The following is a 72,089-nucleotide window of genomic DNA, read 5'->3' as shown; positions in this document are numbered from 1 at the left end:
ATACATATTGACATTTCTTCTTCATCTTTCTGCATAAAAAATTGGTGCCGAGAAGAAGATGAGGGAAGTAGTGGGCAGCTTTCTCCCAAGCCATAACAGGCTTGACTCTCAAGTAAAAATATCTGTGATTTGACTCAGGATCATTATATTTAGGGTTTTTTTCTAAACTGTAGAACAAACCTCATTTACTGCAGTCTAGGCAGAGACTGGAAGTGTTGGCCTGCAGTGCTGGGCTGCATTTAGCTTAAACTGCTGCTCTTTGGTACTTGTTCAGAAGAGGAGCCTTTAGTCCAGTGTTTCCCAGCACCATTCTGAGCGATTCATTTATAATTGATTCCTGTGTGGGAAATGTCACTAACCATAAAGCTAATGTGGATATCCAGCATAGGAGATGTGTTGTGTACCCAGCAGGTACACATACATTCATAGCTTTACCTGTGTTTCAGCTTCTTTTCAAAACTGAGTGTTCAACAGACATAAGGATGACAGAAACCTGTATATATACTGTCTCCCTCTGCTTTGACGATACTTTTCTTACATGGTTTCTCATACTTTTACACAGCTAAGATTTTTATCTGCAGTGATATCTGTCACAGCATCTATCATTTGTGAGGTGTGGCAAGCACGCTTTTGCAATGAGGGCTTCATATGTGTACATGCTGGAGAAGGACGATGCTAAACTATGGGCTGATGTTTTGAGGGCACTGTGTTGAAATGACAGCAACATGTATAGTCAGATCTGCAGCAAGTCACTAACTCCCAAATCCAGCCTTTTCCATAGGTGTGTGTCACTGCTACTGCACCCACTTCACTGGGTGTGTCAGCCTCGTGAAGGCGTGGAGCTGTTTGTAGGGATGATCTTGCACCTTTGCTTCTGCGCTAGTAATGGCCTGAAATGTAGGGCATAGTCCCCTGCAGAAGCTGCTTATAGCAATGCAGGCAGGTGGAAGGGCGTTGGTTATGCAAGCTGGGTGCCATCGTGCTGTCTCCAGCTGTAGCTGTGTGAGCATGGGTGGTAACCACGGTGCTGCCCATACCCTTTATCTGTGTGCTGTGTGGAGGACAAAACTGTGGCAAAGGAGTTTATATATAAAGGCTGTGTCAGCCTCTGGGCCCCTGAACTGGTGTGGCCTGGCTCCTGCTCCACCTTTCGTCCTGCCAGGGGGATACGCTGTGTATCTGCACGCTCTGGATGGACAAGCCTGAGTGCCAGTTCTCATTATAGGTGTGTTGTCTTATCCTCAGAAAATCATGTGAAAGTATTTGCCACAGGCTTACACATTTTATAAACAATAGGTCAGCCATATAGCCCTACTGAGGTAATTTGGGATGATTAATTTCATTTTAAGTATGGGGAAACCGAGCCTAGAGAAAAGTGATGCCAGTTCCAACCACTTGGAATGGAATAGAGCAGAAATTTTTGGCATGTCCCTTAAACTAGGTATGTCTTGGTCATTCCCTGGTATAAACCCATGGTTCATGGGTCTTTTCAGTGTCATATGCAGGCATGGGCATGAGCCTCAGGACACTGCTTTGAAAGAACATCAATATCCACCAGGTATTTGAAAGCAAGAAAGACACATATAAAACATAACATTTCCTACGCTTGTATAGTGAAATTCTAAATTTCTTACTAAATGTATGAGAGCTTTTGCTCTGAGTTTTTGTGCAGTGACTACTGTAAATCTTTCAGTTGTCACTGATTTGCAGTAGAAAATTTTGTAGTAGTTGTGTGTATGTGTGTGTACAACACAATAGTGTTTCAAGAGAAAAAGCAAGAGCAGAAAAAGATAATAGAACATATGAATATATAGTTGTTGAAATCAGAAACACTGTCATTACCTTGTAAAGGGCCTTGAAATCATCTTCTACCACACCCTGCTCACACAGAGCCCAAGTTGCCATGCATCTATCTCTCCTGCCTGGGGATATCCTGGCAGGGAAATCCCCAGGGAGGGCTGCTCTGCAGGCAGACTGTGTTTCCTGCTGGATTTGCACTGCCCATTACAGGCTGTTGTGGCACTGGGCTCGGTGTTAGCCTCTGAGCCATCCATTCTTAGCGCAAGCAGCAATTAATACTCAGGAAGATTTTACCAGGATTACAAAGCTCTGGTGGGAATGAAGTCACCTGTCCCCAAGGTAAGAGTCACAGCTCTACGTGGCAGATAAGTGGACTCCCAAAGGGAAAGCTGACACCTTAAACTTTCATGTTTTTTAAAAGACAATTACTGCATATGAGTAGATGCACTAAATAAGCACATTTTATCTACATGCACATTTTTTGAACTCTGCATCTACCCACAAATCTTTATTTTGCCTCAGGCCTTTTCTCAAAATATTAGGTCTTATCTATGTAATGGAGCAGGATGCTTAAAACCAAAACCTGGGAAGCCTGACATTGGAAGAGAATCTATCTGTTGGAGGCAATATTAAAGTATGTCCAAAGGACAAAGGTCAATCAGATACTGTAATACCTGCAAAAAAATCACAAGTAATGAGAGGCTCGTGGACACCAAAGGGTAGCTCTGTATCTGAATTATTTCAAATGTTCATGAATCAATACCTGGAACAGATCTTGTGTAAATGAGCAGGACTATGCTGAATTCAGTAGAGTCTTTATGGACTCTACCTTTATGGACACCTATTTTATATTGTTTACAGCAGAAACACCAAGAGAAGTATACTACTCGTCTTTTCATTGGGAAAGTGGCCAATGTGAGGAAGACCAAGGATGCTGCATTATAAGAGTACAATAAAATATTTACAGTATTATATTCTGAGGATCAATTTATTGATACATGATGAAAAAACCCTTCTTTTTAAATAAACTTGTTGAATAATAAAATTTGGTTTTATTTCTGCCCAGCTGATTCTAATAACAAAAGAACCAGGATTATTTGGTCTAGACCTAGTAAGCCATAAGATTTGAAGAAGGAAAACAAAAGAGGCAAGAAGTGATATCTACTCTGAACTAAAAATAAGAGGACCTCAGGGAGATTATTGTTGCACAATATTGTTGTGCAATATTGTTGTTCTTGGGAGCTGCTCCTCTGAAAGAAAAAGGATCCCAGGAGAATGAGTCTCAAACCATGAGAGGTATCAGCTTCTGTCTGCAGGACATGATGCAGGTGTGAGGTGGCCAGAGTATCCAAATGGGGAACTCCTGACAGGGTTTAGAGGGAAAAGGGATCCTATGAGACACAGAAGAAGGCATGGGCTGCTCAGGATAAATACAGAAGGAATTCCCAAGTCTGAAATGAACTAAAAAACTGAAAGACTAACCAGAGTACAAATTGATGAGGAACATGAAGGAAGCAGCAAGAGGAAGAATAAGGCCAAGTGAACAGGTAGCCTACAGTGAAGGAGTCAGAGAGGTAGAGAATTTTACATCCCAGTTTTTACAGGCAAAATTTGTTCTCAGGCTTTCCATGTGTTTGGTGGAATATAACCAGTGTGAGAGGAAGACTGAGTTAGGGATGACTCAAGCAACTTGAACACAGAGCCAGATAGGAAGCATGACTGATACCACTGCAAGGCTGTCCGCTACCTCTTCAGGAGGTTACAGTGATCAGAAGTTCCCAATGACTGCAGAAGCAAATGTCACAGTCATCTTCCAGGATGACAAGGAGGAAGAGCTGGGGAAATAGAGAACACCTGGCTTTACTTTCATCTTTGCAGAGGTTAGGGAGCAAATCCTTGTGTAAGCCATGTACAGGCACATTAGAGAGAAGAAAGTGATTGGGAAAAAAGAAGTATGGATTTACCAATTGCAAACTGCGCTTGACCAACCTCATTACATTCTTCATTGTAATGACTGGATTTGAAGATGAAGGCAGAGAAGTGGTTGCCCTTAACTCTAGGCAAATTTTGTCTCTGTTCTTACAGTATCTTTGGAGCTAAACTAGACAGACAGGGTAGGTGGGTTTACCTATTAGTTTAATTCACTAGCTGGGTGAATTAAAGTGAGTAAAAAAAAAGGCTGGAGCAACAGGCTGAAAATGATGTGCTGTCTGTTTCCAAGTGATATTCCTTGGGTATTCACATTGGGAGCAGTATTGTTTAACATCTCCCTTCATGTCTTTGACAATGGAACAGCATGTATCTGCCACAAGTTCACTGATGATATCCTAATGTAGGGAGCAATCATTGTGCTGGATGATATGTCTGCTGTTGGAGTCACCTTGACAAGCTGAAGAAATAGGCTGACAAACATTTTCTGAAATTTAACAAATGCAGTTCTGCATCTTGGACAGAATTACACCATGCAACAGTACCAGTATCCATACAGTATATATGATATTCAATAGCATTCATTGTACCAGCATGCTCTAGGAAGGGTATCTGTAGGTACAGGGCTAGCTCCAGGGCTGTATTCAAATTTCACAGAGGCTATTTAGCTACAGAAAGGAAACTATACTTCTAACTTTTTTAAAGTTCTACACAGTATAATATTGGTACCTAAAGAAAAATGCAGTGCAGGACAGTACCTGACTATAAGAGAACCTATAAGAGTACCTATGAGAGAACCTATCTCCTGTACTTTGCTGACACAGGGCTAAGTGAGTGCACCAGAAACTTCTGCCAAAGTGCAGGCCCATAACCCAGTGCCAGCCCAGAGCTGCCCAGTGCTGTGGTGCTCAGAGCTGCTGGTTATTTTGTCAAGAAGCAGATGAAACATCCTTCTTGGTTGCTGTCAACATCTCTGCTCTGTTTTCAGCCCAGGCTGGCTGCCTAGCAAACAGCCTCCACGTAACTTTCTGCAGCACAGAAAAAGAAGTCATATCTTCTATCTCTGTGGCATACAAGAGTTTCCATTTCTCCCTTTTTTTCTGAATTAATCACTTATAAGTTGTTACTTATAATAATTTTTTCTTGCCAGAATTTCCAGTTGCAGCTTTTATACTTAGTCAGCCCTACTGTATAGATCAAACTATTGTCATTAATCTCTTCTCTATGTTGGAATTCAGTTCATATTTCTTCATCTAGTAACTTCTTTATTTTTTATTGGACTGCAAACCAGATTAGTCTTATTTTGATGGTTAGTGTTAGACACATTGCAGATGTTATTCACCAAAGTTCTTGCAAGTTTTTAGTATATTTGTAGAAATGTGAATGCCAGATCTGTCAATGTTTTCTCAGAAATTATTGGGGTCCATACAGCTGATGGTCCATTTGCAGTTACACTTACTGTCACTTAGCTACTTGTTAATCCACATAAATTAAATTAACTAGATTTTGCACCTGTAACTCTTTAAACTCGTGTAATTCAGATGCTTGCAGAATCTTTATCTAATAGGCTAGTACCATTACTTTTTTTGATCAGACTGTTGATCTTCAAATAGTAAGCATATCTAGCAAAATCTGTATTTCATAATACCTGGTTGGTGGCCATTAATTGCTTACATATTTTATTTTTGTTTTAATGAAATCAAATTTCTGCCTTTTTATGGAGTCCTGAACCTGAGCCATGTTAATGAGTTACACATTTGTGATATCAGCCAATTTAATATTTGAACATGTTCTCTCTAATGCACATTAAATTAATTAGTGTTTTAAGATCAGAGAAAAATCAACTTTAATATTTAAGGGAGTCATTTGGCCAAGTATTTTAATGTTTAATACTCTTGGACTCTGAGTTTTCCATTTCTGTGCTTTTTAGGGTTTTTAATATTACCAATATAATTAAATATATGCATCCATTAAATTATAATATTACTTCAAGTGTTTCAAATGGGATAGCTTTACTTGGTGACTTCCGAAGTGGCTAGGTGGGATGAAAATTGTACTCTGTTCAATGTGTAGTGGATTTAATGTGTCAGAATTGACAGAAAAGTTTTTTGTATAACAAGTAAAAATGAAATCTATTCCTAGATGTAGTTTCTTTTTTTTTTTTTTTTTGAAACGTGCAAAAGGACACAGGTTACAATGTTACATGACCTGAGCTATACTTTTAGTATATGCTATCTCACGGTACATCATACAGGATTTATGATCAGATAATGTTTATAATCCCAAACTTACTCAAATTCATTGATGATACAGATTAAATCATACTGTAAAGGAATATTTGGGAATGTACAGGTGTAATGATAACGACAGATACGTTACCCTGTAGGAATGGCAATGTGATTAATAATAATAACAGCAGTTACAATACAGTCAGACTATCCAACATCACAGGAGTTCTGGAAGACCATTTTACCAAGAAAATCAAGCACTAAACCAAATATAGCACTTACAGCAACTTTTATTGCCACTTGGGCTCAAATTCCACATGAATGTATAGAGATTTTCCTTGCATGACAATGTCAAACATGTTAAAATATCTTGCACTATATCCTAAAATGTGAATATTCTGTATGTCTAGCACATGTATAAATGGAATTCCACCTATGAGTGGAATACTATTAATTGCAAATAGTAATAGTTTATCTGTAATGCCACAGTGACTGGAACTGGAACCTTTATGCTAGAATCACACCTACAGCAGGAACAGAGCCCTTACCATAGAGGCCTTGCAAAATAAACTTAGATAAAAATATACTGTGGGCAAGTTGGATATTGGCAGTTTTAAAACATTCTGACATGGTTGCATGAGAAATGCTCTGGCCAAAGGAGGGAAGGTGAGGGAGAATGGCATCTGGGCCATGTTAAGTCTAAAGACTGCAAAAACAATATTCCTATATAGGTATAGTGACCTATAACAATGACTCACTGATCTTACTGATGTTCAAATGGTTACCTGAGGTGAGTCCACCTCTTTTACCGCTTCCTACACCTCCTTTCCTTCTCCCAAATGTGACTTCAGCTCTGCTGTTAAATTTAAATGGATTCTTGCTGCATATTCAATTTCTGGGGCTAGGGCTTGCCATGCATTCAGTGAAGACATCTGAGCTCATGCCTGCAGAATTTGGAGTTTCTGGAGTTTCCAGGTGATTCTGCAGTCTTGTGTCTATATGCTTAGAAAGACAGTGCAATAAGAATCCACCTGTGCAATAATAAAGATGCGTACGCACTTGTATAATTTTTGTTATGTGGCTATCCAACTTGACTTTAAAGAATATGGTGGGTACAATATGGGTGATATTTTAGCCTTATCATTCTAATGAATAAGTAATAAATAGTAGCAGTTGCTTGATCAAAATGGTAAGTTTGTGCTTAGTCTCAATTTCCATTGTGCACCTGCAAATTTTCTATGAGCTGCTCCAGGTTCCATAGCCAGTGGGGAGAAATAGATACTTGTAGAGGAAGATGTTTTCTATCACCTTTAGATAAAAAAGTCATTGACTGGGGTTTTCCATCTATATCAATGATGCAAAAAAGCCTAGAGCAGTGACTAGTAGGTGTTAGGTGACTAAAGAAAATTAATCCCACCCTTTATGTATAGTTTAGGTAAACTTCACCCATTCTGAGCCAGTGTGTATATTCCCTGTGTACATACAAGCAGAATGTGCTGTCATAATATGAATGATAAGAATACTTTTCATGTATCTGTCTCATTCACCCCAGGATATCCTCTGTTTATCAACGTTAATTAAGGTGTCTTCATAACAATCTTATGAGGAAAGAATTGCCCCCAATTTAGAGATGAAGAAATGGAGCCATAGGATGTTTAAATAAGTTGTCCCCTGTTGCACAGAAAACCGGTGGCATAAATGTAAATACAAGAGGATGCCTCACATTCATAGCCCAAAGATAAGGTAATCATAAGGTGTGGTTCCCAAATCAATACAAACAGTGTAATGTAGTCCTTGCTTCCGGCCTATTCAAAGTAAATAGGTTGAGGTGTGGTGTGCACAAGGTAATTCCTGATGAGTTCACATCCATACACTAAACTTGGTGTAGATATAGCCAGACTGAGAACAGAGCCACAGGGCAAGGGTCAAATACCTGTTCCACATACTTGACATATTTGTGTGTCTGTATGATTCATTTATTTTGATTCTGAGTAATCCAATCTTTCAGCAAGGAAACAACTTGATAGCCCTGATGAGAGGGACTAGGGGTACTGTGGATGAGAGGCTGGACAAGAGCTGGAAATGTGTACTTGCAGCCCAAAAAAATCAACCATATCCTTGTGTGATGGTCAAGGGAGGTGATTCTGTCCCTCTGCTCTGCTCTGATGAGATCTCACCTGTGTCCAGCTCTGGGGTCCTTAGCACAGGAGCAGGTCCAGGGGAAGGTCATAAGAATGATCAAAGGGGTGGAGCACCTTTCCTATGAAGACAGGCTGAGAGTGTTTGGGTCCAACTCCCTGGACAAATCTTTAGAACAGCTGTGAAGAAGCCCAGCTGGTTTACGCTGAAAGCAAGACAGAGAGTGTTTAGGAGTTTGCAAGTGCAGCTGATTTCATTTCAGGATCATGAACGTTCCCTGCTGCCAATTTATTTTTGGGGACATAGGTATCTATTGATGCTAGGTTTTGTTCACACCTTCAGTAGGCATGATGTCCCTACGTATGAGCTTGCCTTCAATAAATATTTGCTGTGTATTTTTCCCCCAAAGCACTCCTCTCCCCTCCTGGCTTCATGCCCCTACTGCCATTCTTGTCCAGCACTTATTTGCACGTCTAAACCTGTCATCAGTGTGAGAAATGGCACAAGCCAAAGACTGTAACTGTACTGAGTTACAGTTCAACTCATCAGTGAGTATCACCAGAGCTGCAGGAGAAATCCTGTGCAGTTAACTTCCTGCTTTGCTACACAGAAAAAAGCAAGCACATATTGCTAAACTAGTTTCAAAATATTATGCATGTATTTCTTGCCATGTTTTTATTTTCCCTGCTTTTTCCCTTTTCACTCTTCCTTGTACTGGTCAGCTTCCTCATAAGTTGACATTTGCACAATGTTTCACTTTTCATTTCTGTGTGTTGCTCTCTCCATTTGCTACTCAGTTCATCACAGTTATGCCATCGAACACAATGCCAAGTCACTTTTCCTGCTGCTATCTGGGTCATGGTACGGTTTGGGTTAGCTGCTGGTGTGAGCAACCAACAGCCAACTCCTTGAGCCACCATCATGTGCAATGACATAACTTTGAACCGAGGCTCTCTCAACCTTTCCCTGCAGGACACAGGTGCAAGTAACTGAGAGGCTGCATGTTAATGGCAGAGAGGCAGGAGAAGAGACCACGATGACCACGGACCTTAAGGTCGGCCTCTGGCAGTGGGTGAACTAGATGTTCTGCTGAATGTTACAAGCACTGAACTAAGTAAAAGCTGTGTGTTAGAGAATCTGTGACAGGAAAAAGGTCCACTGACCCTTTTGACTGTTGTCATGAGTGAGTTGTAATGGAACAGGAAGAGACTCTCAATTTTGCTACAGTATCCAGGTTTTTGCACTGAGCTTATTAGTGGTTTACAGCTGTGAGTTGTATTTGTCTTTGTGTAAAGATGGGAAAAGAGCATTTCTTTTGCACCACTTCTTTTTTTCCTGTACCTGGTAAACTACAGAGGAGAAAGGGAAGTGATCTAATAATGCAGCAAGGGCCTCTTTTAATTTGTCTTTGCAATTTGCAGAAATATAAGAGATATAGGTATGGTAAGGAAGAGTACCCATCTCTTCTGATATTTCTGTAGCTCTAACACAGCAGTAGACTAAGATTAATTAACTATCTCTGAAAAATTATCCCAAATGGATGGACTGTGGAACTTGGTACAATTACAGTCTTTGGCTTGTGCCATTTCTCAGCAAGATTTTTCTGACTGAGAGGGATGTGGAAAGCCTTGTGAAACGTTTGCTTTTTTTGGAACTCCTCTCCTAGTTCAGCTTCTTTTCAGGCTTGTCTAAATTTTCCCCATAGCTGCCAAGGGACACCTCAGACCACTTCATACCCTGGGAACTGCAGTGGTCAGTGGGATGCTAATGAGTGTTTGTTTTCAATGGCAACTTCCATAACTAAGATATGTTGCAGTCTATAACACACTATTGAGCCACCAGGTAATGAAGAAATCTCCTTTGCATTAACAGATGGAATTATGCTTATCTTTCCATAGTTTCCTTGTTTTCAGTCTCCGTTACTAATGTGTTCCAGGACCTACCAAGTATGAAGCAATAGTGAAACCATTTCTGGTAACATCATCATGATGCCATACATGTTCTATTATTATTTTCCCTAGTAAATCCTGCTTATATTTTTCTAGTCATTAAAACTTTTTACTAGTTAATAAAGAAAAATAAATTTTTAACAGAGCCCTCTGTCCATTTTGTCCCAGACTGCTTCAGAGCAGGCTTCCAAATGCACATATTTCAAATGGGAATAGATGCATGTTATCTATTGTCATGTCATCATAGATGCATGCCATCTGTTGATAACAATTCCTAATAAGGTTTTATTTGCTTAGATTAAGAGAAGAACATTTTCCACCTCTTCTATTAAAAAATATTTTCTGTTGTTCTACACGTACTTTTGCTTTTGTACATAAAAGCTGGGTACCCTAAAATTATATATTTGAAAATTGAAGGGGAAACATGCTGTTGCACCCAAAACATTTATTGCAGGTAGAGTCTGTAAAACCAGAAGTCTCTAATGCACAACATAAATCAGTCCATAACAACAGAGTGGATGTGCATACCACACCAGTGCACAACACACGACATGACACAGGGCTGCCTGGCATTCCTTCATTCCTAAGCCACGTCACTGTGCAATAAGGGATGTGGGAGCAGGAGGCATCCCTCATTTTCCTTGATTGCTTCCTCTTAGATTTAGAGGGAGGGGATAGAATTTCTGTCTGTGTGTGCCAGATTTACCAGCTGAGCATATATGGGAAAATATATGCAACCAGAGCCTGCCATTATCTGCTCAAGTAATGAAAAGATAACATGTATAGTGTGCAAGTGCTTGCTCTGTAAGATCAGCATTCTGCAAAGACATGGCCAGGACTGCATCCAGGTGTTTCCCTAGAAACTGATCTTTTCACGGCAGCCTGCACATTCTTTCATCATCCAGCAATTGGCACCACGGTAGGAGCAGGTCAGTGGGATTCCTTGCAGCTACTGGGAAATCACGTGCCTTATAATGACCTTATCAGTAAGAGACTAACATCTCTCTTGTCCCAAAAGGCAAACATCCTAACTCTTCAACAATGTCACAATACATACCTTTCTTATGTCCCTAGAGGTGTTCAAGGCCACGTTGGATGGGGCTCTGAGCAACCTGGTCTAGTGGAAGGTGTCCCTGCCCATGGCAAGGGGGGTGAAACCAAATGATCTTCAAGGTCCCCTTCCAATCCAAACCACTCCATGATTCTACGATTCTGTGACTCTGTGATACATACACATACTCATGCTGAGTACCACTTGAGAATGATGGAATAGCACCCTCAGCAATTCTGTTTCTGTGTGCTTACTTAATGGATAAATAACATGTGTTTGAGTGCCCTTGATGATCTTACTGACATTTGGAAAGTCCCATTCCAGACAGCTGTTATTTCAAATATATTTGTAGAATTTCCCCATAACCTAGAGGTATCATTTCAAGGCCTGATTTTGTATGTGTGGTGTCCTACTCCTAGGGAAGAGGAGCACCCAACAGTCATAGAGGCTTGTGGTTGGAAAAGAACAACAGAATCCAGAGGGTCCTCAAAAACTTACTAAGTTTTATTAATAAATTATACACTTGGCATGGAAATCAGTATGAGTTAGTCCTTTATCTTCTACTATAAACACACACTGGTAGAATTTGAATAAGGAGTAGGGTGAAAGAGAAGAGAGAGGAAAGACTAAAGAAAGGGAAAGGGAAAGGGAAAGAGGGAGGGAGGGAGGGAGGGAGGGAGGGAGGGAGGGAGGGAGGGAGGGAGGGAGGGAGGGAGGGAGGGAGGGAGGGAGGGAGGGAGGGAGGGAGGGAGGGAGGGAGGGAGGGAGGGAGGGAGGGAGGGAGGGAGGAAGGAAGGAAGGAAGGAAGGAAGGAAGGAAGGAAGGAAGGAAGGAAGGAAGGAAGGAAGGAAGGAAGGAAGGAAGGAAGGAAGGAAGGAAGGAAGGAAGGAAGGAAGGAAGGAAGGAAGGAAGGAAGGAAGGAAGGAAGGAAGGAAGGAAGGAAGGAAGGAAGGAAGGAAGGAAGGAAGGAAGGAAGGAAGGAAGGAAGGAAGGAAGGAAGGAAGGAAGGAAGGAAGGAAGGAAGGAAGGAAGGAAGGAAGGAAGGAAGGAAGGAAGGAAGGAAGGAAGGAAGGAAGGAAGGAAGGAAGGAAGGAAGGAAGGAAGGAAGGAAGGAAGGAAGGAAGGAAGGAAGGAAGGAAGGAAGGAAGGAAGGAAGGAAGGAAGGAAGGAAGGAAGGAAGGAAGGAAGGAAGGAAGGAAGGAAGGAAGGAAGGAAGGAAGGAAGGAAGGAAGGAAGGAAGGAAGGAAGGAAGGAAGGAAGGAAGGAAGGAAGGAAGGAAGGAAGGAAGGAAGGAAGGAAGGAAGGGTCTTGGCTCCAGCACCAATCCAGCTGGGAGGGTGCTCAGGGACCTGGGGCTGCCTCCTGGAACTGGAGTGAAACACGCAGCAGTAGAGCAGCATCTGGATGCAAAGAAGACAGATGTGGGTGAGGAAATAGATGGGCTTTCTGCTTGGGAAAAATGTGATATGAAAACAGAATAAGAGTATGCTTTTACAACATAGACTTGGGAAGGAATTCTCTCAAAGAGGATGGGATTTTTGGAGAAGACATTAATATAGTACAACCAAAATCATTCAATCGAGAGGTAGTGCACATGTAAATCTAACTGTAGCTTCTCTTACAAGTACAATACAAACCACCTTTTTTGGAAGTATATTAAAAAGGAATTGTAGCTGAGGAGTCAGTTTGTTCATTCAGAACTGTTCACAAGTTCTTCAGTTCTCTAAGAGCTTATTTTCTTCTTTCTTTTTGCTTCTTATGATGCAAATTTTTGATAAATTTATAATTCCACAAAAAGCTGCGTAAGTCTTGCAATAATTATGCATTCCCTTTAATAATGATGCATTCCCTTATGTTCAACATAAAGGTCACATCTGAGACAACTGTCTCACAGAAGTCTTATTTTAAAACTGTCTTTAATAAATTCACCATTTCAACAGATGGAGAAAAGACTAAGATGCATAATGGTAGAAACCCTGATGCAAAAAAGAGTTCCACAAAATATTCATGTCATATGAATTACACCTCCTATACAGCTATGCAATCCAGTCACTCAGCATATGGTAAGTAATTAAGGAAGCAAAAAGTAACTAATAAATATAAAACAAACATGACAATGCATTTGATAGTTCTGGCATGTTTATCTAGAACAAAATCAACACCATAGTCAATGCTGTATTGTTCAGAATGCAGAATAATGTACACACTCAAATGATTAGTCCATGATGGCAAAAAATGGACATAATTCTATGGAAACTTCCTTAGTACAAAAATTATATTGAAACACTATTGAGTAGGAGTTTCAAAATGTTCACTGTTTAGTGGGATCTCTTCTCCTTCTGATGAAATGATTTCATGTTTTACTAGGTTTTTTCTATCTTCCATGCAATGCATGTTTTTAATTCCCATCTAGTTTTGGTGTTCATGCCTCGACAGCGATCTGAGATACCTCCACCTGACTGGTATTCTTTAGATGCACAGCATCAATCATACCCTTCAGCATGGGCAGTACTTTTAAAGTCTGACATTGGTTTTGGCTTCAAACTCACTGTCAGGACCTCTGGAATTAATTAGATAATAGTTTTAAGTCAGACAGGACCATGAAATTAACATCTGTGTAGATATATCAGACTCACTGCATTTCGTTGTATTACGTTTGTATTAAGACAAAGAACTTGACAAAAAACATTCTTTCAGAGTAAATTTGATTCAAAGATGATTATTCACAAATCCTCTTGAAAGCTTTATTTCAATGCTTATGCTTAGTGCTGTGTTTTGTCTCCAGTTTTATCTTCCAGACACTGGTACCTTGGAACTTTTTCCCACTAACTTAGAGACCACTGTAATACCTACTTTTTTCTCCCAGCAAAAATTAGCAGCAATCAAGTTAGGTCTCAAACACCTTTTTTTTCTTCCTTAGATAATAAGGCATTTTGTTCAAGTCTGAGGTAATTTTGTGACTTTTTTGTGTATTTTAATGACTTGGTTTTTTGAAATGAGTCATTTGCTGTTGACTAATTTGAGACTCCCTAGCACCACATGTAAAAATAAGATCGTGTCTGAGCCCCACTCACTAACCACATGATTTTTATACATGAGAATTGAATAATTTGTTTTTGCAATGCCATCATAGTTCTAAGTTTTCTGTTCTTAAAATCCTGTTATATAAATCTCAGAGTTTCCCAAGATGTATCCAGGTTCTGGAGCAAGAAAGAATTTTCTTGGTGGATAAGGATAATGTTGGGGACTATTTAAATAAACTGGACATACACACTGGCCCTGATGGGACACACCCACAAGTACTGGCCAATATAATTGAAAAGACATTCAATTATATTTGGAAGGTCATGGCCACTGGGGCAGACAAATGAGGACTGTAAGAAAGAAAATTTCATTGAAAACGGCTCTCTCTTCAAACATCCAAAGCAGTCCTAGAAAATGTCTTTTCTGGCCTTTACAGGGTATTCTGCAACATATTTTCTCAGAAAAGGTGTATTTTCTATTAAAAATAAACCTGAAAATCATTCCATAGTACTATTAGGAAGTATTTAAAGTAATCAGATACTACTATCTTTAATATGTAGCAGTATTCACAGAACCACAGTTTAACATCCATCTCTGTAAATAAACAGAGAAGTATTTTGCCTTGTGAAGAAATCTTGAAATATACCTTTGAGCTAGATGCTGCCAGTTTCCTGAATGGAAATAATTATTCTTCTTGATTGCAGTTACTGTTCCTGACCTAAAAGCAATCAAACTTAGGAGAACAGCAAGGGGGCAGATGGCAAAAAGTAATCCATGGATCTGAAGCCCTACTACTCATCAGTATCTCCCTCTGTGTCTACTCTCACCTTGTGGTAAAAGTGAGCTCACTGACAGCTGACCTGTTTGCCACATTCTTTGGAGGTTAAACCAGACAGGAGAGCATGGTAACCTGGGCAATTAGGCTAAATTCAGAGCCTACCTTAGCCCACAGTAAGTGGCTGATATGTTCCTCTCTTCAATGTACCTTCATGGTATAAATATGCTACCACACGTGGTTTCTTATCAGAAGACATGTAAGACAAAGACCAGGGCAAAACCAGATCTGATGTTTCTGGCTGCTCTGCCAGTCTTCTGGCCAGCTAGTATAAAGCATTGTGGTTTTACTCCTGGGAATTCAGATTCCAATGAAAAAAACCAAAATTAAGTGTAATGGTTTCATATGTGAGAAAATTCTGCTGTGTCTGCCTAATGATGGGTGAGAACTAGGCAGACTTCTTTTGAGGTGCTTTGTGGGTCTTTTTGGTGAAGAAATGAAATAGATCAGGGACTCAGATATCATGATTTCAGAGAGACTGAAAAAGTGCTTGCTGAACAAGCACTTTTTTGGATAAAATGGGACTCGTGGATTTTGTAGAGTGCTCACCGAACAGTATAAGCTATAAGGAATGGGATTTGTTGAACCATGAACCCTTGATTCTTTCAGTTTAATGTGGAGAAGAAAATCTTCCTTCATATCCATTTAGATTATGTTGAATTTCCACACTACAGTGCCACTACAGTGAATAATTTACTACTGCTCTAATAAGATGTTAAAATCTAACTTCTATTATCTTAAGTTTTAATTTATTTTTTGAAGTAATGACTGGTGAATAAGATAGCTCTTATTTGTAATCTGTTTTTTTTTAAGGCATCTTGAAAGTATTAGACTACATTTTTGTATGAAAGAGCTGGTACTGAGGCATGGGATATGCCTGTACTGGTTAGTGGCTGGGCAAGTAGGAGTACCTGTAAACACTGAAGATCTAGGCTTTACAGAAATTATAGAGATCATCTGCTGAAACTTTCACATCTGTACAGTAGATTTCATTTACATCTACTGATGGAGTATGTAAGAATTAGCAATTAATATAAACTGACAGTTTATATTGACAATTTATATTAATTGCTAATTCTTACATATTCCATCATCTCCTTTGCACACTTTTTCTTGTTCAAAACTCAGGCCATCTTCAATGGGCTCAGTACTTTCTAAACATCCACTGGGATTTAAAACCTTAATAGCCTAAAGTTTCCAACACAATCCTTCCAACAGAGTTAAGCCTGAAGGGTTCCTGACAGGCTTCTCTATTTGGAAGACAGCCCTTGCATTGCTTCTTGGTGTTACAGGACATTCATTTTTGACAATCAAGATATTTCATTTGGTCATAATTATATTCCCTTCCCACCACTGCAAATGGGGGCAGGGTTTTCAAACTAGTTTTCATGCTCATACACTGGAGCACCACATGGCTACAGAACCTCCTCACTGAGAATGAGGCTAAGTGCCAATGTCCTGCCAAGTAATTATTGTAGCCAATAATCAAGTTTTCTTAGTATATATGGAATACATACTAGGTAGGGTCAAAATGCCAGCAACCTTGCCTACCTGTGACTGTTACTCCACTTTTGAAGGATTTAATATCAGCAATGTTAAGAACATTTGCTTGCTTAAGACAATGGTCTTAAGGTCATCTAAAGTGTAATAATCTTGAATTTCAACTTTCCCAGGGGATAAGGTAATAAACTGGACAAGTGATGGGGTTTCTCTGCCACACAGCATCAGAAATGTGCGCTGCCATGGTGATCCTCCTTCGATTAGCCTTGTATTTTTCTTCCTGGGGAAAAATCCTCTTTTGATGCACTCTAGATATGGGGTAACTGTTTATTCATGGCCTTACTTTTAAAAAGAAGTTTTGTTTTGTCTTGTCTTACCTCTGGGTATCTATTCCATGCACAATGTAAACAAGTGTTGCTGCAAGACTACCGCATGTAGGTCAGCCCTTCCAATGAGCCTGGAGTTACCTTGGCAGGCAACCAAGAGTAGTGCTCTGCATAGCATAACCCACTGCTTCCACTGGCCTCTCCACATCTCACCCACAAACGGGATGGACAGCAGCAGCACTGGTAAGAACCACTGTGTGGGCTGTGCTCTGGGTACCTCAAATAACCACATTGCTGATAATTGTACCATCAGCAGTCGCTGGGGCTATCCAGTGAATATCAAATACATTCCTCCCTGGCCCACCCTGTACTGCCACATCTTGACTGCTATTTTACCTCTGCTTACTGGATTATCCTAATTTGTGCATGTCTCTCATGCTGCTCACACACCCAGTGGAAACAGGGTGGACAAAGCCTTCTAATCTTTTATTCGTATCATGTGTCTGGACATTTGCTAATTGCTAATTTCAGCTCTCATACCTTGGATTCAATCTCTCTTGGTGGTTGTTTCCTTCATGCCATTAATCCATGGGTTACTTTTTGAGTGACCTCCTTCCTGAAGAAACCTTGGAGGGAGGAGGAGTTGCTGCAGTGAGTTCACAAGCACAGTTTGCTACTGAAACTATGGTTCCTTTCCTAATTTTCTGCTTCTTCCATACCCCATCAATTAGGGAATTGAGCAGTCAACCTGATTCTCAGGGAACAACATCTGATTCTCAGGGAAATCACCTGATTTTTCATTATTACCTTTGTTTCAAACCTGTCAGGACAGAATAGCAGAGATGGCTCTGCACAAAATTATCATCATTTCTTAAATTAGTCATATTCTTATGGAGAAAGCAAGACTTTTTATCAGGCAGTAGTCACTACTGTGCCATATATTATAGGTATTCCTTAAAAAATGCTATTTGGGTTCCAGAAGCAACAGTGACAGCATGGAGAACTGTGCAGGATAGTGCATGGCTTCTCAGCTCAACAGCTCTCAGCAGTGCCTGGGAACCCATGTTGCTATCTGTTGCTGCCCTTGGACTGCTTTCAATAACCAGGTTAGCTCATTTAAGATGAGCTAAAATTAAGAGCTATAACGAGGATGTCCTGAGGTGGATCTTTTGGCGCTCATGCTGGTATTTACAGCTGTGATAAAAATCAGCTACATATTTATTTCTAGTAATAAGGTCTTAAAATGTACTTCATGTTTGTCAGGCTTAGATCCAAATTTTTTTTCTCTTAAATATCTCCTGAGGCTCCATTCTGGGCAATCTGCCTACTAAAAACTTTCATTCACTTTGCTTTGCTGTGTAATCTTCAATCATATTTTCAGCTAAAAAACACCAGTTCTTTTTGTGGGAAAACATCATCACCCCCTATTGCAATTTTAGCCCTTTCAATAACACAGTATTGGGGACTAGATTGTCAGTACTGGTATGTTCTTTGGACAGTGTTTTAGAAAGACATCTGGAGATCTGTATTCAGCTGTACATCCTGAGAACTGGATGTTAAATCCCAGTCACTTTTTTTTTTTTTCCTGAAAGAGATAAAAACAATCAGGGACCAACTAATATGCTGCAGTAAAACTGATGATAGCAGCAAGCTCATTAATTCAAGCTGCATAAATTGTTGCTTGAATAATAGCAATTACAAGTAAATCTAATCAGTTTCTTCTCTTCAAAGAAGGGAAAGATTGAAGAAAGGGACTGAAATGGGCATCTGCTGGAGCATCACAGAGAAGACCACCCATATCCCCCACAAGGGAGGACTATGCTCTCTGATTCCTTCTCTTACTTAGTATCCAGTCTCCTCTGGAAACTAACAAGAAAAAGACAATAAGAAACAGTATCAAGTTGTGCCAGAGGAGGTTTATATTAAATATTAAAATTATAAGATTCTTCCCCAAAAGGGTGGTCAGGCATTGGAACAGACTGCTGGGGAAGTGGTTGAGCCACCATCCCTGGAGGTATTTGAAAGGCACATAGATGTGGCACTTAGGGACATGATTTAGTGGTGGACTTGGCAATGCTGGATTAGTAGTTGGATTCTGTGATCCTAAAGGTCTTTTCTAACCTAAACAATCTATGATTCTATGTCTTTTTCCTTCAGGGTCAATTTTTTCCTTTATGTTTTAAAGAAAAAACATTTAAATCCATTTTGAGTTCATTCTAAAATTTCAGTTTGCTCCTCTTTTGCTGAAGTTTAAAAACTGTTTTTAATTCCAGCAATGGAAACAATCCCTGATATTTCAAATCTTACCATTCTTCACTGTTTACATATTATGAAAACAAAAAAGTTTTTTATTTCTGTTTATTGGAACATGTCCCAAAAATAGCTGAAGACCCATTCAGTTGCCTTAAATTATTATCCTCAGTTGATCAGAGTTATTTTTTCATTAAATAGGAAAAAAGCATTAATTTACAACCTATAGCACTTAAAAACTTGCAGAGAAAGTTTTTATTATTTTCTTGGAACATTAAAAATCAAACCATAAAATTCAACTCAAGGGAACTACTAAGAAAACAATTTCTACACTGTGCATTTTGTGGAGAGTGTTGATGAGATTATTTGGCTATCGGTAAATAAAATTTATTATTATTATTATTATTATTATTATTATTATTATTATTATTATTATTATTATTATTATTATTATTATTATATTGGGTACCAGTAAATAAAAAAACTATCTATGTAACTCCAGCTTAAGCAGTATCCACAAGAAGGTATTTTCTGAGACACTTTGCATCTCTGTCTTCCTCCCTGGCAAAATGTGATTAACCCTATTTCCTATATGATTGGAAATCACAGGCTCCTCTTTCTCAACAATACTGATGACAGTAATTACAATGTAGATCCAAAAGTGCTCAAGACAATTAATACCAACATGATGCAACACAAAGCTGACCCATCTGTATGGTACTAGGATATGCTGTCATTTTAAATATTGGTCCAGTTGAATGCTATGGTACGATACCTTCCTACTTCTTGTCCAGCTTCACAAATAAATTAGTTAAATTTTGTCCCTATGTAATTATTTTACCAAATGTGTGCATTTTTTAAAACTCTTTCCAAATTGTAAATATCTTTGTAATAACAATAACTTTGTGATGAGGTGCCACCATGATGCTTTTGATGCAGTCTGTCCAGGGCTGCTAAAAAAGACCAGAAAATCTGAATCTGATCTCTCTCCTAATTCTGGCAGCAAAAGTTTTGACACACTTCTTTGTTTGCAGATCATTAATTTGTTGGGTAGTTGTGGTTTGTGCATGCTCACGGTTCATCTAACACAGGAAAATCTCCTGTTGAAATGATCAGATGAGTGCTTTGTGTCACCGGAGTCTTCCACTAAAGCTAAGTGTGAGACAAATGTCAAATGCTGCATGTTGCTAACATTGGAGTTGTTTTCTCATTATTATCAGCAGAAACAGTGAGAACTTTCAAGGCAGGAAATCATTTATCCATTTCCAGGGTTAGGAGATGCTTTTGAAAGTAACTGGCCTTGAATGTTTTGATCATGCTGCTGAGAAAAGAGGTGAGCCAGTCTGAGATATTTCTTTCATCCCATGGCCTCAGGTTACTTTCCCTGTAGCAGAGAGCATCAAAAGGAATGTGTATTTGAGCTGCACTGCTTCAGTGGAACATCCCACTTCCACTGGGATTAAAGAAGTACTCTGGATTCTTTAGGTGCATTATGAAAGTAGGGACCTCCAACAGAAAAGGGAGAAATCAGGTAAGGGGTGAAAAACAAGATTCATGAGAACTTTTTCAGAGTTCAATTGCATAAAATGCCATTGCTTTGGGGGGCAGTTGTGACATACTCAGGTCCTTGTGTAACATCACCTTCACTTCCCTAGCAGCATTACTGATTGCCCACTTAGTTGTTTTTCTTTGAATGCTTACAGGGTTTTTTTAATAATTTTGTTTTCCCATCTGGTTTGACTTCTTATTCTTCTAAGGTTGTTACATGTTACTTCTATTCCAACTCCTCCTATTAATGTATCAATTTCACTAATATTTTATTTACTTCCGTCTTAAGGCCATTAATAAAGGTTTAATTAACAGGTCAGAAGTGCAATCTCTGTGGCTTAATGATACATTGTTTGGATGCATTGATAATTCAGAGGGTGGAGTATTAATGATTAAGTATTTAAATAAATTTTGAACACTACTACTTCTAGTTATGAGGGGACACTTTGTCCCAGTCCTAAAATATTTTTATATATGCAATAATAAGAGTAACTCAATTTACATACTTATAATAGTATCTTCCACATGAGGCACTGAGATAATTACAATTCCATTACTATCATCATCATTTTTCATAGATAAGGAAGAAGAAAAAACCACACTCTAAACCTTAACTGTATGTTACTAAGACAGTGAAAGACTTGTAAAGAAAACACAGGCCTTTTCCTTATTAGCTTTTTGTCAGCTCAGTTTTTATAAAATTGTTGAAAAGGGATGCTGGGAAAAGAAGCAACTGGCAAGTAAGAGGTAGCATAGAAACAGAGTCATAATTACACCTACGGGGCAGGGTAAATGTTACTATATGTTGGATTTATTCTCTGAAGACCCTGTCTAGGCTTCTTGGACCTTGACTGTACTTTCTTGGATGTAGTTCTCCTCAAACACACTCCATCTCTCTAATTCTCTAATTCTACTCCTTTTTTCCCAGCAGATGATTTCCAGAAAATTAACGCTTCTCATGTTGTTGTTGTTCTTGTTGGTTTTTTAATTATTTTTTATCTTACTAAACATCACAGGTACACTGGCTAACAGAAGCTGCACATAAAACCAGACTAATAAGAATTGGCTTCTTTGTTAAATATTTAGAAATAATTTCATGTCCTTGTGGTTAAGAGCATAATTTAAGTTACTGAAATCTAGATAGTAACATCACTTTTTCAGGACCAAATTCACAATTGTATGCAGTATCTTTTCTTGCTTTCACTGTTTGTGGTAAAGGAGACTTTTAACAGTTGCAATGGTATCAGCAGTTAACAGTCTGTGGAGCACCATGGCCAACACTTTATAGCTCTCCCAGCCTCCTAAAGACCTCACATGGCCACATAGACTCACGAATTAGCAGAAACAAATCTGTATCTTATTTTCTGGCATTTATCTGTTATCTATTTTCTGTTATTGATCTGGCAATAAACAATCTGTTTGCTCTTAATCTTTTTTTTTTAGACAGTGGAACAAGAAGTGTCTGATACCACACCTGTATGTCCCATTACAGCTATAATAGTGATTGCTGCTCAGATGGCTATTACACCTCTTTAGAAAGATACATGTTAAAGTGACTGATACACACTATTGCGTTATGGCCACCTCCTCTCTGAAATACTCTAATAATGCAGTGAACAATGGTGATATGTTGTAATAACTTTAAGCCCTGATCTGGTATTGCACACAAATGCATCTTTCACCCATGAACACCATTAATTTACTACTTTGAGCTGCCCGAGTAAAACTACTTTTACTTGGTTCTTTCTGATAGTCTAAGTATTTTCTCCAAAATCTAACAATAGCTAGGTCTCAAGTGAGGACTTTATGAGGGAAGATGTCAAGAATAGATGTTGAACAAACTCAGGTCTCAGATTTCTTAAACTGGGTGTCATTAACCAATTATATCCCTCTGCCTACACCCCTTGTTTTCATCAAAAGTAAATGGGAGTCTCTCAGGGCTTTCTCACTCTTTAGGGAGTGGCAAAAATAGATTCAATTTCTCTGGCCATGCTTAAGTAGTCACATAGGAACCACATGCAGTCTAAGGGCTGTGCAGAGGAACTCTGCACAAACCAGCACATGGTGCTTTCCAGGCAGGTGTCAGAGGACGGTCCCAGTACAACTGTGTCTCTTCTGAACTGGACTTTTTTCATGTCCAACTAGAATGTAGGCAGGAAAGATAACTTGTGACTATCTGACTAACTGGCTTAAACTGATCACTTTTGCCAAAGCTTTAATCTCAGAAGTAGTAGACAGCATTATTTACAGTTTTAAAGATCAAACCTCAGATTTAAAATTTCACTAAGGAATTGAATAGCACACTGTGTAACAAGTTTGATAGGTTTTAAGGCAGTTAATATACGTTATCTGACATTTTTAGAAGTATTTAAGAATGCACTAATATAAAGGGTGCTGCAGTAAACATGGGAACTGTACCATGCTTAGCTTCTATAAAATGGATACTTGAAAGGAAATTTCTGACAGATAGATATATATATATATATATACATATATATGTTTTCTTTTGGTTTTTTTACATGGACATTTAATAGAACCCATGGATCCAGCATGACCCAAAGTTGTGAACCTGCACAAGCAACATTTTACGATTTCTCAACTCTGTTCTTTTCTAGTTATTTCCAGCCCACATAAATCTGTAACTCAGTTTGGTCATAAATGAAATAAGCTGCTGAACAGCACCAGCTGGATCTGATGAAATCAGTGTGTACAGCTGGGTATTATCCTCCTACTGGATGGACCACAACTCTCATATCATCACAGATTTCCTGTGTGGCCTCATACATGCATTATACTGGCCAGATAACAGAACAAAACACAGAAGAGCTCCAGCTGAAAAGCCATCCATGGCAGATTACTAATTATCTAACAGGCAGGTGAGCAATCATCTTTGTTGTACTCAGTGTCAACCTGGTTTACAGAATCCCCTGAGAGAAGTCCTGAGGGCAAAGGAGTCCAGGATGGTGGAACATTCTTCAAGGAGGAACTCTCATAGGCGTAGGAGTGGGCATTCCCATGTGCCAAAAGGTGAGCCAGCAGAGAAATCTGGCCTGGTAGAACAGAGATCTTTGGCTGGAACTTAAGAGTAAAAAAATAGGATGTATCACCTTTGAAAGAAGGAGCAGGCAGCTTGGAGATGTTACTACAGGGATGTCACAGAGTCATGCAGGGAGAAAATTAGAAAGCCAAAGCCCAGCTGAAACTGAATCTGGCTACTGACATAAAAGACAATAAAAAATGTTTCTATAAATATACCACCAAAAGAAGGGCTGAGGAGAATCTCATAGAATCTCACAGAATGGATAAAGTTGGAAGGAACCACAGGGCATCATCTTGTCCATGCTCTCTGTTCAAGAAGGGTAATCCTAGAGCACTTTGCACAGGATTGCATCCAGATGGGTTCTGAGTATCTCTGGTGAAGGAGACTCCACAACCTCTCTGGGCAATCTGTTCCAGTAGTGGTTACCCACACCATGAAGAAGTTTTTCCTCACAATTTCCATCCTTTACTGGATGCAGGGAAATATAGTGACAAAGGACAAGGAAAAGCCTGAGGCACTAAATGACTCCTTTCCCTCAGCCTGCAATAGTAAAACTAGTAGTTCTCTCGGTATCCAGCCCCCTGAGCTGGAACACAGGGACCAGGAGCAGAACGAAGCCCCCATAATCCAAGGGGAAACCGCAATCTGCTACACTAAACACACACACACACAAGTCTATAGGGCCAGATGGGATCCACACAAGGATACTGAGGGAGCTGACAGAGATGCTTACCAAGCCACTTGCAATAATTTCAATTATCTGTCATCCACGTATTACAGGTGTTTTGGAGTTCCAGTGCAGTCTGGATCACACTGTGGCAGATGGTAGGGCTATGTTTCCACTCCCAGGACAGTCAATCCCAGCTGCACTGGATGCCCCAGGAGCAGTGTCCTGCACTCTGCTGCCAAAGGACTGAGGAAAACACTAGCAATGTCAATTGTGATATGCTTGTTGGTTGCCTTTGACTCCAGCTTGTGTTGAAGTTCCAGCATGTCCAGTATGGCAGCACTGAGTGGTGGCATGACTTCATCCAGGCCACAGGAGTCCGTTTTGTGTCTCCTTTCTCCATTAGACTTTCACACTGCCCTTATGGGACTATTAAAGGGTGAGTCCTGCTGATCACTCCTTGGCTCTCCAGCTGATGAATCAGCTCATGGATGGGAATCAGGGAGTCTCAGCTGGTGTGATAATGCTGCCAATACACTGCAGTGGTAGGAATCATCAGTGCTACTCTTCAGCCTTCAGCAATGCTGAAGGGACCTCTGAGAGACCTGGCAAGGTAGAGAGTTGCCTAATTTCCTCCTTCTCCAAGGCAGCTATACTAAAAGCCCACCAATACTCTTTTAGGTCTTTCAAATACCCTCTCCTGAGATGTCTACAGGGCAGATGCATGGAACCTCTGGGCCAGTCACAGATGGGGGGTTTTGCCACTCATTCTCAGTTAGACTTAATTCAATCTTCAACACAGACAGATCCTGTGATCTCCCATTACTCCAGAAACACAGGTGGGTTCTGCCTCTTTGTGATCTTGATGGCATTAGTGGACACTGTGGACTGGTATTTACTAGAGCCTTCCAGTCCTGTGGATCTGATGTGCGAGGCCATTGGGATCCCCATAGTCAGTAAACCAGGCTGTCCTCTTCTTTCACCTAATTGCAGGAAGAGCCGCTCTAGTACTGGTGATAAATGTCTCCATTGACTTGTAAAATCAGAATTAATTTCCATAGGATCAGAAGTAAGACCAACCCTTCCACTCTGACTGGGGAACTGCCCACTGAAGACTGGAGCAGCAATTTTCCTGGAAGAACCTCCATTTGGGACTGCTTTTCTTTGCAACCCATGCACCTATGTCTCTAGAGTCAAGGTAGACTTTCCACCCCATTTCCTCGTGTCTTCTTTGTGGTCCCTCAGGTAAAACCACAGGGTATCTTGTGGTGTACACCCTCTATATCCTCCCTCTTGAGCAAAAGTACACTCACTGCAATAGCTGACATACTAGTCTGCACAGGTGATGAGTAGGACCTATCCTCTCTTTGTTGCTGAAACTCCTGGAACAGTTCTTCCCACTTTTGGACAAGTTTTCTACAGCCAAGATACAGCTTCATAGGGAAGAACGGAGATTTTCTTCACATTGCTGGAGTTGGTGAGCCACTACATCCATCATTGGTGACTCTGTTTTTCCAGATAATGACTGCCAATGAGGTGGCATACACAGAAAGTGCATTCGGTACAAATTTCTGCCACGTGGGTCGTGTACATTAGATTTCATCTTGATCTGTGGGTGACTGCCTATTGTTTGGGGCAGAATAAATCATCTCTAGCATGACTAATTCCTGAAGGTACTGGATACTTGTCTTCATGGTGGTCCATCTGTCTTTCTTGAAAGGATTCCTTTCCTTCATGCCTGACAGGAATCATCTCCACCACAGGCTGAGGACTTGTGTTCCTCTTTCCATTTGCCTTATCAATACTCTCTTTACCCAGAAAGTGATCCCAGCTGCTTGGTTTCCTTACCCTCTAATTCCAGGATATTAGATCCATTATCCCAGCACTGGAGCAGCCAAGTGACCAATGTGCTCATCTGGATGACGGCTGAAATCTTTTCACACATCCTGCAGATCATCAAGGATAGGGATCAGGGGGTCACCTCTTGTTCTGTTTCTTCCTCCTTGTTCTTTTGGTAACCCTGCTCTGTCCTTTACTAAGTGAGCTTTCATGTCCATTTCTTCCTGTCTACAGGAACATCTGACACCAGCACAGCTTGGTTCTCACGTTCAGCTGCAGTGCCTGTCAAGGGAGTTGGATCAGCTGTGGTGTCTGTCCCCAGGGCTGGGCTAACCACAGTGCCTGTTGTTTTGCTCTCTCATCCAGAGACTTTTCCTTCCCTGCAAAAAACTGAATAGTGATGAACTTGGTAGGTAAAAAAGTTATCATTATTAATAGTTTCCAATAGATGGCTCCCAAAGTACAGTGGTGACAGTGGTGACAGCGATGCTGAATACAAATACTAGATTTGTTTAATGACCAGCAATTCTGTCATACCATAAGCCAGTGCTACGAAGTACAGCAACATGATAACTTTAGCTCAGTTCTCATGGGTGAAATACCGCAAGTAAGGTATGACATAGCACATCTGAAAGAACAAGCACACCAACTTTGAGAGCAAATAAATCAACATGGTGACCAGAGACTGTTAAACTGATATAATAAATGCTTATGATAAAATTGTTCTAATACATTCTAGTCAGATTGTCATTGTCTCAAGATATCATGCCCCATGGTGGGAGCCAAAATAACTGCTAAGATTATGGTTTAACCACAGCATCTCTCACCTAGTCCCCACCCCACAATTGGTGGTACGAGGAGGAGAATCAGGAAAAAAAAAAGTAAAACCCATGCATGCACTGAGGTATGTACAGTTTAATAATTTAACTAAAATAAAATAAAAATAACAATATAATTTTAATGCAAAAAGGAAGACAAAAATAAACCAGAGAGAAATAAAACCTAAGAGAACAAAGTGATGCACAATACAATTGCTCACCACCTGCTGACCAGTGCTCATCTCGTCCCCGAGCAGAGACCAAGCCCTTCCAGCCAACTCCTCCCAATTTATATACAGGGCATGATGTTCACAGATATGGGATATCCCTTTGGCCAGTTCAGCTCAGCTGTCCTGCTCATGCTCTCTCCAAGCTTTTTGTGCCACTCCTCACTGGCAGAGTATGAGAAACTGAAAAGTCCTTTACTTAGGGTAGGCACTACTGAGCAACAAACAAAACATCAGGGTGCTATCTACATGATTCTCCTACTAAACCAAAACCACAGCACTTCACCAGCTATAAGGAAAAGAATTAATTCTATCCCAGCCAAAATGAGGACAATGCAGCACTTAGGAACACGACTGAGTATATCACCTGCTTGTCTGTGTCAGTCTCCCCCATAGAGAACCCGCCTCTAATTCCTTTTTCTCCATTGGTCCCAGTTTTGATAAATCTACATTCACATCTGGTATGGCTGGCACCATCACCCAAGTGACCTCATACTTCTGTGGTGCTGGTATTCTTGATGTGGTTATGTGAGTGCTCTTCATGGTGTATGATCCTGCTACATAAAAGATGACCTTTTCAAAATATTCCACTTCAATACCTGTGAGGTTTGGCTGCCCCTCACACAACTCCTCCATAATGACATGTGAGATCCAGCCAACTTTCACTGTTTGATCTGTAGCTTTCATCAGCTGCTTACAACATTATACTCAGCAACTTCTCATTACATTCTCTGTATTTCCACCTCCCCTCAGTCAGCCTAACCTCCACCCAGGCCCTAGTCAAGAGCCTGATCATTTGCCTGCAGCCTTAACACCATCTTTGTATCAAGCTAATCAGCAAAAATTCAAAATCACCACTATAATACACACATCACTGTTACAGCCAATCCCTGAGGTATCCTTCCTGACATGACCAGCTTTTACACTTCTTATTGACACTTCCTTTTTGAAGTCTGTTTATTAGCCAGTTTCTACATCAGTATTTTGTGTGCATGACAAACTGCACATTTTATAGACCTCCAGCAGAAATGGAATCAGACAACATAAAGAAGCCCGAAAGAGCAATGGTTCTCATTATTTTATTGATTGACTCTGACCATCAATATAGAGAAAAGGTTTACTTTCCAAGTCCAGTCACAAAGCATTCATCCATTCTGTAAATTAATAGGAGGACTGGGAATACCAGACATCTGATTATTTTTGCTGCTCAAAATCTTAATAGTTGTTACTTACTCACTGCTTTCAGAACAACTCCTCAGTCGTTGAGGTGACTCTGCCATCTTGAATGTATGTTTGCTTCTTTTCATGGACATCCATAGGTTGTGGCCATGCACTGCGAGTCAGGAGTAGTCCAGATACTCTCAGTAAATTGTGTCCATGAAATGCTCAGCAAAGCTTTCTCCCAATGCACTTTCCACCAAACCAACCCACTGAATGTCTGTCAACAGTTGCAATCAAAGACCTATCATTTTTCTTCTTTTAAATAAGCCCTTCATAGGCTTCAGACATTAAACCTCAAGTACCAAATTAAGAGGATGGGCTAGTGGCTGCCAAATTTTCAAGAGGAGGAAGGCCTCTCTCTTATATCTATCACAGAAAACACCAGTGTGGTATAAAGATTTTACCAACATTTAAAAAATCCTTTGTGACTCACCTGTACATTTGCTACACTTAGATTTACAATACCGTTATCCAAAATAATATGAAATCCTACCATAAGATGAGATATTTAAAAGAGTCAAACAAGACTCCCCTGATAGTGACTCATTACAAAGACTGACCTCTCTCTCCTTTTGGTTGTTACCCAGTCTAGTACTTGTTTTTGCAATTCACTTCTGTCACTCAAAGTGGAATTACTTTTAGGTAGAGACTACAGTTCATACACTTCTTGAATTCCCTATGTATCTATGACTTTATATTAAACAAAATGAGAAGCATAAACATTTATAAGCAAATAAAGAATGGTTCTACCAGCCATCCAAAACCCATGCATATCTTATGTTTTGTAGAAGAATGCTAAATGGAGGTTCTTTCATTTTTTTTTCCATGAGTATTGCAGCCTTTCTTTCTCTGACTCTTTTGTTTGTTTGGGGCTTTTTTTCCCCCCAAGATCTATTCCATCTTCCTTCTTCTATTTATTTTAGTTTTGCCAGGAATCTATATGGTATTGATATTTCTTGTCATAGCTACAGAAATCAAATGACAGCTCCTTAAGGTATTTTTCACTTACTAAAATAATACCACTTTCCTCTCCTATAACACCCATCAAAACTCCTGCTAATAAAATAGTCTACCTCTATGTCCCTCAAGTGAAGCCAAATGCAGAGCAGATTCATGCAGCTTGTGCTGTTTCTTTACATTTTCACTAGATTTGGATTCTGGTGGAAGGCAAGATCACCAACACAACAAACCCATCATACCCACCAAAAATACGGAAGGATGAGTAAGGCAATGCTAAAAAAGATCATCTCACTTAGCTAGCTGAGAATTAGAATTGCTCTTATTTAGTAGAGAAACACACAAAATGTCCTTGTTGAAATCTTTTTGTTGAGTGTAGAGTCAGCCTGTATCACTAGATGAGCTGAGCTATTTAAAATGTATATGAATAAAGAAAAATGAGATAAATTTCAATGAAAGGCCAGAGTAGGTATCTTATTATTAGACATCATGTGTGATGTCTATGGCAAGTGAATGATTAGCAACTTACCAAATTAATAAGGAATAAATACACATCTGAGCTTTATAATGCGCCATCAATCTTGAAAAGAGACTATATTTAGCATAATACTGAATTCATGATAAACATCAGAAGAACCACACACCTGCAAAGAACACAAATTATCGTGTGCACCCAGAATGCAAACCGAGAGGCCGAACTGTTCTGCTGAGTGCGTTTGCATTGCTGTAGTCCAGGAGCGGCACGCTCAGAGCAGGAGGTGCTCGTAGCAGCCTTGGGCACGCTGCAGACACGGGATGGGCCTAGGGACGATCCCTCGGAGGGAAAGGTACGGGGAGACGTAATGTTAAGGACACTTAACAGCCCGGCTATTCCGTTACAACTTAATGAAGCTTTAAACTATAACCGGCCAAATAGAGAAAGCATTTCCAGATAAATAATTTAAGTCAGCTGGCGCGGCGCCGTCCCCGCGCTCCCCTATCCCGAACCAGGAGCGGGCCGCGACCGCCCCGGCGCGCCTGCGCACCCGCCCCTCCTCCCGGCCCCACAGGGCGCTGGGACCCGCTGTCGCCGCGCACGGCGTAACCACCGCCCAATGGGCGGGCGGGTCGCCCGTGTTTCCCTCCTGCAGCCAATCAGCTCTCGCTTCCTCCCGCTCTCCGGCCAATGGGAAGGGCGCTCTAGGGCGTCGGTCACATTCAAACCGGGGGCAGCGCGCGGACGCGCTCGGTCGGAGCCGCGTCCCGGCCCCGCAGCGGCCTCGGTGAGGGCGGCCGGGCCGAGCGGGGGTAGGGGCGGCCGGGAAGGACAGCGAGGGGGAAGGGACCGGGCCGGGGAGCAGCGCAGTGAGGGAAGGTGGGTGACGGGGCCGGGGGGGCAGCAGTGGTGCTGGTCTGCGGTGAGGCCGCGGGGGTGCTGGGCTGGCTCCTCAGCAGCCCCGGGGCTGCGGCTTCGCTGGGATTCCGCCCCTCAGGGGAGGAAAGCTGGTTGTGTCTTCCGCCTCACGGCCTGTCTTTGTGCCACATTGCCTCACCTGCTCCGCTGCTGCTCCGTCTCTCTCTCTTACTTAGCCCAACTTTGCATCCTGGTGTCTTATCCTTCCTGTGTCTTACGTTAGATTTTAATATTTTTCTCTTTTATTTCTTTCCGAGTGTTGCTGTTTTTTTTTTTTTTTTTAATAATTGACGACGCTTTTTCTTAGTGTTGGGAGTTTTTGTTTTTCTTTTAAAAAAATCCTGATTTAGGACTTGTAAATAAAATAGAAGGAAGATTATGCAATTTTATAGATAGTATTTTTTTAAGGCTGGGTAGATATTTCAGAAAGAGGTGTTATTTTACCTCTCTATAGAAGACATAAACAGAACAAGTAGTGTAATACAGTAAATATAGTATTTCAAGACTGGATGCTGTTATTTCTTTTTATTATTAATGAGTATTTTTGAGTGTGTTAGATGTGGAATCTTGCCACAGCTTGTACTGCCACTTTATCCATTTACTGCTCTCAAGTCTCAGTACTTTGGCTCCTTGTTTAGTAGGTCTGCGTGAGGGGTTGAAGTTACTTTAACTACTATACTTTATTTAGGGTAGTTCTTGGTGATCTTTGCATTACGTGCTCTCCCTGTTCCCTGGTTCTCCCTAACCTTCTCTCCTGTAGGCATTTCTGCATCTCAGGTATGCTGCAGCGGAGCTGGTGCAGTTACTGCCTCAGTTCCCATTCAGTGCCTTTGTAACAGCGGGTGCCTGGCTTAGGTCTTTGCTGTTGTCAGATTTTAAATATATATACATATATACACACACACCAGGGAAATTCATGACAAATTATTTCCTTGAGTAATTATGCAGCTGATTAAGAAAAAATGAAGCAAGTATTCAGAGCTTATGGTTGAATATTGGCATGAGTAGAAAGATTGCTGGCAAATCATGACACTATTATAGATGAATGTGCCCTTAGTGTACTTTTTAGTCTCTGAAGGTCACAGTAAGCTGACGCATTTGGAAGTGCTTGTCCTCATTCAAAGTGTTGTCTTTAAGCTTTTTTAATTCTGTTTTTATTTCTAACTAGAAGTAGTTTAATTGATTTTGATAAAAACTGTATTTCTGGGATATAAAGATTAGGCAAGCTTGCACAATAAGCTTACAGTGTTTCACCCATCAATTTTTGATGCACAGGAACTTCTTCAGCATGGAGAACTTCATTTCTTGCCTTTGGGTTCTTGGGATCATCTAAGGTAGTCTGGCCCTCATCCATCTTACCTTTTTGACAAGGCACATCTGTTCTTCAGGAGAGTTTTTCTCTGTAACACATTGAACCTAGAGCAGTTAAACAGCACACCAGAAATGTAAGTTTGATGTGTATTGTCGTGACTTAAGATGAAATTTATACAGAAATTTATTTTTCTTTTTGTCTACTACCTTTGGGAAGCTGTCGCTGCATGAAGAATAATGAATCTTTGATACTGGTGGGGAAAATATAAAGACTGTGTTTAAGAAATCCAAAATCCATCTGGGACTTCTTAGCAGTTATGGTTGTAATGAGATATTGTGGTGTTTCTTAACATGAGGTAAATAAATTTCTTTTGGTTGTCTTGGTGCTTCAGGTTCTGGAGAAGCTGACTTCATCCATACTTTGAGGGAGTGGGTACAGTTGAAAATCAGATCTCTGTGGATATTCTCACCCATAAAGAGGTGATTTGGAGTACCTGGTTTCCTGTAGCCCCTTCTACAGTGTTGTTAAAAGGCAAAACTGCAATGTGTACTAAAATTTTCCTTATGAAGTGAATAAGTATCATCTGAACAGTGTTAGCTATAGTAATCACCTATGTAATTTTTAGCAGTGTGCTCCCCAAAAGATGTTTGGGATGGGACAGTTTACAGACCCACTCCCAGAGCCTAAATTGGCTCTGGGGGAGAAAGAGATATTAAAGCAAGATCCAAACAAGCATTGAAATTAAAATCTGTTCAGTGTACATTTTGGAATATAAATAAGAGAAGTGTTCCTTTATTTGCTTCTGCTCAGTGAAACAAAAATAGTATTTCAGATATTACTGATTTAGCATGCAGTCTTTAGCTTTCAAAAGATTTTGGGGTGTTTTCATTATAGGTCTTGCCTGAGGCTATTTGAGTGTCTCTCCAGACCCTTAATGTGCTAAGGCCTCTTCATAGTGGTAATGTAGATGGTGCTTTTGCTGGACTAAGTCTTGGAATTTACACAGTGACACTGTGTTTTAAACCTACAAAACAACACTTCTGTATAGACAAGAGCAGGCTTGGTATTCTTGGTGGGCCATATTTAGGTCAGGATGAACATGGAATATGCCTTCTTTTGCCTTATAAGCAAGCTCTTGCAAGCATGATAATCTTTCTGATTTATGGTCTTTGCTTGGGGAAAGCTGGGAGCCTGGTGCTTTTAAAGACATGCCAGCTTCTGGTGAATAATGCTCTAAAAATTATTTGTGGGACTTCCTGAGAGTGGTGCCTGGTGTATTTTTTAGATAGTGGGGTTAAAGGTAGATGAGCTTCATTCCATTCAGTTCCCTCTCTAGCAATAATTCACCTAAAAGTAGATCTGAAGTTTCTAACCTTCTAGCAACTTTTTGTTGATTTGTTATACACAAGAGGACAAAGACCAACATTTCACTGTAGAACTAAACTTAGTCTTTCTTTGAGCCTATTTAATCTGTCTGAAGTGCATTACTTTCCTTGTTTCTGGGCCCAACTTCACAGTAATTAGAATGTCAAACCCCCTGAATATGCACTAAATTCATCACAGTTTTTTCTGGAATTCTTATGTTCATTAGATGCATGGAACATTGATGTGGGAAAAACTGTTTAATGTAGGCAGAAAAGGAAGAAATCATTAGGGTTTTTTTAGTTTATTTTAGCAGTCTTGCTCTGCTCAGATTGCCTAAATTCTTACCTCTCAGCTATATACATGTGCTATCTCAGATGATGATAAACTGTCAGAACGTTGAGGATTTGGCATAAGTTTCTTATAAGAAGTCTTTGAATCTCTAAACCTCCTTTCAGAAACTTAAAAATAGGTGTCACTTGTCTTTGTCCTTTGAACAGAGGAGAATGTGAATTCTTTTCTGCTTAACCCACAGTGAGAACTAATTGCTGTAACCTGTGGGAAAGAGTGTGGATTAACACTGTGTGCTAAACTAAAGCCAGCCTAATTATGAGTACAGAATGTGATTTAATGTGATGCACTGGAAACTATTTCAGGCAACACATCATACCCCCCATTTTATTCAAACACTGAATATACCTGATTGGAAAGGGCTACTGTGAAGCATGAATTAGGATTTGGGTGGATCAATTAAGTACCAATTCTTTTTATTTGTCCAAGTTGTCTTCTGTAAAGTAATTTACTTGTGTAACTACATTGACAAAGGTTTAAATAGAGTATTTGTTACGTAATGTGGTTGAGTCTCAAGTATCTCTCATGTATCATCCAAATGATACATGAGAGGCTTTCCCAAGGTAATTCCAATCAAAGTGAGCTACAACAGGGTTCTTCAGTAACTCCATTGTTTTTTAACCTTGTGCCTGCAGATGGAGGAGGCAGATTTAAGTGAAAGAGGATTGCCGCAGATTACATCAATCATGAATAGAGTTAGAAACTTGAAAAACAAATACAGAAATGAAGAGAACATCACAGATGAATTTAACTATACTAAAATCTCAGCTGATACAACAGGTATTTGGATTTGTTTTTCTACTGTCACTTATGCAAAAGATCTTAAGCTAGATTGAGTGAAAGAACCATTAACTGAAATGATTTCAAGTTTAGTGTTTCTTTAATATTAATGACCACAAAGCTAATTTCATCTCTCCTTATTTTTTAGCTCTGTTGCTTTAATCTTGTTTAAAAAATAGTCAGTAACTATCTTGCACAAAAGCTTATAAAAAGTGTTTTCTTCTGTACATGTTTGCTGATGTTGTAATCAATCTCCTTTTTTGTTTTTCTATCAGATAATTCTGGAACGGTCAATCAAATAATGATGACAACAAACAATCCAGAAGATTGGCTATGTTTTTTACTTAAGCTAGAGAAAAAGGGTGTTCCTCAGATGGATGTTAGCCTACTCAATAGACTCATTGGCCGTTACAGTCAAGCAGTGACTGCATTACCTGCAGAAAAGTACAGTCAAGATGAGAGCTATGCTCGCATCCTTGTGAGATTTGCTGAGTTGAAAGCGTAAGTATAAATTTTCAATATGAGAAGTCATCATTCTATTTTTGAATTAAGGTAAGAATACCTTGTTTCATTAGTGTTTTCTGAAACAAATTATCATTTTGAATGTGGAAGGTAAGTAGCTTTGGTTAGTCAGCTTATCTGCTGTCTCCACAGTATTTTTTTATGCTAATGAACATGATTGTTTAGAGCTATTTGATTTAGAGATGTTAATACACTACTTTTTTTCTTGGTTCTCTAAATAAGGTACAAGAGGGAATAGCATGAAATCCTTTTTTGAGCTTTATTTTAGTATGCTTCCTCTCATATTAGACAAGATCATCGCAGGTTGATTAAATTAACTGTCTTAGGATAGAAAGAATGTCTCAGAACATCATTCACCAGTTCCACACTTTGAAAATTAGTTTTGGCTGTGGTCATTTATTGCTTTATTCAGTCCAAATTCAAGCAGTGTTGTTGTTCAGATGTGTTCAAACATAATTTGGGACAGGGTTATAATTAGAATCTTTTTTGTAATAGATTCTTATGTCACTTGAAATAGTACAGCAAATATTTTGATGAAGAGCTGTATTTAAACAATGCAGCAATCTAACAATCAGAGCTGAGCAAGTTAATTTCCAGTGAACATAGCTAATCTTTTTCTTGTATGTTCTTCCTCTATTTGACTTTTTGGCATATGGTTTCATCTTGCAGTATGATAAATGTCTACTTCTCTGCAGTGTCCTTTGCATGGCCCTTGCTGCATCACTGTTACTAAAAGCACACAGTGGAAGTAATCTGTTGAATCTCATGTTGAGAAACAGGAGTGAATAATGACCTTGTCAATCTTCAGTATCTTGAAGAGGGAAGGTGTTTTTGTGTAAGTGGAGGAAAGAATCTCTTCCAGAAAGGTTTAAGGATACATTGCAAGATGTCATTCTTATTCAAAGATCAGTTGCTTTTCCTCAGAGCAGAAACTGTAATATAGGCTTCTGGATCCTAGTTTGTGGAAATTCTTTTCCAGAATAGTGATCAAGTCACATCTCTTATCTCATTGTAGGAGAGTTTAAGTTCAGAAAGATTATTTCCTACCTCCCTAATCACTTGGGCCTATTTTCACTTGATCTTTAGAACATGGTTTGAAAGGTGGGGTACTTTTAAGATGTGTGCAAGAGGTATGTTCAGTATTCTGTGTGATGTATTGCAGAAAGCAAAACCAAAGGTGCTGTCAGTAGCTTGTTAATACATGAATAGTATGAACAGTTCTAGTAGTGATGTCTCACTGAAATATCTTCAGTTGTTTCACTGCTACAGCCTCTAGGGACTTTGTGGGAAAGTAGCTGTCTTGTTTCACTATTAAAATGCACTCTACAGCTGTACTGAAATAACTTCTACTTTAGCAGCCAGTATTAGAGAATTTACCTATCTCACAAAGTAGCTCAGGTCTGCTCTTTTTGTTTTCTGCTACATATTTTTAAATTGGTAAATATCATCAGTCATATGTTTCTTGACATGCCTAATAAAAATTTCTTTTAAAAAGATGAACAAGCCACTCCAAACTCCTTTAAAAACTGTACCCACCAAAATCTGATATAGCATCAATCCCACTGGAACTTCACTATAGGATCTCCCTAAATGATGGTTCCTCGTTTGGAAATTACTTTCAGATACAAGCTTGTTAATAATTTTTATAATCTAATACTTTCTTGTTCAGAATAGCATATAATATCAGTTATTTATATGAGACTACATTTATGAACTACATCTGTAACCTCACCAGCAATGAAGTTACTTTTGCCTGGTTGGACCTAAAAACCAACAGTGATTGTAATTTTTGGAGATTAACCTAATCAGTGGCTACCTATTTGGATCTTTTGTGTTTGGCTTGTTTGCTTACCGCTCATAGGGTATTCTCATTGCTCCAAATTTTTTGTTCTCAGTTTCCCTGGTGTTCTACACTCTACCTTCTCTGTTCCTGGCTGTCAGTTTGTCCAGTCCTATATATTTTTGTCTTTACTTGGTTTTAGGTTCTGTTAAAGAAAATCCTCTCATTTCATGACTGAGTGCTTCTAGTTAATTTTTTAGCTATTGCAAGTAAAGCAATATTGATACTAGAAGTGACACTGATAGGTGCTCTGATACCACCTTGGGTGGGAGAAAAGATGTGCTTTTCAGTAGAATTGTTTGCTGTTCTCCCAAATATTCCACCTAAACAAGGTGGAAGAGCAAATCAGCATCACAAACTTCAGAAGCAGTGGTAGTGGCTTGAGATTTTAGTATCTACTGCCATCAACACTATTTTGTTCTGATTGCAGAATGCTAAGTGGTTGGAATGGATCTTAAAGATCATCTAGTCCCAGCCCCTCCTGCTGTAGGCAGGGATATGGGCAGGGATACCTTTCACTAGACCAGATTGCTCAAGGCTTTTTCTAGTCTGGCCTTGAATGCTTCCAGGGTTGGGGCATCCACAGCATCCCTAGGTAACCTGTTCCAGTGGCTCCAGGGTTACCTCTTTATTGTGGCTACCATAATTTAGGCCACCTAGCTGAATTTGCTTCTTTCATTTTGTACCCATTTTTCCTAGTTCTACCATTAGAGTTTCTGACTATAAGTCCCCCTCTGGCTTCCCTACGGGTCCCCTTCAGATACTGGAAGGTTGCTGTGAGGTCTCCATGCAATCTTCTCCAGGTGAACAGCCCCAACTTTTCTAGCCCATCTTCATAGGAGTGGTGCTCCAGCTGCCTAATCATCTTTGTGGCCCTTGTCTGGACTTGTGCCAACAGGTCCCTGTCTTCTTTATGTTGGGAGCTGAAGGCAGTGTGTCAGGTGGGATTTCCCAAGAGCAGAGGGGCAGAATCACTTCCTGTGACCTGCTGGCCATGCTCCTTTTGGTGCAGTCCAGGATTCTGGTTGGCTTTCTGGGCTCCAAGTGCCCACAGCTGGCTCATGTTGACTTTTTCATCAGCCATCACCCCCAAGTCTTTCTCCCCAAGCCTGCTTGCAATCACATCTCTGCCCAACCTTTAAGTGAGAAACTGGATTATTCCATTCTTGGCACTGGACCTTTTTTGTCCTGGTGTCTGCTTTAGCTGCAGTCTGGCTGTGCCAATACCTTTTGACCTATTGTGATACCAAGGTTGTCTGAAGAACTCTTGTGTTCTGAAATAGTTGAAGACAGCAAATGCTTCTATGATTTTCTGTGTTGTACATTTTCAATGGCAAACCTGCTCTTGTGAAGTGCTGCTGGTGGTAGCACAGTGCCACCAAGCGTGTGACACTTGGTGCCTATTGCTAGTGTTAGGTCTTGTTCTGTGTATTGCTTTCCAGGCTGTTGCTGCTTTTACAGGAACCTAAATTTTAACAAGCTCTTTGAAAGTGAATGTAATACATTACAGCTGAATTTCTCTGGCTCAGACTTTGCCTGCACATGGGTTATTCTGTACCTGTCTTATTGCTTTGGATGATCAGAGCTGAGTTCAGTAAACCTATGTGACTCTAGTTACATGCCTAAGTAACATGAACAACTTCTTTCATTCAAAATTTCATAGACTTCTACTGAAAATGTTCTTTACCTTTCCATGTTGTATTTTTCTGTACTTTCAATTTGAACTATGGTCATAAATTTTTTGCTCTTCCACTTCTAAGTGATACCTTTGGGTACCTGTTGAGTCAAGGGGGAACTTAGGAAAGAATTCCTTTATCTCTTGATTACAGATGTTGCTGGTAAAAGTGTTAAGCTCCTTTTTTTTTTGTCAGTTGAAACATAATATTAATGTATTATGTAGTGATGTAGATTTAGGCCTTTTGTGTCTTGACTGGTATTTGCAGTAGCTGTAGTTGCTCTCAAATATTTAAATGTTGGTGTGCTGTGTAAGCATGAACCTGCTCAGCAATCTGTGGCTGAATGTAACACTAGGATTAAAATTTGCCAAAAATGAATTATCAAGTGTGAAAGAGCTTAAGGATTGAGTCCCTTGAGTTTTGGGAAGGTTCAGCTTGATGTCTTTCAATAATTAGAGTTTAAGATTCTTTGACTATTTGTAGTTCACTGGTTGCTCTAAGAGAAAGGAAAATCTTTAGCCTATAGGTGGGTTACTTTTTCAAAGTTATTCAAAGGCTTCATCCAGTACATGGAACTTCATCCTTCTCAAGCTCTTCACCTTGTTATAACTATGAATGTGCTGTCTTTACAGGCTTCAAGATCCAGAGGAGGCACGGGACCAATTTCATCTGGCCAGACTGAACTGCAAGAAATTTGCTTTTGTGCATGTGGCTTTTGCACAGTTTGAGCTATCACAAGGTGTGTAAAAAAACAAGAACAACTAAACTTGTTTGATGTTGCTGTTCTGTGTTGTTCTCTGTTTTGTTGTTTCAAACTTCTGCTCCCTTACATAATTTGTAAGTAAACTGATAGGTATTGAATCAGAAAGAAAAAAATCGGTATTTTTTAAATTTAAATTTACTGAGAATGTGTGTTCACTTTTAAAGTGAAAATATGCACACAGATCATTGGGATTATTTCTGTTTTAGAAATAACTTTCAAACTAGGTGAAAATTATTAGTAATTTCTACTTCTCTAATTTAGATCTTGCAGTGAAAGGCTTTTGAGTAAGGCTCCTCCTGCATGGAAAAGTGAGGCTGAAATACTTTGCTTGCTTGTGGAAGAAATTCTGTCCTCTTCCAAAAAGCATTTGTAGATTGTTTTTTATTAGACCAAAGTACACTGTCAATGTGCAATTTGGTTGCCCTAGTACTTGCTGGCAAGGCTGTGTTGGCTGCCCACAGCCACACAAGGCTTGTGGCTTGTGCTTTTGGATCTTTTGCATCTTTTGTTTCCATGGGTGATTTGAGCAGTGACATATTTTGCCCTGGATATTTCTTCCTTTGACAGTTTGCTCTGTACAGAAAGACAAGCACATTCCATGAAAGCTGTTTTCTTATTTGAATGGAAAAGACTTGATGAATGTATTAATTTTTTTTGTGATTTGTTTTCCTTCATATTTTTTTCAGTATTGTGCAAGTTATTGTATATTGTTGTATGTTGTATATATTTCTTATACTGCCTAGTATGAGAAATTCTCCCCAAACTTAGACAGATTAATTTATTTAGTGTAGCTATTCTATACTCTAAATTCTGAATGTATTTTATGGTTATCTTTCTTTACTTCTGTTTATTTTCCACGGATAGTGGTTTTGCTCCAGTACTACTTTTTAACTGTGTTTTAGGCTCTTATTTAGATGCTCAAAGTGTGGCCCATGAGGCTGAGGCATTTTGTTAAAATCAAAGTAGATACTCATTTGTCATCTCAGATTTCTAGTTTTTCTTTTGTGATAAATTGATTTGCATTAGAGCAGGAAAGGCCATGAACTGACTCCCCCCTCCCAGAAGTACATGTTATGTTTTGTGAATGACTCCTGTACAGGATGGGGAAAAAAGACAAAAATTTGCATGTTTGTGTCTTGAAATTGCACAGTTTCTGTGTTATGCCTAAGTCAGTTACCTGACCAGTCTTGTTCTAATATAAACTTGTGGTATTGAACTTCTAAACAGTAGTAATAAGAATATAATTATTTAGTGAGCACTGGATGTTTATTTAAACAGATAATTAAACACTAATACTGCAATAACAAAGATATTGTTAAATAAGTGTAATAAAACCTATTGTGTAATTTAATAAAGTGTAGAAATGCTGCTACAGGTTACCAGTGACTAAATTCATCCTGTAGTTATGGGATGTGCTCATGCAGTAGTTTACCTTACTTTGACAGTAAGTAATCAACCTAGAATGAAGTCCTAATCCCAAAGGAAATAAGCCAGTTATGATCGGCTTTGTTTTATCTGCAGTGTGCTCTCTGATTTGTATCTGCTACCCTTGAGCTGATCTAGGTGTCCTTTAGTAATGTGTATGGAGCTACAGCGTCCCTGCTGGGTGCCTCAAAGAGGATTAGTGCAACATGTGAGTTGTAAATTGTTACTTAAGAGTGCTGTTCCTTTTTCACTGTGTCCACTTAGGCCAGAGGGAAAGGAGGGTAGTGCTTTGTTGCTTCTTCATCCCAGTGTTTTCAGCAGTGCTTGGCACACCTGTCATTGCTTTCTTTTGCATTAAGAAGAAAAACTTAATTGCACGTTCTCTTCCTTAGCTCACAGTTTTGCTCAAGATAAAAGCTCAAGTTGTGAAATTAGATTTGGTAAATTGATGTTGATTTCTTAATAACTGAATATTAGTGACCTGGAAATGGAGTGACACAGTAAAGGTGCCATTCTGTTTTTTGTGGCTCTTTTTTTACTAAAATACTTAGTAAAATTTCATTTAAGTCCCCCAGATGAGGAGCTGTCTTGTCATTCCTTGGGTACCTTGGGTGGTGTGCTTGAGGATGATTGCTGTGAATTGGTCAGAACTCATGACCATAAAATTCTACTCTTGACTGTTTCAAATCTTATGCCAGGGTGCTTGATTCAGGCTTTTGGCATGTGATGAAGTGGATTGGTTGGAATTCAGAAATACTTCTGGCTTGATTTTGTGCCTTGGTTCATCATTTGTTAAGGGGGATGAAAGTTTTTCACATACATGTTTTGATGTCGTGCTCTTTCTTACTCAAGGAGGCACACAGTACTAGGAGGAATTACTTTTGAGTAGCAGGTCTTGTTGAAGCAACGTGTGGTTACTAAATATAGCAAAAGTTAGAATGCTGGTTAAAGATTCTTAGAGGCTATCCACTTTGCTAGTGATTTGGGAGAAAAAACAGTATTGGACTATATGGTTAAAAATGAAATTCTGACAAATTAGCACAAAATTTATTTAAATGAAATTATAGCTCATCTAATTTTGGTCCTTCCTTGCTTCAGTGTTTGGCATCATCCATTTAATGGTCTTAAAATAGATTACTTAAAGCGTAAGTTCCTGGTACCTACACTGCACTTCCACCAACCTGAACTACAGGCGAAGTGATGTCTAACTTCATTTATGAGTGGAGTTTTGAGTGCAGGGGACATGCATATGCTATTATGCATATACCTGAGTATTTCTTATAATATATTTGTGGCATGAAGGTAAGAACCAAGTGGTTTGTTTTGCTGCTTTGGAATGGAGGAAGAAGAGCATTTGGGGTTTCAGGGGCATTGACAGCTGTAGCAAAACATTGCATCATTTTGCCCAGATGTTCTTCAAACCGAGTAAAGTATTGTGGTTACAGTACACTTTTTTCCTTTATTTGACTTTTTCTAATAGATGCCTATGCACTTGTTTGCATATGTGAATTGACTGCTTCAATATGTCTTGTTAACACATTCCCTTTCCCACCCCATCTCTCTTCAAAGTTCTGTTTATGCCATTTAGTAATGTCTAAAGCTGTAATGAAAAAATATCCTTGCTTTTCTCTCCTCTTTTCTTAACTGTAGTGCTGTCCAGAGTTGTTTTATTTAACAACAGCTGGTTTTAAATGTGATTTCTATTAAGTGCTTTACAGATGTTTGAGAATATTTACATAATAAAATTTTTACCTGGTCAGATCTAAATGGAAGTCCATAAAAGTCATATTTCCTTGCTGATACGACAGAAAAAAATGGATTTTAGAATGAGTACAATTTTCTTACAGTTCCTATAACCCTAAAAAAATACTGAGATTATGTATTTTGTGACTTGGTGTTCAATTTAATGTGAAAAACTGACTTGTGGGATTTGCTTTTAACTATTTCCAGGCAGTTTCCTTAAAATGCCAATGTAAGGGGAGGTGTCCCTAATGAACAATGGCTTCATAGAACTATGCAAAGTGAATATAAGACAACATGAATGTAACCATCTCGTTAAAAAATCTTGCCCCAGTGTAATGGTTTTTTTTACTTCTGTGATTTCTAACTCTGTGCTTCTTACACTTAGAAAATGAGAAGAAGTGTAAGCAGATCCTTCAGAAAGCTGTGGAGTGCTCTGCTGTTCCTCTGGAATTGTTGGAAACTGCTCTACAAAACTTACATTTGAAAAAAAAGCAGTTACTCTCAGATGAGGAGAAGGAGAACTTTGCAGGTAATTGCAGTTTCTTAAAGTACTGGTTGCTTATGCATGTTGTGATTCTAGATTGGAAAAAATCACTAGTGTTTCTCCCTTCTAGATATAAACTCAGAATCTCTATTGCCCAATAAACAGATATATTCGTCTGTATTGTAAATCTCATTGCTTCAATGCTTGTTTCCATCTTCAGTGCAGTGACTGCAGTTTGCAGGAGCTGTGCTATGGTCAACTCTGATTCTGCAGAGGATGTTCCTCTGGCTGTCATTGGGGATTTGCAGTTTGTAATAGAGACTGGCAGCTCTAAGTGTGAAGGAAGAGCTGCTGTCGGTAGAGAGGAATTAGGACTGAAATATACAGACTAAACTACACTTATATAGGTTGCTTGGAGGTGTATCTTGTGACAGACTGGGAAAGAGTTGACAGTCATGTCAGTGAAGTCAAATCTAGGAAAAATAATCCATCTCTACTTGATTTTCGAGAAAACTTGTGTTTGTCAGTACAAAACTGAAGTGCTTGGCTGTATCATAAGTCCTAAGTGATCCTTATTGATGGGTATATAATTTCAAAAAGGGAACAGTTATTTCTTGAAGTTTTCAAGAGATAAATTTGTTTGGAGTGGAATTGAGCAAAAAATATGGTTTGACTCTTTCAAGAGTGATGTCTAACACTTCCATGTTTTTGCATTGTGTAAAGACAGGATTAATGTAAAATAAGTCTGATTTAATTTCCTTAGGGATATATCTTCAGGAGTGGTGTTTGATATTTGCTTGGCACCTATTGAATCAACATTTGACTGAAACACTAGTGGGGGTGAACTCTTTGAATAGTATTCAGCTATAGCATTCATTTATAATAAACTCTATTTTCTGTCTTATTCTGTTTATCATTAATTTGATATAGACATCATAAATGCCACTGTTGATGTACTGTGCCACAGGAGAATATCTTGAAGATACCAATATCCTTCATGGATTGTATAATTTTTTGCTGACATTGACTTGCTGCTGCAGGGCTAAGGAAATACCTGTGAGAATGAATGGCAAAACTCTACCTGCCAGTTAGGAAGTAGTGAACTTTGGGGCAAGAGTACGCTCATTTATTTTTTCATATGGGTTTGTAATTAGGTATATATAGGTTTGTAATTAGGTATTTGAAAAATGCAAACTATTAATTTAGTTATTTAAAGATTAAACTTTAAAAGGTAAATAACACCAGACTTGAAATATCTCAAACTCTGGGACATAAAAGGGGTAAATCACTGAATTTTGCTTTAAGTGAGTTTGTATGGTCCTCTGGAGCAAGAGAGGTGATTTTAGTATATTGGCATATAGGTATTTTTTGTATTACCATTTGAAGAGCTGCTTTTGTAAGTTTTTTTGATTTGAAAATATGAATGCTGTATATGTAAATGCATTTGTTCACAGCCTCAAAAGATTGTACAGAATGTTTTTGACAGTTATGTGCTGTTAGTGTTGTGATGCAAATATAAACCATGCATCAAGTCTAGAAACCTTTGGATTAATGCCTTTTTTTCTCTTTCATTTGCACACAGCAATCTAAAGTATTTGGCATACCAGGTGCAATCAAAGATGTTCAGTTGGGAAAAGGTAGTTTAGTATTTCAGAAATGCAGGTCATGTGGTCCAGCTGTGGTAAGGAGTATCATAAGAAGCAGATAGGCTGTCTTAGAGTGAAGGAATGAAAGTATTGTAGATCACCAGCTGGGTGTGAGAGTCCAGTGGCCAGCTTGGTGGTTCAAAAAAAAAAATCTTTGGGGAAAAAAAGTGTGAATTGCATTTGTGAGATGGTGATGGTCCTGGGTTGGTAATAAAACTACACTGTACACTGAGGCACTTGTTTTATTTAAATGAGTGGTTTGGTCTATTGGCATAAGTAGTTTATAAAATGTTAAGTATTAGAAATAGCCAATACTGCATTGTTCATCTACCAGAAGTCTGACTTCTGGCTGAAAGTAGAAAAGGGGTATGGGAGAGTTCAAAAGAAAAGTAAAATCCATTTTAATGAGCTAAAAAAAATTAAAACATGTTAAGTGCTATATTAAAAAATTAAAGTCCTTAAACTGTGATTTATTGGAAGGCTGTGGGTAGCTGTGGATCTTGTTGGTCAAGCAGATAATTTCCAATATTGATGGAACACAAGGCCTATGTGATGTAAAAGATCATAATATATAGTATCTTAGTTAGAATCTTGGGTTGGAAGGGTTTGGGTTGGAAGGGACATTGGAGGGGACATCTAGTTCCAACCCATTGCTATGGGGCAAGAATACCTTCCACTAGACCAGGTTGCTGAAAGCTTTCCACCTGGCTTTGAACACTTCCTGTGGCCTTTGATTTTCTTTTTTTTTTAAATATGCTCTTTGGTGTCTGTCTTAAAAAAAATCTTGTAGCATTGAAGAGATCTTATTCAAAATAACCAGATATTAATTTACATTTTTGAAAAGGGGTTTGTCAGGAAAATAGCTGAGTTCAAGTGATTGTTTATCTGAAGGTGCTTAAAATAGCTTGTACTCCACATTGTTCCCTAAATGTTGAATTAAACTGTGTTGTAATGTGAATGTGTGTTCATTAAGGTGTTGATACATTTTCATTAGTGTATTCTGAGTTCTTGTGGTTTCTTTGTCTCTGAGAAATTACCTTACCTTCACCTGTAGAGAAAAATAATGTGGAAGACAGTGTTGTTCTGAACTGTTTATTTGTGGGTTTGAGGTTCTATAATGACTTTTCAAATAACTTGAATTCTGGTTGTGTTTATATCTGAAATATATACTTTCACAAAGCTTGACTTGACATTTAATTTTAAGATTAATGTGCAACTTCATAAAACTACTGCTAAATATTCAATAATCAAGCAAGAGTCTCTTCTGGATTAAGATGGGGCTGGTGAATGAGCTTTTTGCTATTGCCTGCCTTGATACTCCCTGACCTCGCACAGCTTATATGACCACTCTCAAATTTGCTATCAGTGAGATCAGCTGGTTCGATTGAACCCAATTAGTTGCTTAGAATAATTTAGTTGAATTTGTCTGATATGATCTGAATGATTCTAACTATTTTCCCTACAGTATCAAGTACACAGGAGTCTGGACTTCAGAATATAGGTGGAAATCACAGAAGCTTAAAAAAGAATGATTCTAATGAAAATTCTTCTACTATTAACAGATCTTTATTTAGGTAATGTCTTAATTTCTTATTTAATTTTTATAACATCATTTAAACCAAAAGCAAACACATACACTACAGTGTTGTGTGTTTTGTTTTGGGGGGGGGTTTATTTTTTTCTTTTAGGGAAGAGAAGTCACAGGAGCTGGGTGCTCTAGTTAATTACCACAATCCATTGAGACCACTAAACAAATCTAACCAGGTAAAACATGTAACATTTTCTTTAAAATCTTAAACTCTTTTTTTTTGCTGTACACACCTGGTAACTTTGAATTTGTTCTAAGATTTGCCCATTTGGGAGGATTCCTGTTACCCTAGTATCTGATGATGGTGATGACATGGAGGATTCAGATGTCCCACTCATGGCTAGTATTACAAAGAGGTATGGTTATTGGATTTACCTACAGCACCACAGACTTTAATAGTACTTTTCAATGATACTTTTATTGGATAGTGGAAATGTCAGATGTCAATGTCAAATTTGACCTGAAGGACAGAGACAAATAGTCATTATACTTGCAACAGATAGTGCACTAACCTACTTCTAAGCTTATGGAAATTCTTTGTACAAAAGCATGTGAAGATGAAGAGAAAACGTGTTCTGGCTAATCAGTAAGCTCAAAAGAAATGGAAATTGAAGAGGAAATAAATTTTGTTCAAAGCATCTAAGTTTATGTAGTCCAGTTTTTAAAATAAGAGAAAATACAGTCTTGTAACTCAAGATATTTTTAAATCCTCATTTTGTAGCTCTTCTTTGTAGTGTTTCTGACTTTGCTGAGTGGACCTGCTTTTCTGTATATTTAAAACTTGTAGCCAGAAGTCTTCACACAACTACTTTTTTCATCTCATTCACAAAAAAGACCATTGCCACACTATGTTGGCATGGAATGTAACTAAGAATGTTTCTTCAACAGGCAAATGTCCCACTCCAAACAAACAGACTTTGTTGCACCTTTTCCACCATCAGAACCAAAACCTTGTGGGCGTGATTCATGCAACCTCGGAGATTTGCAGGTAACTTAAGTGTTTTTTAAATACATGGAGGAACTCTAGCTATCCTATGATATTAGTAAAAAAGATAACAGCTTTTTCAATTCAAGAAAGAAATAATGCAGGATTTCTCTTTAAGTAATCATTTGTGGATAGAAACATTGATTATGGCTTTTAAACTTGAAATTTGTTATGCATAATAGGGCATTATAAAAGAGCTCTCTCTGAACAGTGCATCTGTTGGGAGCAGTGGGAGTGGTGTTTGGAATATGATTTATGAAGAGGAGATAAACAGATTTCAACCTGACTACAGTACCTTTTTCAGCTGAAGTCATGTAGTTTACCATGGGAAGACCCTATTTAAGGAAGTCAATTCAACTCAGTGCTCTATGGAGCCATAAATTACAGCTTTTAATAGAGATTTTTTTATCAAAAACCAAATGTCTTGCATTTCTATGTCTTACATTTTCATGTCCCATGTCCCCATCTGCTAAAAGAATTCCAGAATAGAAAGCACTTAAAGGCCTTTATTATAGAAACTGGATTATGAAAATTCAGAGTGTTGATGTATATAAAAATAGCATCAGTAATACTTGTCTTTGTAACCTGCACAGTTCCTTGAGGCATGTTTGCTTTGCAGTGCACCTGCCACTTAATCACCGTAAGGAAATGTCTTGTATACTACTTCTGAATTTTCCTTTGATTCTTTAAGATGCTTTTTATGTTCTTTAGTCCTTACAAGAAAAAACAGCTTTACAGATGTTGGATGAGGGCAGCTCAGAAACAGCTACCAATTCAACTGTAACTCTCAAAACCAAAGTGGATGCAAGTCTTGTGACGAAAAGAGCAGGTAATGGTTAATGTCATGTATGAGTAGTTTGAAATAGAATAAGCATTGAGAACGTGCTATTCTGTATTTTTTAAAAAATGTGTTGCTAAATAAAATGTTTTTCAAAAAGTGGAAGTTACTGCATTATTAACATAACTTTGGAGAACAATTCTTCAAGTTCTTTTTAAAAGTTTTGTTGTATTTCAGAAATACTTCACTAGATATTGCATGGATTTTGACTATTATGTGAAGTCAGCTAAAAATAGTGATGGTACTAGATGACATTCTGTTGGCTTTCTGGAAAATGTTGTAACCAGGTTGGATTTATAGCAGGGATTTCAGGGCTAGTAAAATCTAGAAGGTTGCTATTATTTACCAGCTTCATGGAGTATGGAATACGGAATACATGTACTAACCTCCTATGGTTAGTTGCTAACTACTTCAGTGTTTCATTAGAAAGCTAGTTCCCTAAGTGGTGTTCTCATCCTGCTGAAAAAATTAGGTGAAAATGTCTAATATTGCAAGAGTTAGATTTAGGATTGTATAAGTACATATGCATTGTAGGAAAGAAACATTACAGTTGAAAAATTGTAATTTTTTTTAAACTTCAGCGTCCCCTCAGCTCCTCAGTGAGCTTTTCCCACTGACTTGCATTGGGAATAATTTGGTTTCAGGTCATACTTGCCCTGTTTGTGCTTCATTCCTGTTTCCAGGTTAGATGTTGGTTGAGGTAGTTCAGTCCTTCAGCAGCTGACTTGCACCAAGCTGCTCGGCATGGGATGTTGCTTTCTAGTAATTTGAAAAGAAAACTTTTCAGGCTTGTGAAGGAGCACTCTTAAGCTGTGCTGTTTGCAGCTTGCACTGTCACATCCCACCATTTCACTCTTGTACTACCTGTGCAAAAGGAACTAGGAGAGAGTGCCAAGTCCCTTTAGGCCTCTGGCTTCAGTCATTGCACTTGGATTATAGGTTGCCTATTGTTGCAGACAACAGACTTCTAATTTGGAGTATGGTAGTAAGCTTATCTTCAGTGCTTTATAAACCTGCTCAATAGCCTGGGATGTTGTAGTATGATTTGTGAACCTACTCTCATTGCCTGTGTTGGTGTAGAAACAGTTGCATCTCTGTTACTGTTACAGTGTTATCCTAAGACTTTTTGAATAAAGTTGCCATTTTACTACACTGAATTGAACATGCAGCTACGGACTTCATTAATGTCTTTTAAGGCCTAATTCCAGTAAATTGTCTGTGTTTTAGTCTGATCTAGAAAATGAGGTAAAATTATTGTAGTAACTTTTCAAGTGTTGAATATTGATTCATTTTAATAGTCTGGTTTTTGTTTGGGTTTTTTTTTCCCACAGAAAATAAAGTTCAGCATCTGGAGCTGAAGACACCAGAGCCCAGGAATCTGGAAAGTCAACAGCAACAATCTAGTTTTGGTGAAAGCTATAGAAAGCAGTTGGAGCAGATTAAACTAAACTGTGTTAATGCCAGAAAAAAAATGCCGGCTCAAGAAGTGTCACAGAGAAGCTGCTATGGAGAGGTAAAGTAACAAAAATATACATTACATGTGTGCTAGCAGCCTTCTCATGTTGAAGAAATTATTTGTGTTCTTAATTGTGGCTCCTTGTGTAATATAATATCTTGCTTTGCCCTTTGTAGGGAAAACAAACGAACATTGAACAGTCTGGTCATCCTGTTTCAAGACGATCATCACCATCAGATGCTGTTTCTAAGAAAAGTGACCCATCACACATTTATGGAACACCAAGCACCACATCTAATGATTATATGGCCTGGTAAGCCTACTATAAGGTGGTAGTTGATCTCTGGAAAGGTTGAAGCAGATTTTTACAGGGTTTGTTAAATTTTTCTGTTCGATAGCAAATATTCCAAGTGCTTCTGTGAAGTGCCTGACTTTGAGATTTAGATTGCATTTAGGGACCTTTGCCTATTTGGGCAGTTTTTCAGCATTTGAAAATTTACCATCAAATCAATAAGTCCCTAGTAGAGCGTTTATCTTTTTCACTGATCCCTGCTACATGACACTTTCTTTTGGATAAATTGTGGCTGAGAGGCTTTTTAGATTGATAATGATATATCAGTTTATTTCCAATGATGGAAGTGTCTGAGATTTTTAAAAGCACTTTGATAAACCCAGAAGCTTGCAGAATTAAGCACTTATGTTAGGAAGTTATAGCATTTGTTTATCCATGTTACCTTAAATAAGGCATAAACCCCATGCCTGTGTTGGCAAATCTTTCTAATTATATGATTACTTTTTGTTTTCATAAGTCTCTAGGATGAATCATATAGGTCAAGGTTGTATGCTGAGTAAGTACTGTTCCTTTTGGTAGGACCTCTGTCTCTATAGTTGCAGAATTCAGACTGTAGGTAGGGCATGAACCACATAATTTCATGAAAGAACATGATAAAAGTCCTTGAATAAATTCTCTTTACTTAGTTTGTACATGCTAAATATGCAGAATTGCTCAGTGTTCCTATTTCTCTATTTGGACTTGTTTTGTCCTTTTTTTTTAAACTTATGTGATTTTACTCTACCAAATAAATCCTAGTTATATACATTTTTTTTCCAGTTCTGATCTTGGCATTAGTTTCTGTAAATACAATTGGGGAAAAATTTAGTATGTTTAGAAATATAACTAAAGAGATGGTGGACACATCAGGAGAACAAATAAAAAAACCATAGGATTTTTTACAATCTTTAGTTTTTTTAAGTCAATGATCTTTCTGCTCATACACAGTGTAGCTAAAGCTCTTAAGGCAATAGTAAGAGTTTTTGAAGTTGTCTGTCTTAATATGCTTACTCTAAAAAATAGGTAATCTAAAAAGTTTTTGAATAAATAACAATAAGCTGGAGAAGAGTAACTGGCTCATACTCTCTTAGAGTCAGCTCTTCTAGCATTATAGTTCCTTCACTTTTCAGTTGCTCGGAAGTGCCAGCTATTGTCTGAAGATAGTGAGTTTGTGTTCTTAAAAGTATTTGCATGGCGCGTTATGGCGCGTTATGGCGCGTTATGGCGCGTTATGGCTTCAGTGTATTTCAAAAAAGACTTCTAAATGAAGATGTTGAAGTGGTCTTAATGATAATTAGTGAATGAAGTGGAGGCTTGAGCTCTTGCTAGTCACTAGGGCTTAACTTTCAAGAAACACTGAAGATTTCAACTTTGTTGTTAAAATAATCTTAGAAAATACAACTAATGCAGATACTGTTTATTTTTTTGTTAGTTTCAGTACACCAGTTGTAAAGGACAAGTTTCTGCCAGGATGTCAAATTTCTACTCCATACAGCCAGTTCCCATATTATTTACCACATACTCCAGCAACTCCATTTCAAAATCAAGTTGGCTTGCAGGTAACAATTTTGTCATTTTAGCACATATTTTCATTGGGAACTACTTTGGGTAAAATAAATGTGTGTATATGTTTTTTTTCATCTGGAGTTACTGTTCATCTTCTTGGAGGAGTAATGGAAAGTAGTCTAGTATTCCTAAAATAACTTTCTTTGTGTGTGTGTCTGAATTTAGATGACCTAAGTCAGATGTTGAAAAATCAGTTCAATTTTGTCAAAATGCTGGAGCCTTTGTCTAAGCCTTTTCTAAGCAATCTACGCCTTTTCAGGTCTTACTTAATGACAGAGAAAAGAACTAGAGCCTCTATTTTTGTTCTGCAGTGCTTTTACACTGGTATTACCCAGTACAGTACCATTAAAGAGAAGCAGTGTGTGTTGAAAATCATGAGTTTGAGGGAGGTAAAAGATTGCATTTCTCCTTTTTTTTTTTTTAGATTTCACAAATTTTGATACATTTGTTGTGGCCTGACATAATGTAAAAATGGGTTACCTTAGATGTGTTGCATATTCAGGTAGGAACCTTCCCAATTGCAGATAAAGCTGGGGGATAGGTTTAAGCTTCCTACCAGAGGATAAGTATTGATAAATTAATAAATCAAACTTGAGACTTTTCTATGGCTTGGTGTAGCAGATATGAGCAATGCAGGCTGTTTCAACTTCACACTACTGCAGTCTTTTAGCTATTAGCTTCAAAAAGAATGGTTTCAGTACAGCTCTTAAGTTTCATGCTGAGACTGAAAGTCTCTTAGGTAGTGTAGTTTCTGACCTTATATGTAAAGAGGGAGGTGTCTCTAATGATCTGGGAAGCCTTATTAAAGATCCTTTTCTTGATTTCCAGTGTAAGGAGCATTGGCACCTTTTACATGAATGCAGTGATGTCACATGCCAAATGATGATTAGTGTATGGGGATCTAGCTTTCATTTGAAGTTTCCTTACTGCTTCTAAACAACTTTATCATCTTCAGAAAGAGCAAGACAACTTAAAGCATTTTAATGTAATAAAAGTAGAGCTCTCAAGTTCTGTTGCATGTACCAATATTTATTTCTTAACCTTTTCTATGTGTACACAGGTTCCAGCTTCTGTACCTTCGCATGAATGCCTTGTCATCAATGGAAGAGTTTATACAGTGTTAAAGCAAATAGGTAGTGGAGGCTCAAGTAAGGTAAGGTGCTCCTTTATCCTTTTAGTCAGTCACTCATTTACGCAGTAGTACAATTTATTATAAATGTTGAAATCACCTAATGAGTGCCTAGTGTTAACATGTACACAATGTTTGACCCAGGGAATCCAGAACTTTGCTGGTGTGCCATGCTTAGACTTTTTGCTCTTGAAGATAATTTCTGTGGTAGAGTAAGCATTAAAATTCCTGGTAGAATCAGCTGTTCTATTGTAAGAGATGTGCTGCATTGTGTACATCCTAATGTGAAAGGCTGTTGTTTAGAGCAGTGTGATTACACTGTTGGGAAATGGGTGACTTGTAAAGTTGATTGAGAGCCTGAAGGAGACAGACCATCTCTTAACTACTTCTGTAACTTGTGTGAGAAGTAGAGTTGTAGCTATGTCTGAAGTGGTGAGTGAGATGCTTTTTACATGGAAATCTGGGGTCATGGGAGATTGAGAAACAATATTGGCAAAATCTCTTGGGCTTGTTATAGTTCCTTAGTTTCTTAACAGCATAAGCAGTTTAGCTGGATATTGTGGGGGACTATGTCAAAGGCCTTACAGAAGTCCAGATAGATGACATCTCTATCTCTTCCCTTGTCCACTGATTTAGTCCCTCCCTCACAGAAGGTCACTGGGTTGGTCAGACAGACTTGCATGTGGGGAAGCAGTGCTGGCTCTTTCAAATCACCTCCCTGTTCTCCATGTGTTTTAGCAGAGCTTCTGGAGGATGTGTCCTAAGGATACCTAATTTAACTAATTACGTAGAGGTCTTTCCCTTTGTGAATCCATGTTGACTGTCTGATTGTTACATTTCAGTTGTACCCAGTAGGATATTCTCTGTAATTTTTGCAGCAACAGAGGTTTGGCTAACAAGTTTGTAGTTTCCTGGGTCTGCCCTCCCATCCTTCTTGCCAGTTGGACTAATACTAGCCAGCTTTCAGTTAGCAGGGAACTCCAGAAAGAGGAGCTCTCTGTTGCCAATGTATGGTTGTAGAATGAGGTAGGATGGCAGGGACTTCTGTGTGTCACTTTCTCATAGTCTGCTTAAAACAAGGCTCAAATAGAGCAGGGTATGCATGGGGTTTTGTGTTTAAATATTGCCAAGGATGGAGATTTCATAGCCTATCTGGACAAGCAGTTTTCCTGTTGGTCTATATGACAGTGAAAAAATCAAAACATTCAATTGTGATTTCCTTGTTGTTAGCTATGTCTGTTGCATCTCATACTTGGATGGTTCAAGAGGAGTCTGTCATACCTTCCCTTTAAATAGGTGAAGACTGCATATAGGATTTCCTGCAGCCTTCTCAAGACTAAATGAGACTTTGTGCTCTCAACCTCTTCTAATGTGCCATGTAGTCTAGCCTCCAAATGATCATGGTGTGACAAAGTGAATGTGTGAGGGCAGATCAAACCTTTATCTCTGAGAGTGTTATTTCATAATCTTTATCTTAGGAACACTGCAGACTCATGATGTACTACACCTGGTGAAATATAATGTGGCACCAAGATAGCTTCTGATAGAGGGTTGGTTCTGTTGTAACTGGTGTCTTTGATTTTTTTCATGCTGGCTTGTATGAATTTTGTCAGATTGTTTCTTCCTTTTGAAAAGGTAGACTTTGGTATTCTGGCTGAGTTGAGATGAAGGACCGTGGTACATTGGAATAGGGATGAATGAAGTTATTAACATATTGTTTTGTAGGTGTTTCAAGTACTGAATGACAAGAAGCAGCTGTATGCTGTCAAATATGTGAACCTAGAGGAAGCTGATCAACAGACTGTTGAGAGCTATAAGAATGAAATTGCTCATTTGAGTAAACTGCAGCAACATAGTGATAAGATCATCCGCCTTTATGACTAGTGAGTAAATACTAACTTTATTTAACCAGTATTTCACTGTAAAAAGATATTTCCTTCACTTTTAACACATGTTTTATTTTTAGTGAAATTACTGATCAACATATCTACATGGTAATGGAGTGTGGAAATATCGATCTCAATAGCTGGCTTAAAAAGAAAAAAAAGATGGATCCACTGGAACGAAAGAGCTATTGGAAAAATATGCTGGAAGCTGTTCACACAATCCATGAATATGGTATTCTTAAATAATTCTAGGTATTTGTATAGGATATATGGCAGATAATATGGCTCTTGTTTTAATTTTGAGGGTGGTATTGTTTTTAATGTTGGTGTAATCTTAGTGATCTTCAAAGATGGGTATTTACTGTATTTAAAAAAAAAAAGCAGTGATGCAAAAAACCAAGTTAAATCTTGATCCAGAGACAGACTTGGCTAAGTCAAGAAGGATCTCACAAATATCACTGTCTATGTAATGCTATCTGCTTTCTTTCAACGGCCAGAAAATATTTTCTGTTTTAGACTACCTCGTATACTCCCACTTGTTCTCTGTTAGACTCAAATTTTAGCCACTCAGTCTCTCCATACTTAGCTTTGACATAATGACAGCTCTGCCATCTTTACTTTGACAAAGTGTTCCAGCTTTCTGCTAGAGTTCTTCAGGCCTTCCTCTCCTCTTTACCTATATATTTGTGTATGCATCTATAGCATCTATTCTGTTTGTCTGTATAGTATAAAGGAGAGGCAGACTTGGATCTTTTCCTATGTAATAATGAAGTGAAGAGTAGTACATGTAGCATAAAGCATCATCTATTTTAGGACTGGAACATTCAAAAATATAGCAAACAGCAAAACCTACTGAAATTCAGCAGGCATACATAGATGTGATGTTTTGAAAAAAGACATAGATTTTTGTAAAATATCAAGATTGGTTGACTATGTAGATAGTAACCAAAATTCATGTTAAATTGTGCAAGTAGAGTTTGTAAGAAGTCAGTTGTGTATATTCCTCAGTGAATGGTACCTTTAATCAGACTAAGCAATATAATTATTTTATTTTAACTACCTGCTTAGCTAATGAAGAGAACGACAAGCATAGACAGGCCACTGAACTGCTCCAGAGCAGCAATCCAGTGTGGCTATGTGCCCACAGAGCTGGAGTGTCTGTCCCAAACTGAGACAAACTCTGCAACTCAAATTGCTTGGAGCTGTTCTGGGGTACCTGCAGGTTTGATTAAGTAGTACTTCTAACTGTAAATTCATGTAAGTTAAGAACTCTTTAGGAAAAAATGGAAGCACTCTTATGAAATCTGCAGAGACTCAAATAAAGCCAATCTGCACTTTCTCTCTATGCAAGGGTTATGGGAATTGAGTAATGTTTAACCTTATGGTAGTAATTTGGATTTACTTTAAACTCTTTTTTACAGGCATTATTCACAGTGATCTGAAACCAGCAAACTTTCTGATAGTTGATGGAATGTTAAAACTAATTGACTTTGGCATTGCAAACCAAATGCAGCCAGATGTGACAAGTATCATTAAAGATTCTCAGGTGAAATACTTCTGGAAAATTCATGTCAATTTTTCTGTGAAATGCAATAGTACCTGCTGATAATTTTGATTGTAATAACCTCAACTACTATTGAAATCTTATGCTGAATGGTTTTATATGTGTACATAATTAATGTATATTGTTTTTTACATGTTTTTAATGAAGAAAATAATAATGGCATTCAACCCTAATAGAAACAAACTTTTAAGATGCTTTTCAGTGTTTAAGGACAGAAATCTAAGTTTTATTAAGTTAATTAAATTGAATGCATGCTTTACTTAAAATATTTTTTTCATTTTTATGGCTAGGCTGGCACAATGAATTATATGCCACCTGAAGCAATAGAAGATAAGTCTTCCTATGGAGAAAATGGCAAGCCTCGTTCTAAGGTAGTATGATCTTTTTTCCTCCTATTCCCTTCATGTTAGGAAGGAAGAATCTGAAGAATCATATATCTTCAGATTTTTTTTCAAAATCTTCCACTGAAACTTGAACAGAAGAGAATTTATTGTGCTGTAATGGTGTGCAGAGTTGGAAGGTTAAGTTTAATTTCCCTAACTACCTAAAAGCATTTGGCAGATAGTGTTTAGAAAAATGTAAGTGCTCAATTACTGCGTAAAATTGAAAGTAAAACAGAGGCACAGACTTGGGCATTTTAGGGCCACATATGAGTTCAGTGTATCCTGTTAGTTTTTCTCTGCTACAGAGTATTGTGTATTGTAGAAAATTTTATATCACCAGGGCAATGGAATGTGAATGATGAGAAAAGTACTGAAGGGAAAGCACTTTTCACATTAGCAGACAAAATTCAACTGAGGCCTACATGGTTTGGTGCAAAAATCCATATGTACTCTCATGTACATGAAGATTAACTTTTTAACAGTTGAATGGAAGTATTATTATGTAATGAAATAAAATCTTTGTTTCCTAAATAGACAATAAAATATTGCAAAAGTAGATTTTTTTTAAGGATGGTAATTTTTTTACCTTTTGTATTTCTAAATTAAAACTGCGTGCGAAGTGCAGATTTTTTCAGCTCATCTAAGCAGAAATCTAACCACTGTGCTGGGAGTCAGGTTCTCTGTATGCATCTTTCTCCACTTCCCCCTCTCCCCTACTCTGTGCTTCTTTTGAAGTACTTCAGCTTCAAAAGGACAAGTGCAAAGTTGTCCTGCAAGGACCAGCCTGAGTGTCATAGTTGAAATATGGATCTGAATCCTTTAAACCCAGGGGAGTTGAATTGTGGCTTTCCACTTAGGAGATATAGCAGTGATCTCTCACCATTTCCTGGATTTAAATAATTTAGTATGCTTTTAGTTGTGTTTATTTTTAAATCTGAAATTAGAATCCTGCAGTTTGAGTTGTTAAGGACTAACTTTATTTTTAAGTTAGTTCTTGAAGTAAGTTGATTTTCAAAAATAGTTTAGAACAATAGTTTTCTTATGGATATCAGTGAAGGAAGCAATGTTACTGTCTTAGTAGATAATGGCGTGCTGTCTTGGTGATTTTGTGTAATAGTAACAAAGATCTCTTACACAATGAAAACTGTACAAATACATGATAAATTGACTGAAGGGCCAGTTCCTTAAGTAGAGAGTAATTTTTTTTTTATTTTTAATATTAGATAAGTCCCAAAAGTGATGTGTGGTCACTGGGCTGCATTTTGTACTGTATGACATATGGAAGGACTCCATTTCAGCATATAACAAGTCACATCAATAAAATGCATGCTATTGTTGATCCAAGCTATGAAATAGGGTTCCCAGATATTGCTGAGAAGGATCTTCAAGATGTGCTGAAGGTAACTGTTCCTTTTGTTTTAAGTAATGGTAATTTCTTTATTTAAAGCATATTTTATAAAACTGAATGAGTTGTGCTCAAAAGACTTTTTCCACAGAGAGATGCTCACTGCTACTTGTAGTAAGAGGCCTTATTCTAAAAGAAGAACTAAGGTAGAGCTACTCATGTAGTTTCCATATTAAAGTCTCTTTTCAGCTCAATACCAGCTAAGTAAGTCCTTTGGTTCAACAACCAAAGTAAATACTGTTAATTCCTAGGACAATTCATAATTTATAGGCAAAACATTCTTCCTCTTTCTTCATTTGCAGCGCTGTTTAATAAGAAATCCTAAAGAGAGAATTTCTGTTTCGGAGTTGCTGGTACATCCCTATGTTCAAATTCAAAGTCATTGTCCAACAGGTACATTTATTTTAAAATACATTTTTACTAAATAGTATTTGTAACTATGCATTAAAAACCACTTTACAATTAGATGTACTATGAGCTTGTTGATGTGACTCAGTTTTGTTTGGTGCCTACATCTGCTTCAGAAAAGACTTCACTATTTTAATTCTTAAACCTGTTGCAAACTGTTCTGGCAGTTTTTATGCTGATAATGTATACAATTTCACCATGAGTATAAATTACCTGCAGATGTTCCAAATGCAAAAGGAACAACAGAGGAAATGAAACGTATCCTTGGCCAGCTTGTTGGCTTGAATTCTCCCAATTCTATTTCTAGAGCTGCGAGGGTAAGTAAATTGTCTTTTCTATTTTGTGTTGTAGTACATGCCCATTCAGAGCAAGGTTAGAATGTTTAGTAGTGAAACTGAAACAATACATATATGAAATCTTCAGCCATAGCTGGGAAAACATTGCATATCTTAGTGCTTCTATTTGCAAGGATGCAGAATCTCTCTATATTATTCTGAATTGGAAGGGTTGAAAGTGATGCCAGTAATCTTTACTTTTAGTTTTTTCTTTCCTTTCCACCTCCTGGTAGATCTGCTATGCTTTTAAGCAACCCCTATGTGGGAGTCTTCTAATTTAAGAACCCTCACTATGGAAAAATTATCTCAATTGATCTGTTAAGTATGCACACTTTTGGACTGCAACTGTTCCTGCATCCTGGAAGTTGCTGAGCTGTTAATGCCAGTGTTATTGTAAATTAGTTCCTGTGTGTTGAAGTATTGCAGCCTCTCTGTTTATTGCCTGAAAGAGAAGCTTGATAAATCTTCAACTCTGTTCTTTCTACCTGTGTCTCAGAGGTGATGGTGGTAAAATATACATAAGACCTAGAGAATGCAAAACTGCTTTCATGGGGAGGAAAGCAAATTCAATGTATATTAAATCTAAAGGAGTTCATGCTTACACTTCTAGTTGCACTTGATCTGTTTTGAATATGAGGTTGGACAAGTAGTTATTCTTCTAACAAAATGGTGATTTGGCTGTTTGTGGGCATCTGAGTATCTCATGCAGAGCTTGCATGCCCCCAGTACACAAATAACTCCTTCCATGCTGGGGTTTCCATAGTGGAGACGTTTAATAGAGTAAACTTGATTTTTAGATCTCTCCAGCTCATTTGTTCTCTCCTGACTTGTGAAACTCTATAACTTTGCCCACACTGCAAAGTCAGTGTATGTATTTTCCCCTGGGCACTGCACTGCATTACAACTGGTACAACTAAGCTGTCTTAAGTGTTTTATTTTTTGATTTGACAGAGCAATTTTAATATGGAATATTTCAGTATGTGATGATTTATTTCAAGTGTAATGCTTGTTATATTGTTTGAATCCACGTGCAGTACAACTATGTTCACCTGAATACCCTGTGTGTTTAACTTTCAGACTTTATATGAACAGTGCAACAGTGGTAAAACTCTTGATGTATCAGCATTTGCAAAACCTGGGAGTCAAAAAACATGGACAACAAAATGATGTACTACTGTTCAGGATGCAACAGATGTCTGGTCTGTTCAAAAAGTATTTTGTGCTGCTAGCTTTTAAAAGGACACTCAGCATAAAGTTTGCATTTTTATATGTTCGTTGTGTTCTTTTGATAATGATTTCAGGTCATTAAAAAGAGCTTAATTGAATGCTTTTTACAGTGGGCTCTTTCACTCCTTGCATGCTGCTTGGGTTGAGCAATGACAATGGCTACTTGGTGATTATGGTCTGTGTTACTTACAAAGCACAACCGTGTCTCGAGTACAAAAACTTGTGTGAGAATCTTTCAAGATGAGATCTTAGGAGAAGCTAATATAAAAAAGTTCCCAAAAAAAGCCAGCTGATGTACATGAAAAACATGAAATACCTTTTGAAACATCTCCTAAGGCACAAACAGTGTTATGCTGTTCTGTCCTTTGCTAGTAAATACCTTGGAAATGAGCATTCTGTATAAACCACCAGTTATAATATTGGTAGATGCATGTAAATGTCACCCGGCTTTTGAGCTGTTCCTGTGGTTGAGTGTTATGATGGAATCATCAGTACTGTGTTGAACTTGTATGAATAAAATGACTCTTGTTGTATTAAAAATGCTATTACAGGTTAAGTCTGCTTTTCAAATTTCAAAATAGAAATTCCTTCAGGAATCACTATGGTAATAAATTACTAATTTGGTTTTTTAAAAGCATTAATACTAAGCATTTGCTAAAATGCACTGAATGTAAGAGAAGTGGATTTTACATGGTTGTTATTGGATTGGTCAGGTTTTAACTGAATTACATTTCTGATGCGAGTGTATGTTCATACCGGCCCTCCTTTGTTTTGGGTTAGGTGTGATTCTCTACATTACACAGGGAGAGTGATCAGAGTGGGAATTATTCCTGATAAACAGGAGGGCTGAAGCAGGGGCAGAGAATGTGTGCTCCACTGCAGTGTTGGAGCACACAAAGAACAGCACATCTCCTTCTTAAGAGTAAACCTGGAATGATAAACTTAAGGGGTTGGTCTCATTGTCATTATGTGAAACAGGGTGTGGAATCTCAATTAGTCATCTGTCAGGATGGGGGTAGTTGTCCCATGTTTCTAGTGAAAAAGGCTTGTTCCCCATAGTGGTCTTGTTCTTGCTCATTTTTTTTTAAAGACTTAGTGCTGCTGCTGCAGAAGTTCAGAGGTATTTCAGGCATAAGGAGTACCTGTGCTAATTGTACTCCACCTTTTGTTTATAGCTTGTTATGTATATATTAAAATTTTCAAAGTTGAAGCCAATGAGGAAAATATTTTATTGTTCTGCACATTTGATATTCTAAACAGTTTGAGAGACTGCTAAGGTATGGGAATTGAAACACTTTGGCTTTCTCTGGAAGGGGGGAAGAAGTATCAGCCTCTTCAGAAAACCTGTGAAGAAAATCTTTACTCTGCAGAAATGTCTTTTCATAAAGTGAAAAGTTTCCCAAGTCCTTGTCTAGATTACAGAGCTTGAAAAAATTATTTGTAGTTATTCTAATGTTACAGTTGTTAACTTTTGCTGTTTTGCTTCCCTAGTTTGTGTTGAATATTGAGAGGCAGTGCTACATTACTGCATAGCAGTCCTACAATAGCTACAGCTATTTTTCTTTTGTAGTGTATGATTTATCAAGCCTTTCTTTTATTCCATGGCTGTTGAAGAACCCACAGGAAATATAACTGACATGAGAGGGAGCTTATGAAAGAGCCCTGGGGCTGATAAGAGGCAGTGGGTTGTTATCAATCATCCCTTTAAAATAATTTTTTTCCATTGCAGATGGGCAGTTGATTTATTCCTCTTCCCCACCTCCACGACATGCTGCAGGATATCTGTCTGCCTTGGTAGCTGCCACTTACGAGTCTTCAATCTATTTCAGGGCTTTTTTTCTGCTTTATTGAAAGCTATCTCCCTTCTCAAGTTCTGCTGGAGTCTTAAAAGCATAAGTGAATTACAGAAATGTGTGATTAGCTTTAAAGGACAAAAAATAACAATCTTAAATGTTGGGTAACAGGTAACTGCTAAAAGCTTTTTCAAGGTTACAAAATGTCCATCCTGTGTTACTGTCACCCTCAAGGCTGCATTTCAGGACATTGTATATAATGGAGAGAGAAGATGGCTGGTAAAGCAGAGTATGTCTGTAAAGAGATAAATTTACAGTACAATACCATATCAGCTAATAATGAGATTCCACAGCTATGTGAAGGGTACAAAGGTAAATGAGAACACTTCACTAAGTTCCCTGTTATAATTCTTGTTGGAAAAATGGGTTTGGGAGTCTACAGCCTGTAAATCTAAAACTGTGTTCCAAAAGCTCTGCTCAGCAGCTGGCACTATAAAAGAAACCTAACTGCAGAAGGGTTACTTTCCTTTTCATTTATGAAGGGGTCTAGCATGACTCAGTCTCCAGATTCCTCTGGAGGGTAAGTGGAGGGGCAGGAACTGACCTCTCCTCTGTGGTGGTGGGAGCTGAGGGAATGGCAGGAAGAGGGGAGGGGAGGTTTAGGTTGAATATCAGAAAAAGGTTCTTCACCCAGAGGGTGGTTGGGCCCTGGAACAGGCTCCCCAGGGAAGTGGTCACAGCACCAAGCCTGACAGAGTTCAAGAAGTGTTTGGATAATGCTCTCAGGCACCTGGTGTGACTCTTGGGATGTTCTGTGTAGGGCCAGGAGCTGGACTTGATGTTCCTTGTAGGTCCCTTCCACCTCAGGATGTTTTTTGATTCCATGATTCTCTGACTCTGCCTGAACTCTGCTCTGTAAGGTTAGTTGGAATTCAAACACTAAATAAAGTTTTAAGTTTTGAAGGCTCTGCTCATGCAGTTATTCTTCTTGTGACAACACCTAGAACTGAGTCCTTGACAAGATCAAGAAAAGGAGCCTGTTTGCTTGCATATACCTCTGTTCTAAGGACACTTGACCAAGGAACAAGAAAAATCTATTCACAAATCCATCACCATGATGCTGGAGGAGTCAAACTCCTGCTTCTCATCTAGTCTTGTGGAAGGCACTCTTAAGGTGCTACTGCTGTACATGTAGCTGTGCAGGAGGGAAATAGTAAAATCCCTAACAGCAGAGGGCAGAGCAGAGAGTGTGAGTTAGTCTGGAGGTAAGTTGTCAAATTGTCACTATTTTGGTCCCTCCTGTGGATTTCTGTTCTTCCTTTAAGTACCTAAGAATGGTTGCATACTCAACAGTTTTAACTAATTCTGGGAGTGGTGGTAAGTATCATGTTAAAAATTCAACAGTTGAACAAACTTGAGTTCTAGCCATGGTGTGAAGTCTAGCTTGCTCCCTGAACTCCTCAGCAAGCATCTCTGGTTAATCCTTGCAGGTGCCAGTTATAACAATCCTTGCTTCTCTCTTCCAGTTGTTTACACTCTTATTGCCTTGCTGCTCACACAAAACAGAGTTCTCAGCAGCAACAAATAAAACAAATACCACTTTTTATTGTATTTCTCTCTTTAACACTTTTATTGCTAAGGCATGTCCTGTTTCAGCTAAGGGTAAACTGCTAATATGGGAGTATTCCCTTCCTGCTTGATGTATATATCTCTTCTAAACTTCGTTATCTGTCCCACCTGCCTGGAGCACAAGGCTTGTCAGTGTGCCCTTGTTTGCTTACTGCTTCACATAAAGTAATTAGGAGATAAATCTTGTGAGATAAAGGCTATAAAGAATGGAGCAGGCACTGCAATGTGATTTACTTGTAGGATATAGAGGTGTGCACCTGTATGGACACAGAAGAAGTCTTTATACAGCCTGTCCATACACTTTCATGGGAGTTGCTGAAATGAAACCTGAGATAAAAATCTGACTCCTCACCTCAATTTCTTCTGTTGGCAGGTAGAATATTCACAGCTAAACAATGATGCAATTTGAAGATTCTGGCTCTAATCAGATGAATTGCTAAAATCCAAGCAGATTTTGCAATGAAAGTTCTGACTAATTTGATGTGGAATAGTGGTACCACTGTTCTGATCCCTGAATAAACACAAGGAATAAGTCAGTTTTAAAATATCTGTCCATTGGTCTTAACCCTTATATATTGTAAGGCTCTCTGGCTTGTCTCTGTACCCACTTAATGTGTATGTTATGTGGTAAGTGCAGGCATGCTTTGAATTCCTCTTTGTAACATGTTCTGTGTCTCTTGCTTTTCCCCTATTTTATGTCACTGTTATTTTTATTTTTAATTGGCTTTTAAGTAACTATATTTAAAGAAATATGAATTGGATTTGCACTTGCTTCCTTTGTCCTGAATAGACAAAATCTTAGAGGTCCCAAATGATTGTTAGCCTAGCACTGCCAGGTCATGGATAAAATATTTGTGAGTCTTAGCTCTTTACATTCCTTGTCTTGTTTGCTTTGTTTGTCAGAAAGCTGTTCAGTACCACAGATCTGTACAGTGCTACTTGTGTTCAGTGACTCATTGGGGCATAAAGCTCTTCACTGCTATTGCAGAGTGGCATTGTACTTTGAAATACTCTTATCAGGCATAAAACATGTGTTTGGATGTTCATGCAATGGGACACATAGTTCTGTGCAGCGGAAGGCAGTGAAGTCCCCTCCACAGTGATGGGGAAATGCTGGGCTCTGCAGCAGCTGCTCTGTGCTGGAGGGACTCCTGAGCCATCCAGCAGGAAGCACTCACCAACATTGCAGGAAGGTACCTCAGAAATGAGAAGTTCTGAGTCTTCAGGAGGTCTTGGATACCTGAGTGAAAGATGAATGTCTGCCTAAATATCTCTCAGTCTGATGTTTGGACTTAACAGATGTCCAGCACTGCAAAGGTAAAGACACTTCCTAATGGCAATGATGGGTGCTGAGCAATGCAAATATGAACAAAGCATTGATTTTTGGGACAGCAGAGGAAGCTTCAAAGAAACCCTGGCATTTGGCTTGCTGTTTGCCATGGGTTAGAGAATGCTCCTGTTGCTCTAGCTTCTCATCTGGAAAGAAAAGCCAACTCACATGCATCAATGTTCAGAGCTGAGAAAGTTGGAGATTTTCATGCCAAGCTATGCTCTGTAAGATATTAGTCCAAGGAACTACTTGAAATTGATACGCCAGTAGCAGCCTTTTAGGGCAGTTGATAAAACTCTCCAGACCCAGGTGGCTTTGACTGCTGGAGTCTAAAGGAGTTTGTAAGAGCTATGTGAGGTGTTGTCCTGTGTGGTTTTTAAATTAGCCTTAGGAACACAGGAAGGGAAGGTAGTAAATATGATACTTGTCTTTATGCATGTTGAAGCTTGTAAATGAGACTACCAAATATGCCTTCCATAAGTAAATAAAGCCTATGTTGACAGAACACAAAGGAATTCACATGGGAAAAAAGTATCCAGACATACATACAACACAAGGGGCTGTTGGAGTGGTATTTGGGGATGGTTCTTCTGCATTATGAGTAGTTTTCTGAAAATGTCTGCCCAAACCTTGTACCAAAGGAACCAATTAGAATATTAATTATTGGGAAAGGAAGAATGCAAGAAAATATTATTATGCTGATATGCAAATATATTTGATTTAAATGCTGTCTGCAGTCCTTGAAAAGGTTTAACAAAGCTAAAGCATATGGAGAGACCCAATGCAGGCCTTCAGGGAGATGGCAATGACTTCCATACAATACTAAAATCTGTATGACTTCCTCAGGAAACTCTCACTATGAGGAATCAGCATTGTGCAGGGCTAGGAGCTGATGAAATGATCGGTCAGACTGCTAGAAATGGATGAAAGGAAGATCCTAGGGTTTAGTATGCAACATGTAAGTACATCTGAAGTATTGTGGAAGCCAAAGATACTAGTGTATTCAAAAAGAGATTGGATATATTCAAGGAGGTCAGGATGATCCTTGGCACTGTATGTAAGTGGTGAGATGTAATCTCTAGCTTGGGAATTCCCCCTATATATATCTCTGATTCTAAGTGCCTGGGCTGTTTTGCCAGAAATGAAATTGCTTACCTTGCTCAAAGGGTTCATGATAAAAAAGTTTAGCAGACCACACTGCCTTGTGCTCTGACCCCTGTGACAATAGATTCCTTAATTGGTTGGGTTTCTTTGGGTCCTGGGTACTTGGTTTCCATCTCCATGCCTGTCAGTGCAGCACCATTTGCAAGAAGCGTTTGAATGTATTTGTTCCATGAGTGTTAATGGAAGGTGATCATGTTTTAGCAGGCATTGTGTACCAGCAGCAGCAGCTTGGCCAGAGCTGTGCTGCCTTATCTTGCTTCCCACCTGCCACCTGAGCCACTGCCTCAAGGAGTCAGGCAGGTTTTGTAGCTGTGCTGTTACTTCCCTGCTGAGATCATAGCTGTACCTCAGAAGGGCAGCTGGAAGCTGGAATCATGGCAGGCTGTTGCCTAGGTGTCAGCTTTGGAGCAAGGCTACAAGAAAGCAAGTAGCTAGATAGGCAACTACAGCAGCGGTAGAAGCAGGGTTCAGATCTGCTTGTCAGAAGTTTGGTCCCACAGATCCGGTTTTAGGTTCTGTAGCCATGCTGTGGCTTTCTTGACTCTGCTTGTAGCCACATCCTGACCTAGTTGGCACTAGGTCCCACTTCACACGCTGCCTGCTGATAACACCAGCAGCAATTCCTGCCAGCAGCTTAGGTCGGTGCAGGTCGTGAGGTTTCAATAACCACTTTGGCACACTGGTGGGTTTTTGTACATGGGTGGGTCCTGCAAAACTTGTTTAGCTAGCCCTTCTTTTCCAGAGTTCCCTGTGTGCTCAGTCTTCCCACAGAACCTTGCCTCACACTTTCCTATATGCATGTCCTTACACACTGTTTCAAGGCAATAGCTGGAACCTTTCCAGTGGTGGTTTCATGGGGAAATGCTAGTTCAAGGAGTTCACTGTGGTCCTTTCAAATTCTTCTGGGTTTCACTTTAGACAGGGGCCTGGTACCATTTGGGTAGACTCCTGCCCATAATTCTGAACATAAGACCTCCCTGTCCTGGAGTTTAGGTTCTCCCAGGATCTGGAATAAGTGCTGAATAATAAGGACCCTGGGGCATTTGCTGATCCCTTTGTGGTCTGTCACTATATTGGAGTATTAAATCTTGTCCATTCAAACTCTGGCCAAGGATCTTTTTGAGTTCAGGGAGATTCTGCTTCATGGAAGACAACTGAAAAATAAACTTTCCTACATGTTGGACATCAGTTTTCGGTTATTTCTGAAAACCTGTATGCTTTCAAAAGGAATATGCAGAAAAACTGGCTGTGTAATGAGTCAATCCATAAACATTGCTAATGCATGAGTTGCACATCCAAAGCTACATCCAAGCACATTTTCCATAAAAGCTTATTCATTGTGTCTGATTCCAGTAAACAGGAGTCACTACAAGTGAAGGCTCACTCATTCTATTTACTGAAATATTGTATCTTTCTCTCAATTTTGCAATTATTATTATAACTTGAAGTCTATATTGACATATGGTATCACAGGGGTTAATTGATTTTCATCTTGAGCATCTCGTAGAACATCATAACCTAATAATGAAGAACTTCCCTAAGACAGGGCAAGCATAAAGGAAAGATGAAGATATAAATCCAGGACTGGATGAAGCATCTACCTTATCTAAAGGAAAATCCTTTTGTAGTTGCTGGTGTGAATGGATCCAGATAAAAAAAAAACCCAAACAAAATGCACAACAAAGCGGAAAAGTCCAAACAGAGGCAGGGAGGTGCTACATCCCCACGGTTCTGCCTTGTGAGCTGTTATGAGCCTCTCTGGGCTGGTGTCTGCTCTCCTTTCTCCCAGACTTCCTTCTTGGCTGAGTGAGTCAGAATTTTCTATAGAGCGTTTTCCTGATCCACCTACTGAACTGTCTTTGCCCTTCTGTGCATCCTGGTTGGCCACATTCAAACACGATGCATTGAAAAAGAAAACATTTTGGAAGTCTCACCAGGTGCCTTTTTAGAGGGAAATATTTATCTTTTCAGAGAATACTTTTCTAATTACAATCCCTAGGCAGCATTTTTTTTTCTTGGCTTAGGCAGTTATGCTTCATAGCTAGTAAAAAAGCAACTAATGCAGAACTCTTCTTCTGCCCCCCTTTTTTCACTTGCAACAGTTTACAGCACACAGTGAAAGGCTTTGGCACTAGGTACTTAACCTGCTCTATGTATGATTGAGGTTACTGTGACTTTTTTCCTTACCACCTAGACCTGAATGACTGATCCTGAATTAAGGATGATAAAGGTAGAGGTAAGAATAAGTTTTATTAGAATATTGGTGGTGTCATTAATTATCTGTGATCCTTAAACTCTGAAGGTGCTCCAAGAGCCTCTTTTCAGCCTGCTGGAGCTGGTCTTGCTTTGCACTGAGCAACTCAGGCTTCTGATTTCTTTCTGACCAGCAGGATAACATCCAAAGTCATATGATGAACATGAATGTTAGTACTGTATGTTGTCATCTGTCTTAATGGTTCACTTTTCCCTCATTTCAATCATTAAAAAGTCGTGCCAGAAGATGCATGGGAAGATATATGCAATGCATCTTGATCTTCTGACTGTCATAAACTACTCAGTAAGGTCTCATTTATCATAAATACCCAAGCTGCATTTTGTGTCAATTTCTACATTATTGTTACATATTTTTAATTAAGACATACTTTTGAGGTCAGGCTAGTTAGTCTTGCATGGATCAGCACATTTATTGCCTTTGTAGTCTTGCTAATCTCCAACCATGTTACATTCACTTCAAAATGAGTCTACCTAAGGTGTAGTTTCATATGCTAATCCTTTCAAGGTTACTGAAAAGCAGCTTGTTGGGGTTAGAATTGAGGTCCATGCTGCCTCAGAGCTTGTCTCTGGCCAGTATGGGATGCTAAGGAAAGAACAGCCTGGGGCAGGTGTGCAGTGATGCATCTCAGGATGGTGATCAGCACCTTCCCTTCCCTGCAAGTACAGCTGCTCTTCCAGTTCCAGGACAATGGGGTTGTGCAACAGCATGCTCAGGTGCAATGGCTACCATGCCTTTGCTCCAAGGAAACATCATGGTCCTCACTGAAAACTGAGGCAGAGAATAGATTTCTTTTGGGTTAGATGTAAATTTAGTTATGTGTCTATTGTCCTCATTTTCCCTGTTTCTTTTTATGTAGGAGAACATCCTGTTCATTTTGATTACCTTTTGTATGAAAAAAAAAATATTTTGAAAAGTTCTAATACTCCCCCCCCTTTTTTTTTAATAATATTCTGAAATGCTGTATCTGGAATTCCTGCTTTTTGAGTTTTTTAGAAATCAGAAGCTGTATTCCTTGATCTGCATTTGTTTGCCCTGCCACTTTGACTCTGTGATCACTTGTTTCTAAAAGAGTATCTTGCAATCCTTCTATCCTCTTTGGTTAACAAAATGAACCTGCCTGGCTTTTGGACTTACAGATTTAAGAGCTATTTGGTAAGGAGAAATGTCTCTCTCTAGTTTGTGCCTTGAACTTTTTATTTTCGAGGTTGCCAGCCTCCCAAAGGGTATGGCACATGGTGATATTAATCTCTTTTTTAGCCTCTATGTTTCTGGAGAGCAGCTCCTTCCTGTAGGCAGTGCTGCTGGCCAGGGTGGCCAGAAGGTGATGTCACCTGCTGGCCAGAATGGTCAGAAAGGAATCAGAAGCCTGAGGAGCTTGGTCTGAGGAAAGCCATAAATGAGTGCTCTCCTCATGCTTCTGGTTTGGTGTGGCCACAAGCCTGCCCTGGGAAGTGCATTTCAGGTTGGGTCAGGACTGGTGCTTGGTGAGCACTAAGGGCCAGAAGAGATCTCCTCAGCAGAAGGATATTCTACTGCATTTTCTACAGCTTGAACTCAACTATTTGGCTTGATCAAAGCATCACCTTTTAATTGCTTCATGTTTCATTTCTGCAAGTAACTTGATGTTGTATTTCTGCTGCAAGTAACTTCTGCTTACTGGTTGCCCTTGTATTAATGAGTGCAAGCTTTTAATGTGAGCTGTGACTGTATCCAGACCAGGTGTGTACCAGTGGCAGCCAGAGTGCAGGTTTGCTTCCTTCAGCTGTCCCACAGTCAGAACAAAGTGCCAGGAGTGAGTAGGTTTTCTTTTGGTGCTGTCCTAGGGTTTGTTATCAGGAATGATGCTACAGAGCAATATGTCATTGTCCAGTCAATGCCAAATTGATAGTGGCACTGGTGTAAGAGCTGCTGTGGCAATGGCAGCAGTCCCTCCTGTTCTCTGCATGGGCCTGTATTTTTGGCATAGAACTGGCAGGTGTTGACAGTGTCCTCAGACCACCTTCAAGCAATATGAAATGTCATTTAGCTTTCTTAAATCTCTCTATAAAAAATAATTGTATTACAGTCTAGGTGCCTTTAAACATGTTTCTACCTGTACTGAGAGCTTCCTCATCTGTCACTAAGAGATTATGAACAATCTTTTGTATTCATAGCTCTTCCTTCTTTTGGTAAGGTTTTGTGTTTAGTTATAGCTCTTGTAATGGTTGGCTGAGCTGTACAAAACTGACATGCCACTGGCTGTGCACTATAGTTTATCTCACTTCTGATGGATCCCCAGGGAAAAACTTCTGCACTCACCAAATATCTCCCAGGTTAGCATTTGATTTGTGTGTTACCTACATTGACTGAAAGCACACAGAGCTTTTTGACTGTCTGAAAGGCATGTTTTTTGTTCAGAGTCAAACACTGGTCTTCCAGTAATGAGTCTAAAATTTTCTGTGACTATGGGTTGTGGTCAAAGCTGCTGTTTCTGCTCAAACACGCTGCTTGCTGGGGTCTGTTTGTGCCTGGCCCACATGCTAGAAGCTCCATGTCCTGCTGGTGTTTTAGGAATGCATTGCCCATGCACTCCTTCAGTGACTCACAGGTATTGTAATCAGGTTCTTTAATTAACTCCTTTGAGAGTTAAATCTTTACCAGGTTTTTAACAGTGGCTTGGATACTTTTGCATAGGAATACTCTAAAGCAGCTGATTCAGAGAAGAAAGTTAGGCAAGACATTTTTGAACTTAGTTCACTGCTTTAGGAAGATTTGCATTCATTCCTGCTCAGCTGGACAGCTGCTTCTGTTTGACTCTGGTTGGCCATGATTCCTCTATGCACCTAGGAATGTTCTTTCTAATCAATATGGTTTGATGTAGCTTTAGTCTTGTATTGCCAGTTCTTTCCACAGCTGCTCATAAGATTAAGTCACCCTTGACTAATCAGGTGGCTTTCTGTGGTGAAATGACTGGATCTGGGAATGAGGGGTGAGCAAGAGATGATGTTTCCTTTGACTTTAGCAAGACTTTTGGCACCGCCCCTCATAAAACTCTTGTAAGCATGGCAGGATATTAGGGATTGGGTGGAAGGGTAGATGGACAACTAGAAGATGGGTGAAATGCTGGCTGGATGACTGGGATCAGAGGGCAGTGGTTCATGGGTTGCACTTTCAGACCCCTGCAGTTCTCTACTTGTTGCTGGGGTGTGTCCTATTCTACATCATCGATGGCCTGGAGGAGGCAATGCAATGCACCCTCATCAAACTTGCAGATGATTACTGCTTGAGGTCAGGCATGCTTTTCCCAGGTAGGCTGGAGGAATGGATAAACAGGAACCCCATAAAATTCAGCAGGGGTAAATGCCAAGCCCTGCCCTGGGCACCAGGATAAGCTGGGACTGCTGGGGAATTGCTCTGTGGAAAGGGCCGTGGTAGGCAGTGAGATGGGCATGTGTGTGCCCCAGATCAGCACCTGCAGTGCTCTTCCAACAGAACCTCTGCCTGTGCAGTGTTTAGCTGAGGTAAATTAGCCAATATCTGCTGTTAAGTTCTGTGTCATTCCCCCATGATTCGAGTTCTCTCTAGCAGCAGCATGATTTACCCTGTGCCTCTGAGCAGTAAGCACAGCCATGCTCACTGTGTAGTTTTAAAAGAAAATTAGGGATGTTTTAAAATTATGTGACCTGGGTGTCAGGATGTTTTTATTACCTTTCCAGCCTCTCAAGGTCTTCCCTGTGTTCTTTAAGACTGGCTGTTAGAGCCTGTGTTGCCCCTACATCTCTGTGATGTGACAAAGAACACAGCATATGGGAAGGACAATCAGGAGGAGGAGGAAGCCCTGCATGGGTAACTTGCCACCAGTGAAAGCAGCAGGTGGGAAATGGGGTATTTCACATCTGCTGGCACTGAGAAGTGGTTGGATGACACATTGATAGGGACCGATGCCAGGCAATTTGGCATCTACTGCCAATTTCTAGAGGAAGGCCAGCAATACTGCATGTGGTGAGGGGAATCAAGCTCAAGGGCTTTTGGTCTGTGGTTGGACCCAAAAGCATCTCTATTTCCAGCTTATTCCTTGGAAATATCATGAGGGTAGTGCTGCAACTAATCCCCCTTTTGAAGTTTTTTTTTTTTTTTCCATAAATCAAATAATGTCTCGAAAAATAAATTTTT

General features: G+C 39.0%; 1 protein-coding gene across 1 annotated transcript; it reads left to right on the top strand.

Moving 5' to 3' along the window:
- Positions 1–30,557: 30,557 nt before the first annotated feature.
- TTK (TTK protein kinase) lies at positions 30,558–60,302 on the top strand. Its single transcript, XM_036380358.1, has 23 exons — positions 30,558–30,610; positions 32,017–32,186; positions 34,402–34,546; positions 34,822–35,047; positions 39,217–39,323; positions 42,901–43,044; positions 46,111–46,219; positions 46,334–46,409; positions 46,492–46,589; positions 47,122–47,221; positions 47,930–48,047; positions 49,388–49,569; positions 49,689–49,825; positions 51,276–51,402; positions 52,470–52,562; positions 54,264–54,421; positions 54,505–54,656; positions 55,846–55,970; positions 56,279–56,359; positions 57,595–57,771; positions 58,079–58,169; positions 58,404–58,501; positions 59,597–60,302. Exons 3-23 carry the CDS (start codon positions 34,402–34,404, stop codon positions 59,684–59,686), a joined length of 2,634 nt encoding a protein of 877 aa, XP_036236251.1. The 5' UTR covers positions 30,558–30,610; positions 32,017–32,186; the 3' UTR covers positions 59,687–60,302.
- Positions 60,303–72,089: the final 11,787 nt, after the last annotated feature.

Source organism: Molothrus ater, chromosome 3 (assembly GCF_012460135.2).
Source record: "Molothrus ater isolate BHLD 08-10-18 breed brown headed cowbird chromosome 3, BPBGC_Mater_1.1, whole genome shotgun sequence".
NCBI classification, from domain to species: domain Eukaryota; kingdom Metazoa; phylum Chordata; class Aves; order Passeriformes; family Icteridae; genus Molothrus; species Molothrus ater.
The sequence above is the reverse complement of the archived record's forward strand: the minus strand, read 5'-3'. Positions and strand labels throughout refer to the sequence as shown.

Coding starts and splice junctions, on each gene's coding strand:
- TTK (XM_036380358.1), top strand. CDS start 34,402: ATGGAGGAGGCAGATTTAAGTGAAAGAGGATTGCCGCAGATTACATCA. Junction 35,048..39,216: donor AGATTTGCTGAGTTGAAAGC/GTAAGTATAAAT, acceptor CTGTCTTTACAG/GCTTCAAGATCCAGAGGAGG. Junction 54,422..54,504: donor ATCATCCGCCTTTATGACTA/GTGAGTAAATAC, acceptor TTTTATTTTTAG/TGAAATTACTGATCAACATA.